General features: G+C 42.7%; 6 protein-coding genes, 1 non-coding gene and 1 pseudogene across 12 annotated transcripts; 5 read left to right on the top strand and 3 right to left on the bottom strand.

Moving 5' to 3' along the window:
- The first annotated feature begins 1,224 nt into the window (after positions 1–1,224).
- On the top strand, positions 1,225–3,771 carry ICK6 (inhibitor/interactor with cyclin-dependent kinase). Of its 2 annotated transcripts, XM_078585690.1 has the most exons (5): positions 1,225–1,434; positions 1,569–1,734; positions 1,838–2,715; positions 3,307–3,486; positions 3,578–3,771. In XM_078585690.1, exons 3-5 carry the CDS (start codon positions 2,285–2,287, stop codon positions 3,648–3,650), a joined length of 684 nt encoding a protein of 227 aa, XP_078441816.1. In that variant the 5' UTR covers positions 1,225–1,434; positions 1,569–1,734; positions 1,838–2,284; the 3' UTR covers positions 3,651–3,771. The 2 variants fall into 2 exon arrangements, with proteins under 2 accessions (XP_078441816.1, XP_078441815.1); XM_078585689.1 differs by having other exon boundaries at positions 1,225–1,734.
- Positions 3,772–3,911: 140 nt separating this feature from the next.
- On the top strand, positions 3,912–7,808 carry LOC144711686 (protein NPGR2 pseudogene; annotated as a pseudogene). Of its 2 annotated transcripts, none has more exons than XR_013583638.1 (3): positions 3,912–4,052; positions 4,725–7,286; positions 7,368–7,808. The product of XR_013583638.1 is annotated as a protein NPGR2 pseudogene, transcript variant X2 (transcript). The 2 variants fall into 2 exon arrangements; XR_013583637.1 differs by having other exon boundaries at positions 3,927–4,127.
- Positions 7,404–10,155, bottom strand: LOC144711687 (myb family transcription factor PHL13-like). Its single transcript, XM_078585688.1, has 8 exons — positions 9,997–10,155; positions 9,186–9,680; positions 8,920–9,103; positions 8,764–8,840; positions 8,625–8,664; positions 8,474–8,531; positions 8,330–8,399; positions 7,404–7,749 (listed from the first exon to the last, which is right to left on the bottom strand). Exons 2-8 carry the CDS (start codon positions 9,594–9,596, stop codon positions 7,522–7,524), a joined length of 1,068 nt encoding a protein of 355 aa, XP_078441814.1. The 5' UTR covers positions 9,597–9,680; positions 9,997–10,155; the 3' UTR covers positions 7,404–7,521.
- A 10,712-nt stretch (positions 10,156–20,867) lies between these two features.
- TRNAI-AAU (transfer RNA isoleucine (anticodon AAU)) lies at positions 20,868–20,941 on the bottom strand. The gene has a single exon. It is a non-coding gene; the product is annotated as a tRNA-Ile (tRNA).
- A 1,711-nt stretch (positions 20,942–22,652) lies between these two features.
- On the bottom strand, positions 22,653–25,167 carry LOC144712126 (Glutathione S-transferase family protein). 3 transcript variants are annotated; one of them, XM_078586315.1, is made up of 4 exons: positions 24,410–25,167; positions 24,068–24,317; positions 23,304–23,448; positions 22,658–22,885 (listed from the first exon to the last, which is right to left on the bottom strand). In XM_078586315.1, the coding sequence occupies exons 1-4, from the start codon at positions 25,150–25,152 to the stop codon at positions 22,860–22,862; spliced, it is 1,164 nt and encodes a 387-aa protein (XP_078442441.1). In that variant the 5' UTR covers positions 25,153–25,167; the 3' UTR covers positions 22,658–22,859. The 3 variants fall into 3 exon arrangements, 2 of the variants coding, with proteins under 2 accessions (XP_078442442.1, XP_078442441.1); XR_013583738.1 differs by lacking the exon at positions 22,658–22,885 and adding an exon at positions 23,550–23,809 and having other exon boundaries at positions 23,249–23,448; XM_078586316.1 differs by lacking the exon at positions 23,304–23,448 and having other exon boundaries at positions 22,653–22,885.
- Positions 25,168–28,265: 3,098 nt separating this feature from the next.
- On the top strand, positions 28,266–29,711 carry LOC144711977 (uncharacterized). Its single transcript, XM_078586143.1, has 2 exons — positions 28,266–28,920; positions 29,325–29,711. The coding sequence occupies exons 1-2, from the start codon at positions 28,574–28,576 to the stop codon at positions 29,383–29,385; spliced, it is 408 nt and encodes a 135-aa protein (XP_078442269.1). The 5' UTR covers positions 28,266–28,573; the 3' UTR covers positions 29,386–29,711.
- A 337-nt stretch (positions 29,712–30,048) lies between these two features.
- LOC144712259 (mitochondrial import receptor subunit TOM9-2-like) lies at positions 30,049–30,544 on the top strand. Its single transcript, XM_078586484.1, has one exon. The coding sequence runs from the start codon at positions 30,109–30,111 to the stop codon at positions 30,406–30,408; it is 300 nt and encodes a 99-aa protein (XP_078442610.1). The 5' UTR covers positions 30,049–30,108; the 3' UTR covers positions 30,409–30,544.
- Positions 30,545–32,870: 2,326 nt separating this feature from the next.
- Positions 32,871–54,510, top strand: LOC144712517 (P-loop containing nucleoside triphosphate hydrolases superfamily protein). Its single transcript, XM_078586809.1, has 16 exons — positions 32,871–33,119; positions 48,301–49,198; positions 49,548–49,835; positions 49,906–50,333; positions 50,399–50,578; positions 50,654–50,830; positions 50,925–51,265; positions 51,441–51,621; positions 51,851–51,973; positions 52,051–52,167; positions 52,253–52,357; positions 52,438–52,578; positions 52,654–52,719; positions 52,854–53,009; positions 53,763–53,844; positions 53,920–54,510. The coding sequence occupies exons 1-16, from the start codon at positions 32,871–32,873 to the stop codon at positions 53,967–53,969; spliced, it is 3,582 nt and encodes a 1,193-aa protein (XP_078442935.1). The 3' UTR covers positions 53,970–54,510.
- The last annotated feature ends 15,344 nt before the right edge of the window (positions 54,511–69,854 follow it).

Consider the following 69,854-nt stretch of genomic DNA (forward strand, 5'->3'; position numbering starts at 1 on the left):
CTTCTCACCATCGAAAGTTTGATTGCGGGCCAGGCCTTCGATTCCGCTACCATTTTTACGCCGCCCTAGAATTTTTCCCCACGGATTTCAAAATCGACTCCTGAAGAGTTAGAGAGAGAGATAGATAGAGATAGATAGAGATAGATAGAGAGAGATAGAGCTAGAGAGAGAGAGAGCTAGTGAGAAAGATAATGACAAAGGAAGTTCATGGAGAAAAAGGTACCTGAGACGACGCACAAAACTATGCGGACTTGTGACTCCCACGAGCGGGGCGTAGCGTGGAACTTGTCGTCTTCTCCTCAATCCACTCAAACCCAGTTCACTGATTGGCCGCGGAGTCCGGCGGCTCTCACGGACGCCGCAGGCTAGATCGCTAAGAACTCGCTGGTCACTGAATTCATGACGTCTCCTCTCCAATCCGCATTCACTGCTCGACTCCTGAGTAAGGCTTCGCTACGGATTAATGAATTAGCCAAATCGAAGGTTTAGCTTGCACCAGCGCTGCGGCGAGGGACTCACGACTCTCGAGCTTGGATTCTCGAAGTAGGAGTATGAGAAACGTTTCATCTCTGCGGCAGGTTGCTGCAGAGCGCGATTCCGCAGCCGACGTGACAGCCTGAAAGCGATATCCTGAATTTCTGAGAACGCAAAGCCAGAAACAACCGCCGATGGATCGGTCTGGCGCCATGAGTGGACGAGAGGATCCGAATTGCTTCTTCTGCGAAATCGTTACACCATCGCGGGAGCTTGAGACAAGAAAATACTGCTCGAAAAAGCTTCACATCGAACGATCAAGGAAAAGAAATCTACGTCTCTTGCGTTGATTCCGCCTAATCCGCCATAGCCCTAGCTACGAACTCCGAAGATATTCGATTCCTCCTTTCTGATCGTTCCTGCAGCTTTCAGTGAGAACAAAGAGGAAGAGAGAGAGCAGACCAAAAAAGTACATCAGACCGCCTCCGACGCGTGATCCGGTACGGACGGCCAGGATTGACGGGAGCCATCGGTCGGCATCAGGATGGGGCCCACCATCAGCCCGTTACCTGTAACGACCATTCGCGTTTTCCCGCCCACGCGCGTTTTCCCGCCCACGCGCGTTTTCCCGCCCAAAGTGGGGAAATTCTGGACCGTTGGATTCGAGTGCCTCGGGATCTGGACAAATATTTAACTCGATTGAAGAAGGCGGCGGAGTCCGGAAAGGGGGAGGCGGTTGTACGAGAAGAAGTTTCGAGGGTTTTAGGCGATTCCGGTCGCCATTAATGAGCTTCCGCCTGGCTCGGGCGCTGGCGTTGCAGGAAGACGACGACATTGCACAAGCTGAAGCGCAGGCCGCGATCGCTTCTCTTTAACGCTTCTAGCGCGCACGACGAGCAGTCAGTCAAGCGCGAGGCCTACTCTCTCTTCTCCGATTCGATCATCTTCTCTTCATTATCGGTACGCGATCTCGCTCTTTCGATTAGAAAATTTGATGTCCGCATCGCGAGCTGGAGATTGTTCTCGAACTCGAAGATTCGACGCGGTTGATCCGGATGAATGCCGATTAAGTTCGTTTAATTCCATTGTTGGAGGGATTCAAATTGCGGATTGTTGTTCGTGCTACGGCACCGACAAGCGGGGGCCCAGTAACCGAGTGCGAACATCTGCTTCCCTCGCTGTCCGTTTTGGGAAGGGAATCCAATGACGCCATAGCCGTCATGTCCCATCTCGGCGATATCTCGCGAGAAGTCGAGACAGGTGCCACCAGCTTTCCTTGCCACGTGCTACTTTACTATTTAGCCCTTAAATTAATCTCATTTAGATCAAACTTTTTGGTCCAATCGGGGAATTCGCGTTTCAGAACCGCGCATGCCAGCCTTTCCCGCTCCTCCCAGCGAAGGGCGATCGTCCGATGGATAAAAGGTGAGGGAGGCAAAGGCGTACGAGTCTTCTTCTAAGGGACGTTTCTGCAAAAATCCCAAAGCATATTAGGAGCTTCAAATCACACCCTTGAGAAGCCCAACTTATCGCCAAAATCGCGTTGCCGATTCCCCTTTCTCCACGGGCGGGTTTCCCTCCCCTTTTTCTTCTTCTCTTCCTCCTCGGTAGCACTCTTCCTCTTCCTCCCTCTTCCTCGTCTCCGTCCGTCCGTCCGCTCCTCCGTCAACCTCTCCTTTCCGTCGCCGTCTTTCCATAGTCGCCAACTGCGTTCTCTCCGTCGTTCTCGCTCTTTTCCATCCATGGTGGAGTAGAAGGGGCAAGTGGGTCTGCTCTACTCTGCTTCTTTCAGTCAGTCTGTCTGGCGGGCATGGGCAAGTACATGAGGAAGGCGAAGCTCTCTGGAGAGGTGGCCGTAATGGAAGTCTCCCACCAGTCGTCGCTCGGGGTCCGGACCCGAGCCAGAACTCTAGCCCAGCAGCGGCTACAGAAGCTCGCACCGATTTCACCGGCTCCTCCTCCTCCTCCTCCGTCTGAGGCGGACAACAGCACTTATCTGCAGCTAAGGAGCCGGCGATTGGAGAAGCCCATCGCCGTCGCCTCTAGGCCCAAGGCAGATTCCTCGACGAAGAGCTCTGGCCCGTTCTCGAAGGCGTGCCCCGCTCACTCCGAGTCCGTGGGCTCCGTCTCCGCTGTTCGGGGCCGGCCTCGCAAGGGTGAAATGGAGGATTGGCAAGCCTCTGAGGCCTCCCCTACCAGCGACGGCGTCGAAGCTTCCTTTGGCGAGAATTTCTTCGATCGGTACGCCCCTTTCTCACTCTCCTTTTCCGCATTTGGGATTTTGCGAAATTTTTCGTATTCCAAACTTTGCACTCGAAATTCGTCTGCATTAGGCGTCTTAGATCCCTTTCGTCTTCCTACGAGTGTCTGTCTCTCCTCCCATTAATTGCTTCTGCTACGTGTACTCGCTGCATGCCATTGACTTTGTCTTCTGCGAGCGAAACCTGGGTTTAATTTTTCCCTTCTCTCTTCCCATTCTAAAACCCTCGAATCGGCAAAGACCGCCGAGAGCGGTTTGAATTTTCCCACTTGCGAGTGTTCCAGCCCGGTAAAAAAAATAAAACCTGCGCTATGATTTCCGCTGATTTTCGCTAGTCACATCATAAACCCACTCTGTACTGTGGTCCGGGAAAGATCTCCGGCCTTCTCTTCTCCTCTCACTTTTACGAACTTTCAATTACTGATTCCCATGGCCGCGGCGAGAACTTCGCAGAGGCTCATTCATGGCGTCTGGGCCGCTGTAATCGCGGTGGGGACCGTCGATTCCGCGGCTTTCTTCTTCCTTCCTCTTCTAACTGGTTTCTCATCGGTCTATCTCTCTCTCCTCCTCAGGAACGCGAGAGAGACGACGCCGTGCAGCTTGATAAGAGACTCGGAGACGGCCGGGACGCCGTGCTCGTCATCCCGCCGCCGGCCGCCGCCGGCGGCGCCGCGCGCCGCGCCCACCTCCGACGAGATGGAGAGCTTCTTCTCCGCCGCCGAGCTGCTACAGCAGAGGATATTCGCCGACAAGTACGCGCCCCCCCCCCCACATCATCTCTCTCTCTAGACCCGTCCGTCGTCGTCTTCCTCTGCTTCGATCTCATGGTTGTTGTTGTTGCAGGTACAACTTCGACCCGGTGAAGGACTGCGCGCTGCCAGGACGGTACGAGTGGGTCAGGGTGGACGATCTCTAGAGTCTACGCACCCGCCATCTCTCTCTCTATCTATCTCATGCGAGATGTGATATTACCCTCCCCGCCAATCTCTCTCTCTATAGTTCTAACCGGCATGGAAGGGCGTCTGACTTCTAATTTATCCCTCCGCTTGTTCATAACGAGAGCCGTGGACGGATGACGGGTGACGGGTACCGGGGCGTTGACTCGCGAGATCGGTCCCCCCACAGCCGGGGGGGACGGCATTAACTGAGTCGGATCGGGTCGCCGTGGATCGGAGGTCTTCTTCTTCCCCGGAATTGGGGCGGCTGTCAGATGACGGTTTCTTGTTGGGGTCGCCGTCGGGGGGAGGTGGGGAGCGGTTGATGAGCGGGCGCTGAAATTTGAGGCGGTTTGCGGAGGAGGGATATCGATCGTCCAATGGTTTGTAATTGCGCCGGTTCACGAACGATTCTTGTCACGCGCCTCGGTTTTCGAACTGGAACTCTTGTCCATCTGGTGAGATTTGATATTCGTCTGCCGGATAATTTGCAGTTCTAGTCTGGAGTTTAATCGGACAATCAATGTCCGGCGTTAGCCGATTCTCCCTTCTCCGCTCGGTTATTGTCAGATCTAGTACGCAGTTTCATCGTATACTCGCTCCCCGGCATCGCCACCGTCGGAGTTCGTCTTTGTTTGACAAATTAACTTGCAGATTCAGTCTGCGATTTCGTAGTTCTTCGACCTGTTTAATTGCTGTTCTTAATCCGGAATTTCATCGTAAAATCACTCTCCCGCATCATCGTCGGATTCAGCTTTTTCAGCCGATACTATTTACAGATCCGTTCTCCAATTGCATCGTCCTCATCAGCGCCGTGGTGCGATTCATCCTTCTCCTCTGTGGATTATTCGTAGATCCAGACTGCAACTTCATCACGAAATCATCTTCCTTCTCCGCCAAATCATTTGCAGATCCAGTCTGCCAATGACTTCTTTCCTGTTCTCGTTCCGGTCGTCGTTTATTCCTCGTCGATTCGATTCGATTTGATTCGATCGTCCGCATGAGGTTTCTTCTCCCCGGAGAGAGCCAACGGGGCCTGAATTGCTGCGTCGCAGGAGGCCTCCGCGTGGAATCCGAACCAGGAGTAGCAGCGCCACAGGATCAATCGGACGATGGAGGAAATTCGCATCAACGATCAGGCCAACGGGGGCGCGGAGATCACCGTCCATTCCTCCCCGCCGGAGCCCACCGACGATCTCTCCTCCGGCGGCCTCTCCCCCTCCCCCGCCGACGAGCTCCGGCGGAAGATCGACGCCGGGAACGTCGAAGACGCGGTGTCGACGCTTCGGCAGGGCGGCCTCCTCAACAACGACGACGCGCGGGCGCTGCTGGGCAAGATGGAGTTCAACCGCGGCAACGTCGAGGCGGCGCTCCGCGTCTTCGACGGCATCGACGTGGCCGCCGTCGCCGCCGCCAGGCCCAAGCCCAGGCGCGCCGCCGCGCTCCACCTGGAGGCCATCCTCCTCAAAGCCAAGTCGCAGGCCCATCTGAAGAAATTCAAGGAAGCGGCGCTCTCCTGCGCCACGATCCTCGACGCCGCCGAGAAGGCGGCGGCGGTGGACGCTAAGCTTCGGGAGGTGGTGGCCGGCGCCGCCGAGCTGCTCCCCGAGCTGTGGAAGCAGGCGGGCTGCCCTCGGGAAGCCGTCGCCGCCTACCAGCGCGCTCTGCGCGGCGGCGCGTGGCAGCTCGACCCGGCGACGGCCGCGCGGGTCCGCAAAGAGCTCGCCGTCTTCCTCCTCTACGGCGGCTGCGAGGACGACGGCGGCCATCTCGAGGAGGCCCTCCGTCTTCTCACGATCCAATGGCGGATGATCGCCGGGAAGCAGATCGACTGGGACGGCTCCGTCCTCGACCATCTGACCTTCGCGCTCTCCGTCGCCGGCCATCTCCCCGGGCTGGCGGCGCTCCTCCGCGGGCTCCTCCCCGCCGCCATGCCCCGGGAAGACCGTTCCTTGCGCCTCGCCCTCTGCTGCGACGGCCCGGCGGCACTTCAGCTTCTGGAGCGGATTCCGCCGCCGCTCCGCTTGGAGGCGCTTCTCCTCGCCGCCGAGCTCTGCGCGCGGGACCCCGCCCGCGCGGAGCGCGGCGCGGCGTTCGCGCGCCGCGCCGCGGGGTTGGCCGGCGGGGATGCGGCGGCGGCGGGGCTGGCGGAGCTCTTGCTGGGTCTCTCTCTGTCGGCGCAGGCTCGGTCGCCGGCGGCGCCGGACGCGGAGCGCGCGGCCGGGCAGAGGGAGGCGGTGGCAGCGCTGGAGCGGGCGGAGGGGCTGACCGGCGGCGCGGACCCGAGGGTCCTCCGCGGGCTCGCGTTAGAGCACGCGGAGCAGCGGCGGCTCGGGTTGGCGCTGCGGTACGCGCAGCGGGAACTGCGGGTCTCCGCCGGGTCGGATCCGGATTCCTGGGTCCTCGTGGCGCGGATCCTCTCCGCGCAGAACCGGCTCCTCGACGCGGAGGCGACGGTCAACGCCGGGCTGGCGGAGGCGGACGGCTGGGGTCAACGGCGGCTGCTGCTGACCAAGGCGCGAGTCCAGGCCGCGCGGGGGCAGCCCAAGCTAGCCATCCAGACCTACGCTGAGCTCCTCGCCCTCGTCCGCGCGTGGAGAGAGACGGCGCGCCACGTAGCGGAAGAAGAGGAAGAAGGGAGGAAGACGGAGATGGCGGCGTGGGTTGACCTGGCGAGAGTCTACGCGGGGATGGCGCTGTGGCGCGACGCGGAGACCTGCATCGCGAGGGCGAGGGAGGTGGGGCCCGCGTCGGCGGTGACGTGGCAGGCGGAGGGGGAGCTGGAGGAGGCCAGGGGGCGGCCGATGGCGGCGCTGGCGGCGTACCAGAAGGCGTTGACGGCGGACGCCGGCCACGCGCCGAGCATGGTGGCGGCGGCGACCGTGGTTGCGAGGAAGCCCGGCGGCGGGCCGGCGCTGGCGCTGCGGGGGTGGCTCTGCGACGCGCTGCGGCTCGACCGGACCAGCCCCGCCGCGTGGCTCGCCCTGGGCCGGCTCCGCGCCGCCGAGGGCCGCGGGCGGGCCGCCGCCGACGCCGCCGACTGCTTCCAGGCCGCCGCGCTCCTCCAGCACTCCGCACCTGTCGAGCCCTTCAGATGATCCATCCTTCATGCTTTTTATAAACCTACATTTAATGGGGTTATTATCTTTAATCTTAGAATCGACGGCTCAGATCTTGCACCCCGTGGGAGGGATGAAGATGATCACTCCCCCCAGCCCTTCCCATCTCGTGACCGGCCGCCTTTAAATACTACACCATCGCGGTTCTTGTCTAGATCGGCTTCTTCTTCTTCTTCTTCTTCTCGGAGATGGCCGTTCCGCGTTGGAATCGTCGCAGCCGCTGAAGGAAGGGCGAGCTTCCATGGATCTCCACGGCGATCAGCCCGCAGGAACGGCGGAGATTGATCGGAGTTTTCAAAGGCCGGAGGAGGAGGAAGAAGAAGCCGGCGATCGAGGAGAAGAAGAGGAGGAAAGCGGGGCAGAGGGAGATCAAGGAGAGGACGAGGAGGATTCCGCCCCTCTGCTGACGGCGGAGAACCAGCGGATCGCAAAGAGAACGGTCCGCTGGAACGACTGCCATGGCCGCGACCTCGCCGAGGTCCTCGAATTTCATCCCAGGTACCTTCCCCCCTTTCTCTCTTGTCCTCTCCTTACTCTTTCTTCTCTATCTCTCTCTTTAATCTCTCTGTGGGTGCGCAGCGATGGCAGCAGTAATGAGTCGGAGGACGAGAAGGATTTCTGCTTCTGCAGAGCAATGTAGATTTCTGCCCAATCGTTCGTCTACCTTAAGAGAAGTGTATTGAATAGCGTCTCGAGCGAGAGAGAGAGAGAGAGCGGTGACAGGTCAAAAAACTCAGAGATTTCCATTATCTCCGGGGCTCCGACGTTTGGTAAGGCGGGGAGAAGACGAGTCAACGGAGTTGAGCGAGTCGAGGTCAACGGAGGATGTTGGGTCGCCATTGCCGGCGGGCCGTGGCTCGACGGCGGCAGCGGCGGCGGCGGTCATCTTCTGGTGCTTCTCGAACATGATCTGCAGATATTTGCCTTGCTCCTCAATCTGCAATTGCAATTTCCGCTGAACCTGTGGAGTAAAAAAAAGTCAAACGAAGAAAGTCCTGTCTCTCTCTGTCATTCTTAGTCTCATCCTTTCTCTCTATCTCTCTCTGTCATTCTTACTCTCATCTTCTCTCTCTCTCTCTCTGCCATTCTTACTCTCTTCCTTTCTATTTCTATCTCTCTCTCTCTGCCATTTTTGCTCTCTTCCTTTCTATTTCTATCTCTCTCTGCCATTCTTACTCTCTTCCTCTCTATCGCTCTCTCTGTCATTCTTACTCTCTTCTTTTCTCTCTCTCTCTCTGTCCTTCTTACTCTCTTCCTTTCTCTCTCTATCTCTCTGTCATTCTTACTCTCTTCTTTTCTCTCTCTCTGTCCTTCTTACTCTCTTCCTTTCTCTCTCTATCTCTCTGTCATTCTTACTCTCTTCTTTTCTCTCTCTCTATCTCTCTCTGTGTCATTCTTACTCTGCCTTTCTCTCTCTATCTCTCTCCCTGTGATTCTTACTCTGCCTTTCTCTCTCTATCTCTCTCCCTGTGATTCTTACTCTGCCTTTCTCTCTCTATCTCTCTTTTGCTGTCTCAGAAGTGGGGAGGTAAAGGGTTCACCTCGAGCTGTTCGTGGAGCTTCTTCTGGACCTCCATCTGCATCCGCAACGCTTCCGTGATCCCCAGCCCCCTGCAAGCGATAACTCTGTCAAACCAAGCCCCGTAAAAGGTCAACTCTCTCTCTCCATCTCTCTACAAACGCACGTCCGTTGACCAGCGGAAGCGATGTCGTCGATGTCGGAGGGGGTCCCGTTCGAGGTCCCTGCGCATGAGAGAGAAACAAACGGGTCAACCCCGTTCGTTAACTTAGAGAGAGAAAGAGAGAGGCTTGGCTTGGCATGGCTCTTCGACTGACCTTCAGAGACCTCCGGCGGGTGCCGGGCTGTCCGATATTTCTTCAAATGAACGAGGATCGCAAGTTTAGAGAGTTTAAAAAAAAACAAGAAAAGGGTTTTGCTTTGATCTCCTAGAGATAGAGAGAGAAAGTTACGTGCCTGGAGATGGCTCTTGACGTGGTAAATTGTCAACCCGTCCACGCTCATCAGCTTCAGGACACCCTTCGGCGTCGCCTCTGCGCATAAGCCAAAAAAAAAAAAGATCAGACGGCGGAGAATCGATCAGAGTCTTCTCAGGAGGAGATGATGGGTCACTTTCGCTTCCGCCGAGCTGGTTGACCGCTTGGACGAAGCACTCGTGGAGCTCTGGCGTCCATCGGATCCTCGGCTTGGCCTGCCCGGAAGTCAACGGCGCCTGCTGACAGAACTGGGGCGGCGCTGGCGGTGTCGGCAGCACTGCCGCCGCCGCCGGACGAGCCGCGGTGGCGGCGAAGGGGCTCTGAACACGTTTGGAGACCATGAAGAAGCCGTCTTTAACCCGAAAAAACAGCGCAATTGAGAGAATTATGCATCTGGGTCACCTTGGCTTGCCCAGGAGGGAGGTCCGGGGGCAGGGGGAGATCGCTCCAGCCGCCCCCCCCGGCGCTGCCCGCCGCCCAGTCCGACCACTCGGCACGCCCGGCGGCACGAGAGGCCTCCGGCGGCGCCTCGTCGCCGACGAGGAACCTCTCAATTGAATCAGTTGACCAGAGCAGATCATCTGATTCCCTGGCGCAAAGGGTTTGACCTGCAATATGGAGTCCGAACGGGTGCGCTAGGCCGGTTGCAGGGAAGGACCCCCTTGGAATTCTCTGTGGCAGAGACGACGACGACGAAGACGAAGACGACGGTGAGCATGGTAGATTCCGACTCGAGGGCAGCCCTGAACTTCCCGGAATCCTCCCCAGATGGCTTGCAGAGGGCATCGGCCTGCGTCTTCGGTGCTCCTCCATGGAAGAACCCCAAGACTGGAATCAACTCTGAAGAAGATGACGATGATGGAATCTACACATTATCAATCCAATTGGGAGCACGCCCTGCGGAGCAAAGACCAAAAAAGAAGCGCGGTTCGGTCATTACGTCGAACACAATCGGGGCACATTATGAGCGATCGTCAAACTGCGATGAGAAAAAAAAGAGGGCGAAAGAGGGAAATAATTGAAATGGCACTCGCTCTGAGACGAGGTCGATTGATAATCGACGGGTGATGGCGAATGAAGGGGCGTCTTCGCAACAAGCCTGATGATTCCCCCCGATCAATCCGTGGGCAGAATCATCGTTGGGTAGGATCGAACGAAAACCCTACGCTTGGAGATCTCGCTAAAGAAACGGAAACGAGGGAAGAAATCTCACGTGAGGGCGATTGATATTGGCGAGGGGGGGATTTGCCGGCGAGGAATATGCCCGCTCGATACTCCCGCCGCCGCTGCCGCCCGCCGATTTCCGACTCTAAACAAGACGGCGAGAGGAGCCCCCTTCCCGACGCCCCTATCCTCTGTTTAAGAACCCCTCCCCAGGTGAAAAGAGATAGAGATATAGATAATAAACATACACGTAGAAATACATCATGTATGATACACGGGTATAGACATAGATACATGGGTAGATACCTACATGCTTATTTAGCTAGGTAGATAGATAGATAGATAGATGGATGGATGGATATATAGATAGATAGATAGATAGATAGATAGATAGATAGATAGATAGATAGATAGATAGATAGATAGATAGATAGATAGATAGATTAGATAGATTAGATAGAGAGAGAGATATAGAGATGGGTAGATTAGATTGACAGAGATAGAGAAAGAGACTGATAGATAGCGATAGCCGGAGAGAAATAAATAGATATATCGATCGCTGGAGATATATTATATTTCTATCTGTCTATGTATTTTCCACTATCTACCTCTAAATAAATACGTCAGTACTTATTTAGTTAGCAAGATATATAGATGGATAGATACATAGATAGATAGATTAGAGGGAGAGAGATAGAGATGGGTAGATTTGATAGGAGGGATATGTAGAGATAGATAGATAGTGATAACGAGAGATAAATAGATAGCTATATGGATGGCTGGAGATAGAGATATAGATAGATAGATAGATATCAAGAGAGAAAGAGAGATAGAGGTAGAGGTAGAGATCAAGGTGGAGATATAGATCCATATAGAGATACGATAGAGAGAGACAGAGACAGAGATAAAGGTAGAGGTAGAGGTAGAGGAAGAGATACAGATCTAGGTCGAGATGGACATAGAAACAGAGGTAGAGATAGAGATAGAGATAGAGATAGAGATAGATATATAGATATAGATAGAGATAGAGATAGAGATAGAGATAGATGCAGAGATAGAGATCTAGATCAAGATAGACATAAAACAGAGGTAGAGAGAGGGATAGAGATAGAGGCAGAGATAGAGTTCTAGATCGAGTGAGACACAAAAACAGAGGTAGAGAGAGGGATAGAGATAGAGACAGAGATAGAGGCAGAGATAGAGATCTAGATCGAGATAGACATAAAAAAGAGGTAGAGAGAAGGAGAGAGATATAGATAGAGATAGAGGCAGAGATAGAGATCTAGATCGAGATATAAAAACAGAGGTAGAGAGAGGGATAGAGATATAGATAGAGATAGAAGCAGAGATAGAGTTCTAGATCAAGATAGACATAGAAACAGAGGTAGAGAGTTGGATAGAGATATAGATAGAGACAGAGTCAGAGATAGAGATCTATATCAAGATAGACATAGAAACAGAGGTAGAGAGGGTTAGAGATAGACATAGAACAGAGGTAGATATAGAGATAGAGATAGACAGAGATACAGAGGTAGAGATAGAGATAGGGATAGAAACAGAACTAGGGATAGGGAAAGAGATTGAGATAGAGGTAAAGGTAGAGGTGGAGATAGAGAGTCTCGGCAGACCTATTCGTACACAGCGATGGTCATTTTGTCCTTACGCTCTGTCGGGAAGGTCAACCTTGGGGCGTTGACTTTGTCAAACTCACGCCGATGTGAGTTTCAGATTTGTACTTAGCGACGGCGATCGTGTGAGCTGCACGTGCCAACGACATTCACGAGTTGACTCTAGACGCACGTGCGAGCCGCCGCATTCCCGCCGTCGGATCCTCCTACGTGGACTTCACACGGGTGCCCTTCGCACTACTCAAAGAGATGTTAAAAAAAAAAGATACCAAGGGAGAGACGTGCACACGCGCATATATATTGTATACAATATAGGATCTATATATATACATAAATATATAAATATAAAGACAGAGAAGAGCTCTATGAGATGGAGTTTTGACTTTTGAATTTTATAGCGAGGAGATAGGCTTTCTTCCTTTGTCTCGTGTCGGCTGTAGAAAAGTAATAGACGGCTGATGTGGGTATTTTCTGGTGACATTGATATTTGTCATAATCGAAGGGTAGACGGCTATGTTTGATTTTAATATGCCAAAGATAAGATCCAATTATCGTTGCCATCATAAACTAAAGGCATGCTCCGCTGGAACATGGGATCTAAGTAGAACCAACATGAATGCGTTCAAAGCTACTTCTCTCTTTCCTTATCTTGAATGGAAATATCCGTTTTTCCACAAGGCTCATTATGAAGAATGGAAATATGATTTTGAACTTTAAAAAGAGCATTCAATGAAGGAGAGGAATCTAACGAGAATCAATCCTCCAGATGCGCATCTTATAGCTTCGCACTGCCTTAACTTATCTTCGAGCAGAATTTAGATGGAAACAGAGAGTAAATGAACAAGAAATGCCAAAAAATGTAGCTTATGATAGCTATTAATCATCAGATAGGGCAACAGAATAGACTGCTCAAACCCTAGTTGAAGGGTTGGCCTGGTTGTGTCGGTTGTTCATGGGACTAAATATCAAAATGCTTTGCGAGGGATGAGTCTCTATAGATGGCTGACTTTGCTTCTTGCCAAACACATCATCCCGTTGTAATCTCCTTATTATATATGAGCAAGGGTTTTTATGGAAGTCTCCACAGTCAACCACGTACACATGTTTGCAAATCTTCTATCATGCTTTTGTCAAAAGTCGATGCACTTGAATGCTTTTGATTGGGAGACTACAAAAGCTTTGTTCAGGAAAATTTTCTATCAAATTATTTGTAGGGAGACAGGGTCTGAATCTTATGTCCATTCCAAGAGAAACTTAAAGCAAAACAAAATGACTTCTAAGAGTGGTACTCAATGTTATATGGTCATTTGAGTTGGAAAGGACGTGTGGAGATGATGTTTTCCTCTCTAAGGGAAGTCTAAAAAGACCTTAAGTTAATGGTGATGAATGCAGACTCCATCATATCTGTTGTCGAGTAGGCACATAAATGGGAGTCTATAAGGGTATAATATTCCAAGCAATATAGGAAAGTGAAAGGGATCATTATTTCATGCATTGCCCAATTGTTGAGCTCTTTCTTGTTAAACGCTACACATGGAGAGATGACCAATTTGCTCTTCTATGGGATAAGGATCCCAAAACATGAGGCCCTGAATTGGTCAATTGATACCTCTCTGGAATGCCAAGCTATGGTGGCATTAATGCTTGGAGTATAAGATACATGATCAGTGGACAATAGGATATGTTTGCACACGAATTTTAGGTGTATTTAATGTTGTGGTAAAATTTTAAAATAACTCAGAAGATCTTCGACTAACTAGATCATCAAGAAAGTAGGTGAAGAAGTTTGCATCTTTCATTCGGATTGAGGACATGCGTGAGAGAGATAAGATTCATTGTTTTTAGGGGGGGACTTTTATTACAGCCTACACAATATCTTGAAGATACCTTCAAATCTAAAGGCAATCTACATATGATTCTTGGAATATCATGCTCGTTGGAATTTTCTGGACTTGATTGGTCGTTAAAAACCAATATAAACAATGCAATCATTTTAAAACATATCAGATTGAACTATGGAATTAAATAATATCTCATCATCCTCTGTGAAACTTTCTCCACTCACCGTTTTCTCGTTGGAAAAGTCTCTTCAAGCCATTCATATGCCGACCTCTAAATCTATCTGCGTAAGCAATGCAATGCTGTACATCCTCTTTAGCTTCCTCTAACTCTCCTTGAAGATATTGTAATCTTCTCACCATCAAGTCACACTAGCAGGGGGAGTGCTTTTGAGAGGAAGACGGACAAGTGGGAAAGATCTGAATAGTAAATTGGGCCCCTAAAATGAGTGCCCCTTCTTTACACTTGTTCTAGATCATTTCATAAAAGCCCTTATAAATTTAAGTATATTCATGAACGTCCGTAGATCTCATGTTCATGATCTTTTAGGCGTATTAGTCTAGTTAGTTAATTTAATGGCCCAACAGCATTTTTTGTCTACCTTATTAGTTAACTACATAAACATCCATATCATTTAATCAAGGATTTATTTAAACCAATCGATTAGTAATTTTTCTTGAAAGTAAGGTACCATCTCTCTCACTGAACCTTAACCATTTTTAGTTACCAAGTATGAAGAATCCTTCTTCCATGTGACTTTCAAATGATTTGCAGTATGGTTGACCATTGAACCCTGATCCTTCATTCCAATTAGTACTTATGCATAACAGGGTTCATTGGGGACTATATTCTCTAATATCTCCACTACCCTATCTGAGGATTTGATGTATCTTATTCCTCAAGAAAATCTCTTTTTATACTAAGGGGGGCAATCTCATCCCGACTAGACAATTAACTTATGTGTACTTCTTGTAGGGACCAATCTTCACATATATCCAAGCTAAGACTAAGTTGAATCTCGTAATTAGGGACTCGTAGATCATCGTCAAAACATATTGGTGCATCCAAAATTTGGACCACTTAAACAACTGTGACATGATTTAATCTAATTGATGTTTAGATATATAGAATTCTGGTATTCATAGAGACCAATTCAGTGAACTCTTTTCCTAGAGAGCACACACTGTCCTTCAGTGTCACCAAACTAAGGGCTATTGGTTCAACCATACATATCATATGAGCAGGAGCAAATGGTGATATTATTTCCACTTTTTTCAATGTCTGCCAGAGGTATCCTTCATTTAGAGATCATTTTTAAAGACTAGTCATTACTGTATTTTGATCACATGATGACACACGAATTCATTGCATGTATTCAAATACATCATTATAAACATCACACAATAAATATAATGAATAAACATAACATTGATGTGTGATTGGCTTAACACCAACATTATATACATCTACGATTAGATATTGAATGTATCCTTTTGCGCACTTCCCTAGTCAACCAAGTGATTGAGGAAGTCAACATATTATAGTAAAAAACATTTTTTGGGTTGATTTAGATATTATTCATCTTCAATTTTGCTAACACCTTGCATAAGTTCCCCACACTGCCTAGATGAAACTTTATATGAGGATTACATCTAAGTAAACCATTAAATATTTCATCAATGAATTTACAAAAACATGTCTCAAAGAAAATTAATATAGGATCATTAGTAAAACAAAAAACATACCAATGAATGCACATTGGCCATGTTTATCACACATTGTCTTTCCCTGATCTACTAATATTCAAACCTAATAGATACAATATAATGGTTCATTATGTAATAAATATTATTCTTCCGTCAACTATTACAACTGGTTAAAAATATATATTTCAATTAACATAAAAGTATTGTGCTTCCATTTTTCTTCTTTCACAATTAACATAAAAATATGAATGACTCATCAAGAGACATCTTAGCAAAAAGATATTCCTTGTATCCAATAATTAATGAATTTTCCGAGGAAACTCTGCCAAGTATTCTCATAGCATACTGTAGGGACAGTCAGCTGATCTCATGGTCTATCCCTCTTTGTGGAAGTGGAAATATTGGGAGTCTATTGTTCGTTCTTTTAAACATAATTTTATCTTCGTTTATAAAATGAATATTTATTGGATCAATTTTATTTTAAAAATTATTATCTTCTGTAAGAATGAGTCTGAGGTCAAACAAAGCTATATTAGCCAAAATCGAGTTAATTTAGGGTAATTTATGCTTGTAAATTTTTGCTTGTCTTATGGATGGAGCTAAATCTACATATACTTTAAATGTTTGATGGGATTGTAATCAAGTGAAACTAAAATAAGCATTGATATATTTTATTTTAATACATCTTATATCTAAAGTGAGCTGGGAACAAAGTGCCTCTAACCTGGTTTCCAATAGAGATGAACATAAATAGTGATCTCACAATGGTAAATCCCTTTGTTACACGAAGGTAGGATGTATCTTTTTTCTGTAAAATATTTTGGATTGTGTCATTTTGCAAAGAGATAACACGAGACTAGTGGCCAATATCTACAAATTAATAATTCGTTCAATTTAAATTAGACACTGTGTTTCTCATGTTCTTGAGTGTGTGCCACCTTGGTCCTCTATCTATTCACTATGTACCTCACAAAAAACTTCCCTATGGACTCCAAACATTTGCTCTTATGAAGCACAACCTGCAATTCATATTGTCTAGCCCATATTAATATTCTGATGACCCTAAATAATTCCTAAAAAACTAAAATATCCGTTAAAATATAAACATAATTAATAAACATAATTCATGTCTTCATAAAATAAATTTGTAAATTCTATTAATTCCTTAAAATAAGAATACCAGAATGGCTTCAAGAAAATTTCAAAACTTTGATATAATTATATGAAATGTATGTTCTAATGAATTATTTTAAAAATAATCTAAAATAAGATATATATTTTTATGCACGACTACTATTAATATTTATAATTATTAATATTAGTATAAAAAATTACATTAAAAATGATCACATGCAATATTTCATGAAATATGATTCATGAAATGGTTATGATGGACCTCCAAATACATGATAAATATGCATGTTACTAGGATTAAAACCTCAACTTATCTGCATTTCTCCAAGAGTTTTAATTATTTTAATCCAATATCCAATATCTACTCAATACAGGATTTTCCTGAAGGATATTATGTGGCTGTCCGACCAATCACACATCTATGTTATGTTTATTTATTATCATTCTGCTGTGATGTCTATGATGAAATCCTCGAATATATGTAATGACTTAGTGAATTATGATGAGAGAATTATAAAACTATCACTAGACTTTAAAGATATAATCTAAATATTCCTAATATAAGGATTCTCGAAATGGACATCAAATTATCTAGACAAATGGAAGATGCTCTTTAGGAAAATAATAAATCCCTGAGTGGTGTTTGACGTAAACATAAATCTGGTTGAGTCATATCACAGTCGAGTAAAATGTTATTAGACTTGATACACAAAATTCATATTGTGGAGGAATGCCTATGTCTTGAATATGACTTGTGTCCTTAATCACATGAGTCAATCTAGACTTAGCTAAGATATAACAAGAAGTACACGAATGTGACTAAGTGATCCAGATGGGAAAAAACTCTCCACGCCTACTCTTATAAAGAGCACTATTCCCTTGACATAAGAGATTGGCTCAAGGAAGAATATATATCAAATTTGTGGCCAAATAGTAGAGATATTGGAGAAGTCATTCTATAAATGATCCTTGTCACACAATTCCACTAACTGAAATGACATGTTACGGTTTCACAGTTAGTCATACCCAAAGTCATTTGGGAGACTGGCCCATATAAATGATTCTAAATGATGGAAATATATGTGGCCAGTAAGCCAATCACACACTCCACATCTCGTTCCATTGTCATTAATAGAACATATTCATTAAAGTGCTTGTGTCATTCTTATAATGAAGTTCATGAATACATTATCTGACTTGGTGAATTATGATGAGATCATTATACAGAGATCACTAGTCTTTAAGCATGTTTTTTAAACATTCCTATTCGAAGGATATGAGAGAAGGACATTAGAGTATCCAAATAGAATAACACTATCTACCCTCACTCATATGATGAGTATGGCCGTTCCCGTAGACATTAGTGTGGAGACACTAATGATAGATAGTGGTTGCTCTTTAGTGGAAAGAGTTCACTGAATTGATCCGTACAAATTCCTGAATGGTATTACAGTAAAGTGTCAACCAGGTTGATTCACGTCACGGTTGTGTGAGTAGTCCTTAGACCTGAGACGCCAAAGATGTCTTGTGGACGAACAATTGTATTTTGCTTATGACCTACGCGTCCCTAATCATGGGATTCTAAATAGTCTTAGTTCGGGTGCATCAAAAAGTTCATGAAGATGATTGAGTGGTCAATATGGGATCGTCCACCCTCGGTATAAGAGGGGACAGCTCAAGGAGGACGATGCGATAAAGTCCTAGGCCAAGGCAATGAAATATCTAAAAAGAGCTCTCCGATGATTTCCAAATGCATTAGTATTAACTCGGATGACCGATTAGGGTTTGACAGTTGACCATACCCTATGTCGTCCAAGGAGTGTCAAGTGGATGAGGGATTATACATACACGATAACCGATGACGAATATGTACATGAGCGAGTCGATACACACTCCTTTGTTTCTTCTAGATCGCGAGGTGTAGCTTGGCACCCCATGTGTTATAGATTAGACCTATCGATTGGGTTAAATAAATTCAACATTAATTAATCTATCTGATGATATAGTTAATTATTTTGGAAGGCCAATAAAGGTTATTGGGCCTCTGGATTCGTTAACTAGACTGATACATGGGCCTAGAGAGTCACACACAAATGGTCTTTTGGACATCGGAAGATATACTTAATTTTTGGACATCGGAAAATACCAACATAGGAGAATGGACTGAACAAAATTCACGTTCGCAAGAATTGTTTGGGGGTCTTCCCCTTCTTCTCCACTCACCCCACACCCCCTCTCCATGCATGATGCAATCAGGATGGTGTAACAACGACAACGGAGGTTGACCGGGGCTCGTCAACGAGAAGGAGGAGATCCGGCGCACAGAGGATTGCGTCTAGAGGCTGCACTCCTCTCCACTCACGATGCGATCGGGATGGCGTAACAACGGCGATAGAGATTGAATGGGGCTTGTCAACAAGAGGAAGGAGATCCAACGTGCTGAGGACCGTGTGGATACGTCTAGAGCCTGCAAACTTGTTCAAGTCGACTTATCTCGCTCTAGGATCCAAGAAATACCGAATGCGATCCGTGCAAAAGTACTTTGTATAAATGGTTTTATTTGATGTCGTTTGATTCCATTATGTGTATTCCATACCTGGAATCTTCGTCTTCATCCAAGTCTAGGCCTCTAGAACCGAACAATAAATACACAATAACAATGACGGTAAAAGTTTCATGAGAGAGTTTATTTACTATATATTTTCTGGCCACAAAAAGTAGCTAAATATTTTTTATACATTAATCAATATTATAATATTTTTAATTAACAACACTAGCCAGTAAATGTTATTAGGCCATAAATTTATTAACAAGTTGATACATGGATCTATAGGTTACACACAAGATCAATGAATGTTGATGGATATAAGTTAATTACAAGAGATTTTAGAAAGTATCCAAAATAAGTGTAAATAAGGGCAAGGTTTGCCATTTTTATCAGGGACTGGTCAGACCAGACCCTATTGGTTCTGGTCTGAGGGTCAAACTCGATCACGATTACAGTTGGTCAAGCCTCCTCCCACATCCCATTCTCCTCTTCTATCATTTGCGCTCTTCGACTTCAGATTTCTTGAAAAGTCTTTAAGCTTAATAGACACACATGGGAAAACCCCAAAAACACTCATAAGATGTAATGAATTTCATAAAAATGAATATCTTGTTGTAAGAATCATTATGAGTAAATCTGGATAAATTGTTTTTAATTTGGATACCCTGACTTTTGAGATATATCTTTTCATGCATCGGAATTATTATGTTTCTATATTTCATGAATTTGTAAGGAATAGAATTATTATTATAATAGTAATACCTCATAATGAGTCTCTATTCTCCATCTGACTTATTTATTTTAACATGCGCGTTAAATACTGGTATTTATTGTAAAGATAAAGTGAGCTATATCATTTCTCCATCCAACTTTATCTCCAGCTGATATGTCAGTTCCACGTCAGTAAAAATGACCAAAGATTGAGCTTTCCAGCCGTAATTTCAGTAGCCCCCATTGTTGTTCTGTTAAAAGGTTATTTCTGTTAAACTTTGATACACCACACGCATTAATACCTCGCTTATTTAGGAAAGTTCATCACCATATTTTATGCGTCAATGACTAAATCCTAATACTGAGTAGTTAATCTCAGAATTTATATATTAAATATGAGGGCCGGAAGTTCCAAGAGATTTAAACCATTTCCTAACATTAAGGAAAATTTGAAAAATATAAAATTGTTACACTTAGCTTCCTCAGTTACTAAACTTGAAGATTGGAAAATAGAAAATTGTTATAAGAACACTCAATCGCTAAACTTGAAGCATTTTTAACAAAATTTTGATTTTCTTAAAGGGATAAAATGTTTATTTGATTACTCTTCTTGAAAACTTCTTAAAGGGATATCATTGGATGGATAAAATGTTTTTGATACGTGTATCTTTGTTTCAGATTCAATGGTGAAAGTTTCTTTCGACAACCTTACATTGTCTTTAATTGCATGCAATCTCTACTCGAAACATTATGTCTTCAAAATATACGAGCTAACTATTTATTAGATATGCACAAAAACTTAAAAAAAGGTTAATCCCTTTCCTTTCTTTATTCTCAATTATTTGACGTTATACCTCATTCCTCCATCCGTCACTTGTCTAATTGTCTATGCAAAGTTTTGCCGTCCCATCTCTGCAGCATTATCCTTGATAGCGGAGAACGATTACTGTACTTTAAATTTTCTCCCTCATATTAGATTTGTCAAATTATATGTATTCTTGACTTGTATAGAATCTTAAAGACCAAAGGAACCCTTGTTTTCCAAAATTTTACGGTGAAATGGGCATGAACTACCCCAGAATCTGTTATTGTTATGATTATATTTCTTAATACCGCCTCTATGTCTTGAGTGGAAACGCCTTACTTTCAACTTATAATAATGATTAACCAAAGCATGCGATAACAGAACTGTAAACAATTGAATTATCATCTCAATTTGATCAAGCGTTTTGACATAGGGGATTCCTCTACTGAACAAACATTTGTGATCGTGGATTCGGCGTTTAGAGTTCGCATTAAAAAAATTGGTCAGAAGGTTGACATTCAATTAAGTGGAACCTCGGCAAAAAGAACTTGGCCCATGCAGGTTTCGAACCTGCGACCTTCGCGTTATTAGCACGACGCTCTAACCAACTGAGCTAATAGGCCGAATTGAAAGATGAGAGAAATTAATATATATAATAAAAATTAAGGAATAATAATGACCAAGACCCGTCTCTGCTCGGTAGTTTTAAAGAGTATTCTTTGCGAGAGAGAGAGAGAGAGAGAAAATATGAAGACCAGAGACATTTTCAATACTTGAACAACTGATTGAAGCAAATTTCATTCAAAAACTATAATGCTTGGACTATTTTGACACCTCTGGCCGCCTCTTAATGACCCTTCATCCCTTTCGGCCTTTGCATGGGATGAGCTTTTTGTTTTCAAAAAAATAAAAGAAGTGCCTCGATATAAAATTCCATGAAGGAGATCAGAACCTAGACGAGAGAGACAGAAGATCTTTCGAGAAATTAGCCACTAAATGCTTTGGACCCCACAAAATCACGCGTAAAATCAGCCAAGTAGCTTATAAGTTAGATTGACCATCTTCGGAGTCTAACCTGAAACTTCTTGTTCTGAAATCCAAGTGCTCACTTCCTATCACACACTGTGGTCAAATGTTCAATAAGACAACATAATCCCCTCAAGGAAGATAAACATCTGTGCATCACAAGAGGAAAGGGACTTTGATACATGTATCGGTATCAGATCCTAACTGAACCTCAGAATTGCAGTCTGGCTTGACCAAAAAAGGTATTCAAGAATTCAAGACGTCAATGTGTTCCAAGAATCAAGAGACCAGATCGAGTCCTGAGCGAAGAGAGAAATGCTAAGAGAGGAAGCCGATACGAACCTGGATCTAGGCTCGTATCAGAGAGGGTAGAGGACGAGGCGAGGTGGAAATTCCCCGGGTAGAGAGGTGAAACCGGAAGGATCGGAGAGGAGGCCAAGCAGAGGACGAGCCACCTGAAGACGCGGTGAGGTACAGACGATCACGAGGGCAGGGGATTGTAGAGGGAGAGAAGGAGACCAGACATAGACTAGGAGAGGGGAGACAAGAACACTTCTTTCTTGTATCTTCTTGGCTGCCCTCCTAAAGGGAGGGCATCCCTATTTAAAGGATATACAGCAATAACCAAATGACTAAAATGCCCCTATGGGCAAACATGACGAAATTACCCATAGGATCCAATCAGAAGCTAATGAGGGCGTCCTTCCCTTCTGATTGTTGTACACTCGCACGCCCAGCCAGTAGAGCACAGCTCTCCTCAGGACAATTCGAAAATGAGACCTTGAAGTTTGATCTCCCCCCTCCTTATTTTTATCATGGACTCGGCATGTTTCAGCTACTGAACTCGTGCCTCCTTAAGTCCGGTTTCCCACTCTTTAATTCTTCGATTAGTTCTAGCAAGAAGGAACAAATCAGACTTCTATGGTTTTCGAATATTTTCCGGGCAAGTAGAAGATAGACCTCCAAATCACTCAAATCATGCAGCTTTCTCCCTTCTCAGTAAGAAGTGAAAATCATGATCAGCAATCGCACCAATGCGTCACTGATATGGTTCCATGGTCCACATACATGAGAAGGAGATGGGTGAAGAAAGAGAGAGTTAAACCACAAAGAGACGGGGACTTGAATGCATGTAAGCCAAGCACATGCCTGAATAATAAAGACCAACCCCGATTCAAATGCATGCATCCGAGAAGCACCGGTTCTTGGAGGGAAAGATTTTAAATAAGACAACCCACATTCAAACGGGCAACTGGTATTTGGAGGAGAAGATGGGTATTTTGGCCACAGCTTTGAGTTCTTCCATTAGGTGTGAGCCTCTATTTTACTTGTTTGGATCTTTCTTATTTGAAGTGGTAAATCGCAGGTTTTGAAAACTGAGATAGAAGATATGATTCATCAAATCGAAGGTTTGGATCTTCCATTAGGCGGCTAATCCCTGCCACTACTCCCTGGTCGATCCCTACCTCCTCTGTTCTGCCTCTGTTCCCCTCACCATCCGAGGAACTCCGTCGCTCATCTCCCTATCGGCCTCCTTCCATCTGTATCAAATTGAGACCTTTCCTTTATCAGAATTTATGAGAAACTCCGCCATAAAGCGGACAGCAGCAAGTAGATAGGATCCCGATTGCCAAAATGAATCTCAAAAAAATTGTAAAGAAAACTATGATTTCTTTTCCCCACGTCACCTCCTTGGTTATGATCATTAATTTCTACACACAGCAAAATACGAATATTGATAGTCAGAAAATTTTATCCTACAGGGATTCTGTCAGTTTCTTCTACACTTGGGATGCCAAAATGGCGTAGTTCAAAAACACTTAGGAGAATGGCTAAGAAATGACGTTTTTTTGTAGCTCATTTAATTACAGAAAAAGAGAGAACATGATGAATGGGGGCCAACGTTGAATCAGGAAACATAGCAAAATGGTGTTGGTTAACAGATGTAGGACAATCAACCCCTGTTATGAGGTTTGGAAAGAGCCTCATGACTGCATCCAGCCGGTATAACTGGTCGAATGCCGCTGGGATTGAGAGGGAACAAAATCTTGTAGTAACCATCCATGATAGCACTGAAATTGCAGGTGGCCGCCACCTTTGGAACCTACAGTCAGCAAGAAAATACCACCGGGAAAACGGATTCAGCACTTCCATTGGTCGGAAAAAATGAGAAATAGATGAGTCTAAAAGGCTGATCACAAGAACCTTGACATGTTCCATGTAATTTATTTCAGAAGAACACTGCTCTACCCAACAAACCAGTTTACCCATTCTGGAAGTAATCATCATTTTTCCGCAGGGTTGTATTGCCATCATCACCATCATCAGCATCATCATCATCATAATAATCGTAGTGTTGCCATCCATCTGACGCTCGAACGAGTAATAACGACCATACCAGTAACGAATTCAACAGATGGATGACGATGACAACCCCACAAAACTGGATGAAGTTGCCCATGACCCTGACATGATCAGATGTTTATCTTAGCTTGGAAAGCGATGATTGACGATGATGATGACCACTCTTGGAAACTGGATGACGACGATAATTCATCATTGACCTATGGATGAAAGTGATGATAACTATGGCGGCTCTTGGAAAACGGATGACAATGAAGATATGATAATAACTTTCACTCCAAGAATTCTTATCCTACCCACATCAAAAATCATTCTTGAATCATAGATTAACCAAAAAAAACCCATCCAATTTTGCCAACCTGGTAGATATCCCGCGTGTAGCCGTAAAGGTTTGGGTACTCGATGAGCTTCTTCTTGGTGCAGCGAAACAGCCCATTATACACAAGGTCGAATCGCACAAGGGTGGTGAAAAGACAGACATCAGCCAGAGTCAGAGCGTCCCCGCACAAATACCGCGACTCGGCTAAGTGCCCCTCCAGAAGATCCAACGTCTCAAATAATTTCTCTGACGCCGAATCATAAGCTTCTTGAGACTGCGAAAACCCGCACCTATGCCGAAAAGTCTCAAATGTTTGATCCTTTCTTTGTTTTTTTTTGTTTGTGGCATTCCCCATAACGAAGAATTCAACTTTTTTCATTACCTGTAGACTCCGTTGTTCAGGTTGGGGTAGATGATCTGATTCCAGCGCTCGATCTTCTCCTTGAGATGCGGAGGACAGAGATCGGGCCCGCCGTTGGGGATCGAGTTTAGAAACTCGATTATACCGTAGCTTTCGTTGCAGACGACGGTTCTCTTCGACGAATCCCAAAGCATAGGGACGGTGGAACGGCCATCGTACCCTCCGATTTGGGATTTATAGACTTCCCTCACGGTTCGCATCCCGCCGCATCGATCAATCCCAGGGCCAAGATCTCGATCTCCGGCGCCATGATCGCGATCACCCCCAAATTCCCAGGACCCGTCAGCCCCCGGAGAGGCTACGGAGACGGGAATTAGGGTTTCCAGAGAGCGGAGGGCGCGGACGATCAGGGTTCGGTGAGCCCAGGGGCAGGGTAAGCCGACATAGAGATGGAGAGGCGCGGATTGAGAAGAGGAGTAGATGAAGTAGTCGTCGGGGACGGAGGGGAAGGCGCTGGGCGGCCGAGAGTAGGACCCCGACGGGCCGGGCGGAGCCAGCTGCCGCATCATCAGGTGCCAGGCGGCGGACCAGCCGGTGCGGACGGCTGCGACGAGGGTCTGCGGCGGAAGAGACCTTCCCCAGAGTAAACGCGCCGCCGCCGTGAGCGGGTCCGGCGCGGCGGTGGCGGAGATCCGCCTGCCGCCACGGCGGCGCCGCTGCCGTTCGACGGGGGAGAATGAAGAAGAATGGAGGAGAACCGCCATCGTCCTCTACCTCTGCTCGCCTTCTTCGTTCAAGTACTGCCACGTCTATAGTTCCCGATCGATCGGGACGTGGACGATGGACGAGACGGGACGAAGATTTCAACTTCGACCGATTCGTCACGTCCAGGAAATCGTCCGTTGAAGAAAAAAATCGTCCGCGTCTCGACTTTGCCAGTTTCGTCCCGTTCGGAGAAAAACCGTGCCGTCCCTTGTCCTGGACGAAAATAATCACGTTTTAAAATTTTAATAAATTTTTCTAAGTTTTTTAGGGAAATATGGAGGAGACAGAAGGCGGCGACATATGTACAATTACTCTTGGCCGGCGTCAGTTTGCGTGCGCAAAACAACGCATGGACTTTAATGCAAAACTGTCAAAGAATTGATTAGCGATGCCACATGGCACGATCTCAACTATCGGAAGCGAATCCTACGAATTTTCCTCCATCCCATGATAGGGAAGGTCGTGTGGTCTGGTCCGATTTTTTCGATCGCACAAAAGCACAGATTGATGTGCGGTCTGAATTTGTGCGGCAAAGTCGCACCGCACATCGCACAAAATTGGACAAAAGATCAGCGGGAGGGAAGAATGAGAGAACGAGAGAGGACCGAGCTGGAGAGAGAATCGATGGATACTCTACATTCATTTTTTCAAACTGTTTATTTCTAGAGCCCATAACATCTGTGTGCGAGAGAAAGACTATTAGATTAACTTTGACTAGAAGATGGATCAAACTGCGGAGTCCTTCCAGGATACTGCTGTAGCTGCGTACTCAAGAGAGGGAGGGAAGAATGAGCAGGAGAGAGAATAGTGAGCAAGAGAGAGAAGATAGACAGAGAGATAGAGGGAGAGAGACAAGAGGGAGAGAGAGCGAGAAAGAGGATGAGAGAGTTGAGCGCGAGAAAGGGACAAGAGAGAGAGAGAGAGAAAGAGAGAGAAAGAGAGAGGAACGACCCAGAGAGAGAAGAGCACGAGAGAGAGGAACGACTTAGAGAGAGAAGAACGCGAGAGAGAGGAGCGTGGTCCGACTATCTTAAACAATAGAAACAGAGAGGAACGAGAGAGAGAGAGAAGAGCTTGAGAGAGAATCAGAGAAAGAGCGAGAGAGAGGAACAATAGAGTGAGAGAAGAACGCCAGAGTCCTGGAGAGGCAGAGTGCGAGAGAAAGAGAAGAGCGATGGAGTGAGTAACAAGAGAGAGAATAGTGCGAGAGAGAGAAGAGCTTGAGAGAGAATCAGAGAAAGAGCGAGAGAGAGGAACAAGAGAGTGAGAGAAGAACACCAGAGTCTTGGAGAGGCAGAGTGCGAGAGAAAGAGAAGAGCGATGGAGTGAGTAACGAGAGAGAGAATAGTCCGAGAGAGAGAGAGAGGAACGGGAGAGCGAGAGAAGAGTGATAAGTCCAAAATGATTCATGTAATTACACATATTTTAACGACATTTTGGGACCAAAATGATTCACGTGTTTGATGAATATGTCTTGATTTACCTAAGTCTATCCCTTTCAACCTTATAAAAAAACATCAAAAATATATATCTCGGCTTCTTTTGAGCATTCAGTCAAACTCCTCACAGGCGTTCGACAGAATCGGCCCATCTTATCTTCTTTTTATCACTGTTCGAAGTCTGTCGGGCATTCTGTCGGACACCTCACGGGTGTTTGACAGAAACACCCTCTTATCTTTATAATATCTTCATATAAAATATAAAAATTTACTCTCCCCCTTCTCATTCGGGTATTTCGTCGAACACCTAAAGGGCGTTCGACGAAGGACTCTACTTATCTTCGTTTTCCTCTACAGAAAATTAAATAAAAACTTAAAAAATTACAATATCACTAACTATAATATATATATATATACATCTCTATAACGCCTCTTCTCTCTTCTATCCTCTTATTACTAATTAATCTTATTAAGTAATTTATATTTCTTAACTAACTACGTTACCCATATTCTTAAATATAATACTTAATACCTTAATTCTTTCTTCTTCTTAGTAGCTATAAAGTATATATCTAATATTTTCCCTTCTATACCTATCTTATTATAATAATATCTTCTTTAATTATACTCATTCTTACTCTTATTCTCACTTCTTTATTATTCGTAGTATCCTGATACATATACCTATAATATCAGATAAGTTCTTATTCTTCTTACTACCCCATTAATCTATATACTTACTAATTACTTAACTCTTCTTATTATCTTTAGTATTATTACTACATTTTAGTAAAGATAACTCAATTATTGAACTTAATCCTAAAGGCCAGTCCCTGTGGAGACGACCTTACTCACACTATACATGAGTAAGTTTCTATACATTTTATAAATTTATTTGATTGTAGGCAAATTTAAAATCACAACGACCAATAAAATTAACACCCTAATTTGCCTTCATCAAAGAGCACCAAAGAGAGAGAGAAGAGAGATAGAGAGAGGAACGAGAGTGAGAGAAAAGAGCACCAGAGAGAAAGAGAAGAATGATAGAGTGAGTAATGAGAGAGAGAGAAAAGCGTGAGAGAGAAAGAAGGAGAGAGAGGAACGACAGAGAGAGAAGAGCGTGTTACAGAAAGAGGGAGAGAGAGGAACGAGAGCGAGCGAGAGGAGAGCAAGGAACGAGAGAAAAGACTGCGAGGGAGAGAGAGGAACGAGAGAGAGACAAGAGAACGAGGAACGACAGAAAAAACACAATCGCACCGCATAGAACCTTGGCCGGTGTGCGGTGCAATTTAATATTACAATGTCCGACGTGCAGTCCGAAAATTAGAATTGGACCGCACATTGGCCTAAAATCGCACCAGTCGCACCAAAGGACCATCCCTATCCCAGGAAAACCGTTGGCCCACGTAGACATGGTCGTTCTGTTCTGTTCTTTTAAAACGAACAAAAAATTCGCACAAACGAACCGCACAGGGGTCTGTTCGTTGTGCTGTTCATTTTATGTGCGAAAATTAGAACATATGTTCGAACAATTCACACAATTCGCACAATTCACACAATTCGCACAAATTCGCACAAACCGAACAATTCGCACAAAACAAACAAATTTGCAGAAAAAAAAAATTCGCTCGTACGATTTTCCTGATTGCTTCCAGGGCGATGTTCGATGAATATGTCTTGATTTACCTAAGTCTATCCCTTTCAACCTTATAAAAAAATATCAAAAATATATATCTCGGCTTCTTTTGAGCATTCAGTCGAACTCCTCACAGGCGTTCGACAGAATCGGCCCATCTTATCTTCTTTTTATCACTGTTCGAAGTCTGTCGGGCATTCTGTCAATTTTCCTGATTGCTTCCAGGGCTAATGAGGTTTTTTCCGATCATCTGCGTGTAATTTATTGTTCTGAAAGCTTGATTTGTTTGAGATTTTCGTTGTCGGAGTTCGATCGGGAGATTTTGATCCAAATCGAGCTTCCACCATGCCGTTTCCACTTAAGATCCAACCAATCAATGTCTCGATCCCGATCGAGGTGTCGAAATCAGCGCCGGAGTACAAGTTCCGGCTAAAGAGGTTCTTTGAGAGGCAGCTGAGGCACACGTCTACGGCGAAGGAGAAGGAGCAGCCGTTGGAGTTCGAGCGAGCTCACAGTGCTTGGCTGGAATGGTGCATAACTTCATGGAGTCGTACGAGTGGCCTCAACCTCCTCCCCCACGGCGATGTAACTGCTTCAATGGCAGCTCCGACTATCTCTCCGACGACGAGCTCCATTTCGGTCACGTCACCGTCTCCTCTTCCTCCCACGGCGACTCTTTCGACCTCCTCAAGGTTAATCCAGTATCATGCCTTTCTACATCCTCCCATCCACCGATCGGTTTCTTTCACGAATTTCATCCTTCAGATCTCCGTCAACCGATGATCAATCAATCCAATGACTTGATCGTGCGGTTTCTTTCCTTCGCAACTTTCTTTTAATGTTGAATTTTTGATCGATCGATCATCGACATTTATTTTTTTCTCCTTATCGACTGATGGTCAATCAATCGGTGAGTCGAATTAGATCGCGACTTTCTTTTCTACCGATCGATGAATTATCGACATATCTTTACTTTTCTCTGCCGATCGAACGATCATCAATCAATAGGTCACTCGAATTGGATCGCCGACTTTCGTAACCTTTTTCTGTTGATCCATCTATTACCAAAATTTCATAACCTTTTTTCTGCTGATAGGCGGATGATCTACCATTCGGTAATTCGAGTTCGATCGCGAGTTCTTCCGATTACAGACTGATCAATCTACCAATCAATCGACTGATTACACCAGGAATTATACTCGATCCTGGATCCTGCAACAGAGCTTTGGGCCCTGCACGAGCGCGGCGGAGAGGAGTCTCCTCTCGAACATCACCAAGATCCTGTCGGAGCAGAAGAGCAGCAGGAGAAGTGACCGGAGGAAATCCGTCGTTGACGCGCTCCGCAGCCTCGGCCACGACACAGCCGTCTGCCTCTCCCGCTGGGAAAAATCCCCCGCCACCCCGGCCGCCCCCGCCGTCTGGGAGTGAGGAGGGATGTATTTATTTATTTATTATTTTTTTAAAAAAAAAATATTCGCACAATTTGCACAATGCAAACCGCACAGGGGTCTGTGCGAAGTTCTGTTCGTTTTCAACTTTGTTCGGAAATCCGAACAGAACGCACAATTCGCTCCAATTCGCACAAAGCGAACAGAACGACCATGTGTAGGCCCACGTATTCTTTCCCCAGATACTGGGCCCATTTTATATGGGCCGGTAATTAAATGGGTCGATATTTAAATGGGCTGGTCTTTAAATGGGCCGGTATTTAAATGGGTCTGACTTTAAATGGGCCGGCCTTAAAATAGGCTGGGCTTTAAATAGGCTGGGCATTAAAATGGGTCGGGCTTTAAATGGCCCATTAAGCAGCTGTGAATATCCCGAGCAGGGAAGCGAGAGGGTTTAGGTCGAAGAGCGAGAGAGAGAGGGGGTGGAGAGGAATGGCGTCGAAGAGCGGGAAGAGCGGCGGCGGTGGCGGGATCGTGGCTAGGGTTTCGGATTCGATCTCGCGATCTTCGATCGTTGTGAGCGGGAAGAAGGTGGCGGAGGAAGCGGCGACGGTGGCGCATCGGCTGCTGCGGAGCACGGGGAAGGCGGCGTGGATCGCGGGGACGACCTTCATCGTGCTCGTCGTGCCGCTGATCATCGAGATGGACCGAGAGCAGCAGTTCAACGAGCTCGAGTTGCAGCAGGCCAGCCTCCTCGGCACGCCGCCCCCCTCGCTCGCCCCGGGGAAGTGATCTCTGGTCGATTTCCCCGAGGACCTCTTCTATCTTCTTCTTCGTCTTCTTCTTCTTCTTCTTCTTCTTCTTCTTGCGGTTGTTTTTGTCGTCCTGCGAGTCCGACGTTTCTTGATCTATCGCCCTTTTCAGTGTCGCGTCGGTCTTTTTTCTTCGCAATTACGCTTCTGTTCGTCGATCGGTGGTGAGATCTGTCCTATAAACATGAATCTACAAGTAGGTGATCTTATTTTTCCCACCGATCGCGGCCACGTCGAATTCTCGGTTGTTCTTCCCCAATCATGCGATTAGGGTTGAATTCACGTCGACGAGCAAGATCTCGATCCATCGTTAGACCAAGTTGGGATCTGAGCCCGTAGGGTCCGTTCATCGGATCGGACCACCGATCAGGTCGGTTCTAAGCCCCTTCAGATTTGTATCTTCGATCTTGTTTGCTATAGTTCTGTATAATTTATAACGGAAAAATAATGCAAACAAAGATTTACTGCAACATGTTAACTTAAATCAACTGAATGATTCACTTAACAATGTATAATTTGCTATATTTTGAACTAAATGAACTAAGCCACAATTTCAACTTTATTTCCAAATGAAAACTCGTCTCATGAAAAAAACTTAGTACAATGAAAAACACTGCTTTATTATTTTCTAAGTTTATTCATATGAAAATACGATTATGAGACGCGTAACGCGACTGATTCACTTGAAAACGTACAATTAGCTGTATTCAAGTAATAAACAATTGCAACTTTATTTCCAAATGAAGATCATAAAGCGAATAACCTTTTGTTAAGGGTGAACACTTGTGGAAACATATTTGGATGTGAATAAACCCCGAGTATGAACAAGAAGCAGATATGAGAACACCCGAGACATTGTCATCAGTCTCATCATGTTCCCACCTAGGGATCAGCACGTGTCATCCGTCACGTAAAGTGTCACCGTGACACTGACGGTTTTAGGGGTCCGTGACAGTGATGGATGACTAAGTGGTCCTGATGGGGACGTGACGATGACGGGGTGCCCACGACACGTGATGTGAGGGAATGCTCGTCAAGGATGACCGCCGTGACGGAATTTTTGAAAAGTTAAAACGGACAAAAAATACATATAAAAATTATTATTTTTAATCTTTCCGCGGCTGAGATTTTGCCATGTGACGTGGCCATTTCAATTTCCTGGCATTTTGCACAGAAGTCCCTGTTTTTTTGCACGCGCAAACCGACGTCGCCTATAAATAATTGGAGATATACCCCTCCGTTCAAGTAGGGTTTTATTCACGTCACCACTGACAGTGATGCCGTCACGGTGACGGGGACGTGACGGGATACCCTATGGAGGGACGGTGACGGGAACATGATGGTTTTTTTTCATAAGCTGGGACGCGTGACAGGACAGTGACGTGACGAAAGTTTCATCACGTCACCGTCCGTCACATTTTGTCATCCGTTCCGTCACGTCCAGGGGCGTCACGTCCCGGACGTGGTAATAATACTCCCACTACCCTGCACCAATAGAGATATAGAGAGACATAGAGAGAGAGACGGAGAGACATCTTGTTCGAAGGAACTTTCAAAGAACTCTTATCAACCTCATTATAAAAACAAGAGAAATAATGATCATTTTATTGGTGCAACCATGGCCCTAGAGACACCTTCAAAAGTAGTCACGATCTTCAAAGATAGGCTTACACAATTTTCTAGGAACTGCGATAGAGCAGTTGTAAGGAATTGACAACCCTTCAATGATGTAACACAAAGGGCGCAGGGATCGAACGGCTCGTGGTACACCACAGGGAGGGCGGGGCAATCAAGGATGCAACGATAATGGGTGATGTGAGCATAGAAAATCAATGAAATCATACATCAGAAAGGCGCTGACCTAGAGCGAAGCATCCAATAGACGACATGTGTGGGGTCTAGGGATGCGTACATGCTCCCAACAAATCAGCTCAAAGGCTGACAGAGTGGGGGTTGGCTATCGTCCATGAGCGTCCGCACCTGTCGATGAGAGCGAGCCTAGTTCGACACCCAAAACAAAAATTCTTATCTCTCAATCCCATATCTAATCCTACAATTATAATCCCATGCGGTGGAGCAAGCGATGAATGCATTGAATGAAGTAATAATACTCGAAAGGGAGAAAGAGTATTGACATGGGGGCCGGAACCCCGAAGATCGCGTTGCGATGCATGTTCTTGCTCGTTGATAGAGTCGACCAGATTGTGTGTGACCGGCCGCCCACGATAATGACAACGGGGAACGTCGGTCGCCCACGAAAGGCAACATAGCAGGTGGCAATAACGCAAGGAGCGCGTAGGGAGATGCACGTGGCGGTGAGGACTGCACAACTGGTGCGGGCGGCTGTATAGCAGTCGTAACGATCGAGGCACGGAGGTGCACAAGAGGCTATAACAACAATGCGCTGGGTGCGGCGGCTGCGTGAAACAACACGCGTGCACGATGACTAGGCGGCGCAGAAAGGGTGCGGAGAAGGCACATCGGCGGCTAGCGCAGGGCGCAGCAGTGGGCGCGGTGGCGGATGTAGCAGTGGGCGCAGCAATGGGCAGCGGGCGCGGGGATCGGCGGGGCGGGTTGTGGCCATGGCGTGAAGCTGTGGCCGCGGCGGGTGGCCTGGCGAGCTACAGCCGCGGTGGGCGGCCGGCCTGGCTGCGGATGCGGGGGGCGGCTTGGTGGATTCAGCCGCGGCAAGTGGCCTGGCAGCTGTGACCGTAGCTGGCGGCCAAGCGGGTGGGCCGCTACAGCCACAATGGTGGCTTGGCGGTTGGGCGGACTGCGGCCGCAGCAAGGCGGCGAGAAACTAGTCTTTTTCTTTCCTTTTTTTTATTATCAACTCAAAATTTCATAATGGGATTTCAAGAGACACAAGGGGCATCACTTCTCTTATAAAGGTTAGGGAAAGGTTGCCCTAATGGGCCAAATTAGGGGGAAATGCCCAAAGTGGCAAGGGTATCCCCTAATGGCCCCAACTACATCCCTAAACACATAAAACTTGGAGGAGCCCAAAAACATGGGGGCCCTCCCTAAATCCATAAAAACACGCTCATATAAAAGAAAAAGAAACCATCGGTGGCCCGTTGTCAAGCTTGATACTTGAAGTCCGGGTTCTTCGCATCGGCTCGAGCTCCACGACGCGGCTCCTCACAAACTTGGGCTTGGGCTTCAGGATGGTCCCCCTTCATTCAATCTCATAATATGGGGCTGGGAGGTTGACACTTTCCTACAATTCCCACCTTGGCAGATGCCCTAGCTCAAGCATATATTGCTCCATCAATTACTAGGTGCTCTGCATTCATCGAGACATCTCCAATGTGATGTATGTCTAAGCATCATTGGAACTTCTCCATCAGGACCATCTTCCTTTGCTGACTTGTGGGCCTTATGAAGTAATTATATCGACATATATATTAATTAATTAAAGATCGATTTAACCCAATCGATAAGTTAAGTTTCAGCATGTGGGGTGCCAAGCTACACCTCGTGCTCTAGAAGATATAGAGTAGTATTTTAAATCTCTTATGAAACATTGTCTGTCATTTGTTACCGTACATGTAAAATATTTTGTCTGCGCGAGACCCCATATGACATAGGGTATAGTTAAGCGTCAAACCCCAATCCATCATTTGGTTAGTATTGATAATTGGAGAATGCCTTCTCCAAAATCCTCACCACCATGGTCATGGATTTAGCTGCATCATCTTCCTTGAGTCAATCTCCTCTTATATCAAGCGGGGATGATCGTGCCTTGACAACATAATCATCTTTATGGGCTTCTTTCGTTATGCAAGATAAAACTTGTTTGAATCTCATGGTTAGAGATTGGAAAGTTGTAGGGAAAACATAGTCATCCATGAACGAGACATTCTTGGTGTCCTAGGTCAAAATATCACTTATACAACCTTGACATGAGTCAACCTAATTGAAATTTACGTATAAAACCATTCAGGATTCATTTGGACAAGTTTAGTGAACTCTTTTTCCAAATAGCACCTGCCATTTGTCCTTAGTAGGATCATTTAGTGCAATTCTAGCATGATAGTCCAATGTCTATCTCTACTTTCCATCAAATTGGAATATCTTGAATAAATGTTTAAAGGCTAGCAATAACTGTATTATGGTGTCATCATAATTCATTAGGTCATTCCACATATTCATGGACTTTATAATAAACCTCACGTTGGAATAATAAAGAACAAATTTTCATTCAATGAACTTAAATAAAAATAAGGTGGTGCAATATTTCTTGAAGACCACATAATATTCTTCATGTTCAACATGTGTACAACATTCTCCTTCGTCGCACCCAGAAATCACACCCAAATTTTAGCAACTAAAATATCATGTCACACTACACATCAAGTTATTCGAGAGTGCATTGTACACATGATTCTTCACTAAGCATATAGCACTCTAATTGTCATACAATAAAGTAACATTCCCTTTAAAGGATTACAGGCTACTTCATGAATCCATTCAACCACAATGCCTCATTTGCCACTTCATTTGCTTCCATGTACTCCCCCCTAGTTGTAGATAGAGCAATAGTAGATTGCAATGTCAACTTCCAGCTCACAGTCTACCAACCACCATAAAGACATATCTTTTCATAGATATTCGATGATCTCAATCACGTGAAAAATCAGAATCGACAAAGCCCATTGATAACATGCAAATAAGAGCTAATAAAATTCTAATTCTATCATAGTTGTGGGCTTTTCATGTTTAAAAAACATCAAATTCTAGTGCATGTTATCATGATTTTATGTCAAAACAACACTTCTCTTAATTTTCAAGAGAAACAATACTTTTGATAAATAATTAGGTAAATTGGCACATTGTAAACGTTTTAAAATTGAATATTTAAAGAAATTAAATGTCTCTTATTGACCGATTTCTGTAGACAAAAAGAAATCAATAATAAAAAATATTTGAGAAATCAATTATGCATTTTTTTGCATTAGTAAGTGTTTTTACAATTCATTTCAATTTTTTCTAAATAAAAACCATTTTTTATGGATCTGGCCCTTATTGGGCCAGTTTAAGCTCTAATTGGGTGTAAAGTGTGCAGGAAATACACCAAAAAGTGTGCGGGCCAATCAGGCGCAAGGAAAACGTCTTCGGTGCATGACACACATGTACACATCAATGTGCGTGTCACGTCCCAGGTGAAGCATTGCGTGGACCAATTTCGTGCGACTTAACTCACTATGTACGATATAGCGAGTTAAGCTCGCGCGCAGAAGTACATGGACCAATAGGGTATCAGATCTCATGCTGACTGCAAAGCTTCGTCCGTATGAATCACACGTACGCAGCGCCATAAGAACAAAACTCAACGCGAACCAACGCCACGTGGTCCAATCGATCTGCTCCGTGTCACCTGCGTACAAATCGAAGAAGACTGGGTTAGTAACAGAATTGGAAGAACACGGAATTGGGGGAAACAAGGAATTGAAAGGGCTTCTTGATTTTTAAGCTTGAGGAGAGTTAGCCCAGATTCCTTGAAGACTCAAGAACAGCCTAGAGTGCATTTGGATCTTGATATGGACTGTAATTTTGACGATCTGGCGCCACATTCTTCCCCAAAATTCAAGCACCGATTCATTGAAAAGTTGGTTGTTCGTGCGCGAAATCTTATCTAGCCGACTCATAGGTCATTCCTGGTACTTATAGGCTCAAACTGAATTCATTTTATGCTTGGTTTGATTTTCAATTTCAGCAATTTCATAATTTTGCTTACATTCAAAGTTTCGCTTTAAATTCTGATTTCAATCCTTTTAATTCTCAAATTTTCCTTTGTTTTAGAATCGATTAATATTCTTTAGTTGAGGTTAAACCAATTTGAATCGAATTGAATCTCCAATCAGTCATATTAGTTCCCGATTTTATTAATTAGCAGATCGTAATCATGATTTGCTCATTTAAGGTATTTCCCCAATTTTGAGATAAATTTGGATCAAAATGCAAAAATAACATGAAAATTTTCTAATGGCTTCCAATCCATGAGAACCAGTGAGCATGTTTTACCAATTTTTTTTAATAAATCAACTAGAATTTAATAAATTTTCTAAACCATTTCCAATTCATTAAATAACCTAAAAACATAATTCAAACTGAATTAAGTGTTCGGGTAAAATAAATGATGAATGTCAATGGTCGACTTCTAATCTTGGCTTTAGTGATTAAAACAATTTAGTGAAGAGTAATGCTAACATTCCAAAAATCTAAGATCAAATAGACACAATCAATCTAAGTAGGGGATTATTTAGCAATTCTTATCAAGAATTGTTAACTAATCATAAATCTGATTCTCATTCGTAAAAAAATAGAAATTAAGTCTCAGTTAATTAAGATAATTTGAGTTAAAAAATCAGAAGGTTAGATACAAGTAACAAATATTGCTATCACTTGAGTAAAAGGATGTCATATCAGTCCAATTTAGAGTTCTAAACCCTAAGTCGTTAAAAAGTGAATTTTACCATCGCCTCCCTAGGGTTCGACCCCTTACTTGAGCACTAAAGGATAAATAAATTTATTGGTTAAGTTCAAAAACCCTTAAATAATGACATTAGACACATATTTTTCAAGATTATCACCCATTATTAATAGAGAACCTTGCTTCTCAAAGAAAATCCACATGCTCAACGTGAGTCCATTAGATATTAGAGAGTCCACTTTAACATATTCCAATCCTCTTTCCCATGATTTATCATAAATCTGCTAACAACTCCAACTACGTTTGCAGTATCTAGTCACATACAGGTCATACCATAGAGAAGAGAAGGAATGACAATAGAAAAAGGAATTTGCTTCATTTCAACTATATCATATGTTGGATTTTGTGCCTTGGTTCATCCATGGAAAACATGATTCCATGGATGCAGAAGCGTGTTAATTGATTCATAATCGATCTTTAAAACATACATCAAATGTACCTTGTGGGGAATTTGTTCCGCCCTTGACTTTGCCGCTCTGAGATCATTCTGAAGTTGTTTATGTGTTCGGCCTCTAGAAGTATCCAAACGATCACTTGTTCTTGGATCTCCACTTCGTCTTCTTCAACTCTCCTTGAAAATATTAAAAATCTTCTCACCATCAAGACATTTCCTTGGTTGAGTGGAGAAGAGAGTAGAGAACAGGGAGTTATCAAATCTGGTTAGCCTAGGTGCTTGAAATGAGTGCCCCTTCCCTATTTATATTTTACTTAAGTTTTTCTCAAAAACCCCACAAAGTAAAATACATCCGCCAATGCCCTTATGATCTTACGCGTGTGAACCTCTAGGTCCATGTATCATTCTAGTTAATAACTTTAGTGTTCCAATAAAAATTATTGGCCAACATTCTTAATAAACTATATCAACATATAGATTACTTAACCAAGGATCGATTTAACCCAATCGATAGCTTAAGTTTCCAGCTCGTGGGATGCCAAGCTACACCCATGCTCTAGAAGATACCGAGTAGTGTTTGAACTCTCTCATGGAACCTTTACCGTCATTGGTTACTGTACAAGTATAATCCATCATCTTTGCGAGACTCTTGAATGACTTAGGATATGGTTTATCGTTAAAGCTTAATCCGTCATTCGATTAGTATTGATGTGTAATGGGGATATTTGGAGAACGCCTTCGTCAATATCCTCACTACCATGGCCAAGGATTTTTCTGCATCGTCTTCCTTGAGTCAATATCCTCTTAGACCGAGGCGGATGATATCGTCTTGACCAGTCAATCATCTCTATGAGCCTCGTGCTACATCCGAGCTATGACTTGTCTAAATCCCACAATTAGAGGCTCGTAAGTTATAGTTAAAATGTAGTCGTCCATTCACGGGATGTCCTTGGTATCTTAGGTTAGTGGATCACTTATACAATTGTGACATGAATAAAACTTATTGACCTTTAGGTATAATACCATTGTGGGATTCATACGGATCCATTCAGTGAAATCTTTCTCCAAACACCACCCACTATTTGGCCTTAATGTCGCCACACTAATAGCAACAGGGTCAGCTATACTTATCGTATAAGTAGGACCAATTAGTGCAATTTTATCTCGATAATTTGGTGTCCCTCTCGACTATCCATTAAATTTGAAGATTTTTAATACATGCTTAAAAGACTAGTAATCTCTGTATTATGATCTCATCATAATTCACTAGGTCATTGCACATATTCATGGAGTTCATTATAGACATCACACTGGAAAAATAATGAATGTAATATTTTATTTCAACGAACTTAAATAAACATGGTGGTGTGATTGGCTTGACGGCCACATAATATCCATCATCATCGTTAGTCTTCGGTTATTTAGCTTTAGATAGCTTGAAATAATATGCAAGAGTACTTGCCACTTTAGCACGGATAATCTCAATTTTAGGGTTTTGATTTGCCATTGGTATTTGAGATTATTGAATAAAAATATATTTTACCGTACTTACTTAGGAATATTTAGCTAGTGATGAGTATAGGTCGTCTCTACAGGGAATGATGATTAAAGATTTAATTTTCTTACTTTTTTGATTAACGATACGAGAAAAGATAAAGACACGAATAGACTATGCGAGATAGTGATATCGAGTAATGTGCTGTATATAGCTATAATTCAACTTAAATTAGCAAGAAAAGAGGAAGTGAACGTAGAATTATGCAAAGAAATATGTGGATGAGATCGAGAACACAAAGGACATGATAATGATCGAGTGTGTGACTGTCATGATGGTAGAATGGGAGATGAGATATAGGGACTTAAGTAGGTGATATGATAGTAAAAAGGGGATAGTTAGCCCTAATTAAGCTAACTATGATGTTGCAAAAGAGCAACATAAGGCGAAGATGCTTACCTTAGATCCTTATTTTACGCCAGGATCACGACGATTTGCGAGTGCCGGTAAGCTCCCCCTCTTATCTAATGCTTCTTCTTACACACCCAGGACACCAAAAACACACTTGATGGATCTCAAAACTCACTATCTTTCAATCAGCCCACACAAGTAGGAAGCAAGTTCAAGATGAATTTCATAGTGATCCAGGACTCTATTTATAGATCAGAGGGTTTGGATGGAAAGAGGAGGGGGACACACACCAATGCTGAAAATTACATCTCAATCGGAGCTGAAGATAGTCAGATATCACTGTTTGAAGTTGGAGAAATCCTAGCCCTTATTTTTTTCCCTCCTTATCATTGTCTCTCACGCTTCCTCTTTTTCTATTTTCGGTTGAACTGTCACATTGTTAGAATTCCGCGCCACTTCGTAATCTGCTCTCACGTCTTCTGGAGTCGCCATGTGTACATGTAGGAAAAAAGGCAAACGAGAATCATATTATTAATATTATTTAAATATTCCACTTATTATTTTTGAAGCTAACGTGGCATTGCGTCAGCGTGAGCCACATCAGCGATGGTTCAATAAAATCCCCACACATTTGTGCCATGTGTACACGTGGTGCCATGTGTACACGTGGTGCCCTGCTGTTACGCCACGTCTCCTGGTGACCATTATTGACTTTCAAAGAGACAGAGAAGAAAAAGTGATTTTTTGTCTTTTTGCTCCCTCGGCCTACACGCGCATTTATTTTAAAAAGGCCTCCTTTTTTTATGCCATTATTGCTCAACTAAATGATTGGCTATTGCCAATCATTACCAGTAGTTATGAATTGTCACTATTTGACAAATCGAACGGCGACATATGGCGGCGCGACATGAAAGGGCTTGAAAAACTTCTAAAGTTCATGTTAAATAAAATAAAAGCCCAAAAATAAATATATTTTTGACTTAAAAAAATTATATATTTCCAAATTTAATGTCGAATGAATTCCAAAAAGTCATATTACGTCTCAAAAAATTATATTATTTTAGAATCTATTGTCATAAAAATCCCCAAAGTGCATAAAAAATGTAAAAAATTTAGAACATTATTCTAAAAATTGATTTAATCCTTTTTAGCTTGATAACATGCAAATATAAGTGCGTAAATGCATACAAACATGTAAATATGATTAGATTAAAGTACTAAAAATGCATGTTATCAACCACCAGACATGCCAAAGACTTCAACGGTCTACATAAGATAGCTCCTTTGAGCAATCTTAAGCAATCTCTCTCGTCCCTATGGATCTCTATAACATGAATCTTTCTTGAAGGTCCAAGACCCTTCATGTAAATTTGTTTTCCAAATAGAGCCTTCAACCTAATAGTTTCTTTGAAGCAATGTAAGTTCTTTGAAGCAATAGACCCTTCATGTAAGTTCTTTGAAGCAATGAACATATCATCCCCGTCGTACATCAAAATAATGTGTGACCCATCATCACACTGCTTATAGTAAGCACATAAATCAAAGTCGCACTTGGCATAGCCAATCCACAACATATAAGAGATAAACTTTGTAACCCCCTATCTTAGAGTGACTTTCTCAATTTGAAGACAATACACTCAGCTCATGGTGCAATGAAACCCTCTGGCTGATCTCCTCCCAATTTTCATGAAGAAATTTTGTCTTCACATCTTTTTTTTTTGTATTCACATAGATCCATATCATCATGCACAATAGTGACACAAACCAAATTGCTATATGATTGACTACCATTGAGAAGATTTCATTGAAATTAACTCCTTAATGAGCAAAACTCTTTACAACAAGCCTTTCCTTTTTATTGTGTGTGGCCCACACTTGATGTTGATACCATCTTCTTGAAGACCCACTTACATCCTATAATGCACTTCCTCTCGAAAGCTCCTCTAGATCCCATAAATAATTTTTTCCCAAGGATGCTCTCTCCTCGGACATTGCCTTCAACCTCTTCTCCTTTTCAGGACAACATATCTCCTCTTTGGATGAAGTTGGCTCACCCTCTCCTTCGAATATAACAGAAGAAAAAAAACTATCTAGATGAGAAGGAGGTCTCGTTACCCTCTTGTCTTGTCTAGATGCAATAGTCTCTGTCAAAAATATCACTATGTTCACCCATTCAATTGGCAGGATTTTTTACTTCCTCCACCTCCATCTAACCCCATCTTCTCGACAAGAGTATCTTGTAATTTCTTACATAAGGGATCAACAATGGATGCCTTGAAGATATGTTCTTCATTGAATATTGCATCTCGACTAACCACAATATTTTTTGCTTTGGGATCCCAGAGCCTATAGCCCTTTTCTCCACCTCCATGGCCCAAAATAATGCACGCTTTGGACTTTGGAACAAGATTCAACTACTCCGCAGAAGAAATGAGTGCATAAAATGAATATAAAAAAATGAAAAAAATTGAATAGTCAACTGGTTCCCAATCCATACCGCTTCAGCTACCTTTCCATCAATAACATAATTGGGAGATGTATTCATCAATTTTTTATCAAGAAATAGTTTCATTCGCTACCTCCACCCTGATGGAAATATATGTGGCCAGTGAGCCAATCACACATTCCATATCTCGTTCCATGTTCATTAATAGAACATATTCATTATAGTGCACGTGTGATGCTTATAATGAAGTCCACGAATACATGATTGGACTAAGTGAATTTTGATGAGATTGTAATACAAAGATCACTTCTCTTTAAGCATGTTTATTAAATATTCCTATTCAAAGGTATACGCAAGAAGGATACCAAAATATCCGGATAGAATAATAATTTCTAGCCTCACTCATATGATGAGTATGGCCGTTCCCGTAGCCATTAGTGTGGAGACACTAATTATAGATAGTGGGTGCTCTTTAGTAGAAAGAGTTCACTGAATTGATCCGTACAAATCCCTGAATGGTATTATACCGAACTGTCAATCGGGTCGATTCATGTCACGGTTGTGTAAGTGGTCCTTCGACCTGAGACACCAAAGATGTCTTGTGGACGGATGGTTGCACTTTAACTATGGTCGACGAGTCTCTAATCATGGGATTCTAAACGGTCTTAGTTCAGGTGCATCAAGAAGTTCACAAAGATGATTGAGTGGGCAAGATGGGATCGTTCTCCCTTGGTATAAGAGGTGACGGATCAAGGAAGACAATGCGATGAAGTCCTTGGGCAAGGCAATGGAATATCAGAGGACAGTTCTTTGATGATTTTCGAATGCATCAGTATAACTCGGATGATCGATTAGGGTTTGACAGTTGACCATACCCTAAGTAATCTAAGGAGCATCAAGTGGATGAGGGATTATACATACATGGTTACAGATGACGAACATGTTCCATGGGTGAGTCGATACACACTCCTTTGTATCTTCTAGAGCACGAGGTATAGCTTAGCACCCCACGTCTTGGAGACTCGACCTATCGATTGGGTTAAATCAATCTGAAATTAATTAATCTATATGATGATATATTTAATTAATTTGAAAGGCCAATAAAAGTTTTTGGGCCATTGGAGTCGTTAACTAGACTGATACGTGGGCCTAGAGGGTCACACGCAAAAGATCTTTTGGGCGTCAAAAGATATACTTAAGTTTCGGGTTTTTTTTTTAAGAATACCCACTTTATATAAATAGGGGAAGGCCGTGAACAAAATGCACCCAAGTTAGATTTGTTCAAGGGTCTTCCCCATCTTCTCCCTTCTGCCCACGATTCCTCTCCACTCCCGATGTGGTCGGGACGACGTAACGACAATGATAGAGATTGAACCGGGCTTGTCAACGAGAAGGAGGAGATCCAACGTGCCAAAGACTGCGTGGATACGTCTAGAGGCTGCACACTTGAGCAACTTGACTCATCTCACTCCAGGATCCAAGAAATCATTGATGTAATCTGTGTACATGTCTTTCATTTCAATGATTTTAATGATGCCGTTGGATTCCGTTATGAGTCTTCTACTGCATGGAATCATTATCTTCATCCATATCTAGGCCTCTCAAACCCAACACACCCAACTCTTTGGGTGACCTCGCATTCAATTTCAAGCACCATGCCCTCTCTGTGATGGTGAAATTTATATTTTCTGCAACACTATTTTGATGAAGATAAATCTTCACTGATAAGTAGCCCTTGATCTAGTACTCATCACAAAACTGATCAAACTCTGAGTTCTTGAACTTTATCCTATAACCAGTCTGCAACCCTATCACACCACATCTTAAACCAAGAAAACACTTCAGACACGTGCCAAGAAATAAACCCAAGGTTTCCTAAAAAAATCATCTATAAAATTCAAGAAATAACAAGCACCTCCTCTTGATATCACATCAACAATATCCCACATATCAGCATGAATGTACTCAATAATATTCCGAGTAGTATGTTTTGTTGTATTTAAGCATGCCTTTCATTGCTTCCCATGTCATAATATTTATAAAAATCTAATTTACAATATTAAACTATGGCATCATCCCATGTGCATGAAGTGTGTGCATACCATTCTAGCCTATGTGAATTAGCAGGAAGTGCCACAATAAGGTGTCAATAGTCAAAGACTCGTGTGGTGTTAGTATAGCAGCTCCACATACAATATTGCTTCCCCAAGTCTATGAATGATATCTCCCTTTCAAAATAACAAGTGAACCTTTACAAACCTCAAGCACCCCATTCCCAACCCAATAAGAACATTCACTTGCCTCTTGCACAGTAAGGAAATCAAGTGTTGATGCAAAGCTGACACTTGCCGTACATTTTCCAACACTCTCACCACACCATCAAACATATAAATATTTATGTTTCCTACCCCAAGAACCTTGCATCAAGCATTTTTCCTATATAACCATAATTGTTGAACTCTTATAAGACATAAATGATAAGATCAACCAAAATCAAGGATAGATGTATCCACAAACTCTTCAACCACAACTTGGGTATAATAGAATTCATTTTCATCGCTGTCCAACTTTACGACATTAGTCAAACTTGACTGTCCTCATTGTCATCATATTTTTATTTAAGTTTATTCCAAGAAATATTGATTTGTATCATTGCAGTGAGATGTTTATAATGAAGTCCTTGAATATGTGAAATGAATTAGTGAATTATAATGATATCATAATGCATTAATCACTAGTCTTTCAGCATATATTTTAAATATTTTTATTCAATGCATATTTGAGATGGACATAGATCTGTACATATAGAAAAATACTATCTGATTCTACTTATTTATTAATCATGTATGAGTGGGGAAACACAAGATAGACCATGGGTGATGTTTAGAGAAATAGTTCGCTTAATTGATACATATGAATCTATCCATGGGTGATGTTTAGAGAAAGAGTACGCACAATTGATACATATGAAATCTCTCAATAGTATTACCTAAATTAGATTTATTCATGTCATGGTTATATAAGTGACCTGTGGCACTAAGGACATCTCATGTTTTAATTACAGATTATGAGTCTCCAACCATGGGATTCAAGTAAGTATTATCTCGGATATAGTGAGAAGCACACAGAGGTAACTGATTGGTCAAGACTGGATCATCCACCCTTAGTATAAGAGGATATTGGCTCAAGGAAGACAATGCAGCTAAATCCATGTTACACATTAATCAAATGACAGATTACGGTTTGACAATTAAGCATACCCTAAGTCACTTAGGGGTCTTACATAGGTGAAAGATTATACATAGTCGGTAACCGATGATGGAAAAGGCTCAATGAGAAATTTCAAACACTATTATGCATCTTCTATGGCACAAGGTGTAGTTTTACACCCTAGGGGCTAGAAACTTAACCTATGGATTGGGTTAAATTGATCCTGAGTTAACTAATATATATGTAAATATAGTTAGTAATAAGGTGGGTCATAATTGTCATTGGGCCGCTAAAGTTATTAACCAGAATGATACATGGGCCTAGAGGGTCACACATGTAAGATTATAATGAGATTGGTGGATTTACTTTTACTTTATTTCTTGAGTGAAGCATAAATAGTGCGGGACACCCAAGCTATCAAGAGCTAGGCAGCCCTACGCCTTTCTTCCTTCATATTATCTGTTAACTAAGAAGAGTGTCTCCATGGTGAGATGATCCACTAGAGCTTCAAGAAGACTTGGAGGAGAGGAAGTGGCTATCCAAGAGCACCTTGATTGCATGGATACTTCTAGAGGTCGAACACATGAAAATATTTCTCCAAAGGCACCAGTCAAGGTTGGAACAAGTTCCCCACAAGGTACACTTCATGTGTTTTATTTTAGTGATTGAATCTGAATCCATCATGGTTTTCGTTGCATAGATTTTTTTTTCTAGTTTTCAATAAAAACACCAAAACCCAATTCCTGGTGCCTTACTGCCATTGAATGGCACATATAACATTCCTTGTTATTCAACTAGTTTGCCTACACTTAGATGAATAATTCTTCTTTTCTCTAGACTTATTCCTGTCCTTCATCTACCCTATTTCTTTCCCACATTGCATGAAAAAATCCTTGAATTTGACCACCATCAGGTGCAAATTGCCTCTGGTCAAACTTCATCAAAGTAGAAATTAGATCATCAAGACTTGACATGTTCATCCCGTGGAATATAGTCATCACAGAGTTTTCATACTTGTTGGGAAAAGAACTCAACAAGATGATATATTTCTATCTTGATATAAGTCCTCAAACTTCTGTAATTCAACCCAAAGGTTTTGAAAGTGATAAATATGAGCATGCAATTAGATACGTTCTGCCATCTTAAGAAAAAATAGCTTTGCCTTAACAAAGCCTTGCTCATAGAGGTCCTCTCCATATCCCATCTAGCTGGCCTCTTCCACATATATGCATGAATTTTAAGGTAAAAACATGATATCTAACACCATCTGACAAGCATTGATAATAGTACTAGTGGCTTTCATTTGCATCCGTCTCCAATTGGCACCCTTTGGCTTTCAAATCATTTGGCGTCTCAAAAACATCCTTTTCAATAAAAAAATCCTTCATTTTTTTGGTGATACAGATTCAAGTTTACCGAACTGCTCAAGTTTCCAACATCCTTTTGAGAAATAGTTTAAGCCGTCATATTTAAGCCTTTTTGCATAAAAAAACTCGTATATCTGACACCTCTTGTTGTGAACAAAAACTTCTAGAATAATAATTGCACGTGAATCGATCCAAAAGACAGTGAGGATGATCAACAGACTGATACGAGGAGAATACATGAGTCATGGTCATCAGCCTTGTCATGTCCACATGTGTCACCATGAAGAGAACACAATAACCACCAAAACAGAGACAAAGATAGAACGGGATAGAGAGAGACTTCTTGTTCAAAGGAACTTTCAAAGAACACTAATCAATGTGATTATCAAAACGATAGTAATTGTGGTCATTTTATTTGGACAACCAATGGCCTTGTTGGCCCCCGCAAAAGTAGTCCAGAACCTAGAAAATAGACTCACCCCATTTTCTAGGAATTATATTATAGCACTTGCAAGGTCGGTTCAACCCTTCAATTTTGTAATACAGGGCTGGGGGTTTGACACATTCCTACACCTTTATATATTAATTATTTTGGCACTGAATATGCATGAGATTTATAGCTTTCGATATTAAATTTTATTTAACCGACGTACCTCGAGTATTATGAATCCATGTTTCACAGATTGTATAATAGAACACAATTATAGCGTGAAGACAATCGAGTGTTCCTCTGGTATTAAATAGACACAAATCTATAAAAAAATACATACTAATGTAAGTACACATTGACAATGGCACAATCTCTCTCTCTTGCTCTTTGTCTCCCCCTCTCCTTTTCTCGCATTATTTCTCACTCTATCCCTTATTCTTTATCACTCTCTCTCATTCATTCTCATACTCACATTCATTCCCTCTCACATTTTCACACACTCCTTCTCAGTTGTTCTCACACTCACATTCTCTCCCTCTCACGTTCTCTTAGTCTCTGTGTCATTCACACACTCATAGTCTCTCCATCTCTCACTTAGCTACTGAAGACAGAACACTAGTTGGCACCTGGCACATCATTCAAATGATGTTAAGTTAGATGTGGTGAGAAGCCATGAGGAGAAAAAGGCGAGCTAAGTAGGGGAAACAGATATCACTTTTAGTGGAATCCCTATAAATGGGAACTATCATTTTTTCTACGTTAAGCTTAACTTAAAGTATTTTAGAAGATTAACTTAAAACACTTTCTAGGCTAGACATTACTAGTCAACCTGACAGGACCGAGACTGAGACAGAGACCAAACTTCTGGTTTAGGTTTAGTTTTTTGTTTGATCTTTCCTAAATGGGTGCATACAAATGAACATGGGAAACAATTAGGACTCAATCTGGTCTAAGGGGAATAAAGACATATTTTAGATACAATTGAATTTATTTTTTAATATTGTTGTAAGTTCAACTTTATTAATCTAAAAAATTGGAAGGTGCGTAATAACTACACAATTATAGTTTTTTATAAGTTCCATTGAATTAGCCGCCTTTTGCCAGACTCCATATGCTACGGATAGTTTTTAGAATTTTAGAATCTTATAATAATGAACTTTAAGATACCATAGTAATAAAATACTCTCATCAGTTCAGTTGGTCCACGCGCTGCGGCTCAGACTCGGGTCACGTGTGCCGACTATTCCCTTCGGCAGGCCAACGGGGAAACAGAGAAAATCCGTGTGACTAATTCTACGTCGGTCACGTGACGCAGTCGACGACGACTCGTTGACCAGCGGGCCCCACAGGATCCCATCACCGCCGCCCCTCGTCCCCCTCATCTACAATAATCTACGCGACCATGAAAGTTCTGCAAAAAATGGCAGACCCCCCCTCCCAAGAGAGAGAAAGAAGAGAGAGACAGAACAAACTACAAGCGGCGAAGAGAGAGAGAGAGAGAGAGAGAGCTCGGGAATTTCTCTCTCTAGAAGTCTCCACCGCCGGCGTCGGTCGGCGATCAGTCGTCTGCGCAGAGGAAGAAGGAGATGAGTGTCGGTAGGGCCGAAGGTAGAGTTAGCGTAGAAGCGACTCACCGTCTCTTTTCTTGTAGAGGGACCTCGCGAAAAGCAGCACGATGACGACGAACCCCACCCCCGCGGCGCCGCCGACGACGATCGCCACCGTCTTCCCCGTCGGCGGCCCGGAAGAACCGCCGCCGCTACCGCCGCCGCTACCGCTGCTACCGCCGCCGCCGGGGGCGACGGTGGCGCCGCCGGAGTTGTAGGCGAGGTAGCACTTGTCGAGGTAGATTTGGGCGGCGGCGGCGCCGCCGCACTCGACCTGGGCCTTCTGGGCGGCCTGGGTGACGCAGGTGGCGCAGTCGGGGACGGAGAGGTCGCCCTCGCACTGGGCCATGGCGGAGACGCCGGCGGAGGAGGTGGCGTAGTAGCCGGCGGCGCCGCCGCCGGCCATGGCGCTCTCCAAGTTGGCCAAGACGGTGTCCCTCCTCACCTCGAACCCGCCGCCGCCGCCGGCGGCGGAGCAGGCCTTGTAGAGCATTTTCACGCCGGAGACGGCGGGGAAGGCGGCGACTTGGTAGAGCGCGTAGCACCCGCCGAGCTGTACCCGCGCCGCGACGGCCGGGCCGCAGAGCCGGGCCCACATGGCCGGGATCCGGCCCACGCAGGCGGCGCACTCGGCCGGCCCGAGGTCGCCCCGGCACTGGAACAGCCCGAACAGCCCCGGCTGCCCGTCGGCCGCCGCCACCGCCGTCTTGTAGAACCTGGCCGCCGCGGACCGCGCCACCAGCGCACCGCCCAGCGAGCCCAGTGCCTGCTGCCCCGCGAACACCCCGTCCCCCGACGACGCGAAGGTCTGCGTCGCGCACCCCTTGTACACCAGCTCGAACAGGTCCGCCGCCGCCGCCGCCGCCGCCGCCGCCAGCAATACCAGCACGAGCAGCGCCGCGCCGCCGCCTTCTAGGGTTTTGCGGATCCCCATCTCCGCCGTGCTCCTCCCCCGGCGGCCTCCTCTGGGCATCCAAGAAGCCGTCTCCCTTATCACCTCCAGAGACTCCTAGAGAGAGATAGACCGAGTTCTAGAGAGAGAGAGAGAGTGGGATTGATTCCCCGTTTGGCTTGTAGGGGTTGTCTGGATCTCGAACTGCTCGCCAGCACCATGCCGGAGAAGACGCAAAGAGCGGGGGAGGGCGGAGATGGGCCGGGCCGCTGGCCCGCTAGCCGCGCATCAGCCCAAAACATCGCACGTGCTTTTTTTAGTTTTTACTTTTTACCGCTGTAATTCGCAACTTGCCGGTTTTTTCGAATAAGCCCGCCGTAAAAGCCTCTCTAGTGGGGAAAGCCCCTTGTTTTTTGTTTATTCTCACGTCCCCTTGTTTTTCGTTTGTGAGGTCTTTCTTCCGAGCGAGAGGGTTTCGGACTGGGCTATGGCGGAGGATTCGCTGCAGGCGGCGCCGCCGGTTGAAGAGAAGATGAAGGCGACGGCGAAGAGGAAGAGGAAGAAGAAGCAGGCTGGAGAGGGGAAACAGTTGCTGGGATGGAGGAAGTCAGTTCGTCCTGAAGAAGATGCTTTCGCTCTCTTCTCCGGCGAAGAAGGAGGTCTCGATTTTTCGAGCAGGCAGAGCTTTGGTTTTCCCTTGTTTGTTCTTATCTCTGATATCTTTCTCAGGGTTTCTCTCCCTGGAGGAGATTGACGCTTCCGAGTATGGAGCAATCGGTGAGCTGCCTCAAGAAATAGTGATTGAACAATCAAAGAAACGGAAGCGTGCGAGCGATGATCCCGTGGTCGAGGATGGTGAGAAATCCAAGAAAACCACGAAAAAGAAGAAGCCACGGAAGAAGACGAAGCAGAAGATGACGATGACCGCCGCGGGAAATCAAGATGTTCATCAAGGCGATGTTTCGGGCGAGTGCTCGGAGGTTACCTATTTGGAGGGCGACAGCAACGCGGAATCAGTGCTCCAGAACGATGATTATCGTGCGTGGAAGAAGATGAAGTTGCACCCTCTGCTCATGAAATCGATCAGAAAACTTGGATTCAAGGAACCCACGCCAATTCAGAAAGCCTGCATTCCCGTGGCTGCTCATCAAGGAAAGGTTTACTCCGCATCTCAAACTATCGCCTTCTTCTGATTTTGATGTTTATCTGATTCCGTGGGCAGGATGTGATTGGTGCCGCGGAGACGGGTTCCGGCAAGACGCTTGCATTTGGTTTACCGATTCTGCAGCGTATCTTGAAAGATCGTGAGAGAGCAAAGAGTTCATCCGGGGAAGATCAAGAAGGTCGCGGAGGCCTTCTTCGGGCCCTTGTTGTTGCTCCTACGAGGGAGCTCTCCTTGCAGGTACCCTTGTAAATTTACTTTACAAAAAAAAAAAAAAAACGTTTTTTTTCCTGATGATTCATCTTTGTATATCAGGTTAGCGATCATCTGAAGAAGATGGCGAGTCTTACGAGTATTAGAGTGATTTCCATTGTCGGCGGAATGTCAAGTGAAAAGCAAGAGAGACTTCTGAAAAGCCGGCCTGAGATCGTCGTAGGAACTCCAGGAAGGCTCTGGGATCTCATGTCCGGCGGAGATAAGCATCTTACCGAGGTGCAAAGTTTGATTAATTTGAATTTTAAAGTAAAGTGTTCGATCTTCGTTGTTGATTCCGTTGCTGAAGCTCTTGTATCCGACTGTTGTGCAGCTGAGTTCGTTGTCCTTCTTTGTGCTTGATGAGGCTGATCGCATGGTGGAGAGTGGGCATTTCAATGAACTGCAATCGATCATCGACATGCTGCCCGCGAGTGATGATGAATCAGGGGGAAAAAAGAGGCAGACTTTCGTCTTCTCTGCCACGATCGCTCTTTCTAATAATTTCCGCAGGAAATTGAAGCGGGGATTTCAGAAAGCGAAGGCGACCTCTTCGGAAAATCTGAGTTCGATCGAACGGCTGTCAGAGCGTGCGGGGATGAGCCCCGACGTAGAAATCGTTGATCTGACGAATGCCGCCATTCTTGCGAACAAACTCGAAGAATCGTTCATTGAGTATGCTTCATCCTTCCCGAAAAAGCGTCATGATTGCCATTTTCGGTTTATATTCAAATAGTTCATCATCCAGAAAATACTTTTTTTGAAATGTTGCCTCCAGAAAATATCTTCTTCACGAGCATCTTTTTTTCTGTTCCATGGGACCCAAGAGTTCTTCGTGGTTAATGTTCAGGTGTAATGAAGATAACAAGGAAGCGCATTTGTATTATATTTTGAGCGTGCACGGCCGAGGGCGAACCATAGTTTTCTGCACCTCTATCGCTGCTCTGCGCCGAATTTCTTCTTTGCTGCGCATTTTGGGGCTCAAAATGTGGACCCTTCATGCCCAGATGCAGCAGAGAGCACGTCTTAAGGTCCACTTGATCATTTACTTATTGATTTAAATTTTGTTTGTTTTTACTTTATTTCCCTTTTCTTTTCGGTTATTCGTCTCCCCCTCTTCTTTGATTCCCCTTCGATCTGCGTACGAGATTAATAAGATTCATTTTTCGATCAAAAATCATGTAAAGCATTTTCTGTATATTTTTATGTATCTCTTCTCTCTTTTTTTCTGATAGAATTTGGATTTACTTGTTTAATCAGGCAATTGATCGGTTTCGGGATAGTGAAAATGGTGTTCTGGTCGCCACTGACGTTGCTGCAAGGGGGCTTGATATTCCCGGAGTTAGAACCGTCATCCATTTTCAACTCCCCCATTCTGCGGATGTAAGTCCTAGCACGGACGATGAAATCTTTAATATTATTATTATTGACTATTATTTCTTCATTAATTATTGTTACAGGTTTATATCCACCGAAGTGGAAGAACCGCCAGAGCCTCTGCGGACGGTTGCAGCATCGCTTTGATTTCCCCCCCTGACAGAACCAAATTTTTTTCTTTGTGCAAGTCACTATCCAAGGTCAGCCGGCTTATCACCTGTTGTAATCAACTCGTCTTGAAAATGGAAACTGCCCTTGGTTTAATTGTCATTTTATGTATGTCAGGAAAGTCTGCGAAAGTTTCCCTTGGTTGATTCATATATGCTCAATGTGACGAAGAGATTGTCTCTCGCGCGGCAAATAGACAAGATGACTCGTGTCAACTCCCGGGTAACTGAGATTGCCTTTCTTCTTTAGTTCAACATACTTTGATCAAAAATTTAAAAAGCTCGCCGTTCTTTGATGTTTAGGAAAATGCGACCAAGAGCTGGCTCCGAAGGAGCGCAGAAGCGGTGGAATTAGACTTTGATGACAGCGCAAGCGAAGAAGAGAATGTAAAAAGCCATCGTAAGAGAAAAGTCGATTCTGCGCAATTGCAGAAGCTACAGCAGGTGCAGTCTCTATGGAATCACGTTCTACCCTTTAACTCTTTAATATATTTTATTGATCAAGAATTCCAAATTCAGGAGTTGGACTCTCTTCTAGAGAAACCTTTGGAGCCCAGGACCCTCTCTCATCGCTATCTGGCGGGGGTTGGTCACTCTCTCTTTCACACCTTCTTAAGGATAATTAGTATCTTCTGGAGGCAGTTGCAATGTTTCTTTGAAAATAAATCTTTAGTTTTGTCGCTGTTTAACTCTGTTGTTCATTTAAACTTCTGGCGCAGGCGGGCCTTAATCCGTTCCTTCAGGAACAGCTCATGGAATTGTCGAAGAAGCGTGGAGAGCAAGAGGGGCCCAAGGGTAACTCGAGATCAAGGTTTGTAGTCATCGGTCAGGATAGCGTTGAGCCGCTCAAAGCGCTGCAAAGCTCTGGGCAGGAGGTGGTCTCTCTCACTCCCTCTCTCTTTATCTCACTTCCTCTCTCCTCTCCACTCTCTCACTCTCTTTCTTTCCTTACTCTTTCCCTCTCTCTGTTTCGCTCTCCCATTCTCTCTCTTTCTAACTCCTCTCTATTTGCCTCGCTCCTTCCCTCTCTCTCACTCTCTCTTCCCTTCCATCTCTATAACTCCTCTCTCGCTTTCTCTCTCTCGCACTCCTTCCTCTCTCTATCTCTCTTCCCTTCCCTATCTCTATCCCTCTCCCTTCTCTCTCTCTCACTCCTTTCTCGCTTTCTCTCTATCACACTCCTTCCCTCTATCTCTATCCCCTTCTCGCTCTCTCACTCCCTTCCTCTCTCTATCTCCCCTTCTCTCTCTCACTCCCTTCCTCTATCTCTCCCCTTACCTCTCTTTATCTCTCCCTTTCCCTCTCTTTTTTCTCTCACTCACTCCATCTCTCTCTCACACACGCATTATCTCTCAATCTTCCAACCCCCTTCTCTCTCTCACTCCCTCTCTCTATCTCTCCCCTTACCTCTCTCTATCCCTTCTCTCGCTCTCTCCCTTCCCCTTCCCTCTTTAATTCTCACTCGATCTTTCTCTCTATCTTTCTTGCGCTCTTTCTTCAAACTTTGCTCTCTCTCTCTCTCTCTATTTCTCTCTCTCTATCTCCCTCTCCCTTTTTCTCACACCTTCTAGCTCCATTTCTCTCTCACTTATTCTCTTCTTGACGCCTAAAGTTCCCGGTTGGGCCAGATTTGTGTTGACAGTGGGAAGTGGAAGGAAACGAGGAAGCTACAAGAGGATTGGAGGAGAAAAAAGAGAGATCAAAAGAGACGTAGGATTTTTACTTGTTTTTGCCACCACTATTTTTCCCGAAATTTCATGACCCTTTTTTGAAATCTCTCTCCAGGTGAGCGTGATCAGCGAAGAAAAAAGAGCAAGATGAAGGGAAATAAGTAGCCGAAGTTTTGTATCGTTTGAAGGAACTTAGGTACTTATTTTTTCACCTTTTTTAAAGCATTTATTAATATAGTGTTGGCCGATTCTTGAAATTATACCGTCCTGTTGAAGGGATTAATTAAAAAGAGCACAGTTTCTGCCCTCTTTTATCTCCTCCTCTTCCCCTCTATGAAAGATACAGTATTTGGCTCCTTGAGGACTTGTCTGATCCATTTTCTACATCGGTGATCTGATCCATATTCAAGCCACCTTGGTCGGAATTAAAAAGTAGGGGTAAAACCGTCAATACTTTCTATCAAAATCGGTATGTTTTGATGATTTCAGAATAAAGCTATTGCTTACAGGGTAAATTTTAATGGTAGGTGACCGTCGTATAGAGGGATGAATATAAAATGTCACGTGCTTATGCTGCCGGTGCCCAAATCGGAGATTGCATTCTTGGTGGTTAATTTTTTGTTGAAAAATTATGTTGCTTTCAACAAATGTATAAATGTAGATTAGTTTATTTACTGTCAAATGCTAACCGGATGTTCTTATTTAAGTTTTACTCGAACAGAACCTCACACCCGCACTGCCCAATATTGAAAATTTTATAAACTGAGCACGTGGACTGAAGTCTAAGTTGAAATAATATGTTGCTTTTAATGAAGGTATTAACGTAGATTAATTTAATTGTTGTAGAATGCTAATGGGATCCTCATAGCTTTTACGTCTTATTCAAATATGACCTCCTACCCTGTCCACCTTATAAAGGATTGAAAATTTAATAAGCTGAAGATTAATGTTGAGCTCGAAAGGACTTATGAAGCTTATTTGAACTTGGGAGCCTAGGAACTCCCTCATTAAAAGCGAGGTACAACCCCTGTTTGTGTGTGCTCTGCAAGGCGCCACATTTGTAGCCATCAAAGTATCCTAGATGAGATAGTTGCTTTATTAGTGTGATACGATCATCACGTTTTGATTTTTTTATCATTTAAATTTATGAACTAGAAAAAATTGAAGAATCGTCTTAAAGCGATTCAGTGTGGATTTCTTGATAAGCTAATAGATATTTCCATGATCAATTATTTAATGTGATAAACATTGTCTCATCTAAACCACCAGTCAACTAATTCTCTTGAAACAAATATATGTTATACTGGTTACCTTCAAATTACTAAGGCGGTTGTTGGCAAGTGCTATGGATTCAGACGTTATAAAGTTATGCCTTTATAGGGATAATACTATGAAAGAGCCCCAACTTTCAGTTTTGTAAAGATTGTAGCCCGAACTTTCAACTTTGTAAAAAAAATAGCCCCGACGAATGAGACGTCGCCATTTGGCGTCGAATTTTTTTTTTCCCCACCTCTGGTAAAAGGGTGACGCGGCGGCCACCGTGGCGCCCAGGTGGACTCCACGGTGGCATCCGCGTCACCGCGTGACCGCGGACGACGACGTGGAGTCCGTCCGCCCACGCCGCCGCCCGTCTCCTTCTCCCGCCGCCGGCCGAATTCGTCGGCCGCCGCCGCCCGCATCCGGCCGCCGCCGACGCCGCCCGCCGGCATTCGCCGTCGACGCCGCCCGTCTGCCGTCGTCGACGTCGCCCGTCTGCCATCGTCGACGCCGCCGTCTGCCGCGCGTTCTCGTTGATGTGAGCAAGATCTGAGCAAGACATTCTCGTCTTCTCTTCTCTATTCTTCCTCTTCTTCTTCTTCTTCCTCTTCTTCTTCTTCTTCTTCCTCTTCCTCTTCCTCTTCCTCTTCTTCCTCTTCTTCTTCTTCTTCCTCTTCTTCTTCTTCTTCTTCTTCTTCTTCTTCTTCTTCTTCTTCTTCTCTCTTCTATTTCTTCTTCTTCTTCTTCTTCTTCTTCTTCTTCTTCTTCTTCTTCTTCTCTCTTCTTCTATTTCTTCTTCTTCTTCTTCTTCTTCTTCTTCTTCTCTCTTCTTCTCTCTTCTTCTCTCTTCTTCTATTTCTTCTTCTTCTTCTTCTTCTTCTTCTTCTTCTTCTTCTTCTCTCTTCTTCTCTCTTCTTCTCTCTTCTTCTATTTCTTCTTCTTCTTCTCTCTTCTTCTATTTCTTCTTCTTCTTCTTCTCTCTTCTTCTATTTCTTCTTCTTCTCTCTTCTTCTATTTCTTCTTCTTCTTCTTCTTCTTTCGGCTGCGAAGCTCTGCACGGCCATCTTCTGATTTTCCTTCTTCCTCGCCTTCTCCACCTTCAGCTGCTTCCCCCTTAACACGGCGCCTGCGACCATTAACCAAGTGAGATTAAAGAGAAGAGAAGCGAGGGTCGTAAGAGAAGAGAAGACAAGAGTAAAAGAGAAGAGAAGTGAAGTTCGTAAGAGAAGAGAAGACGACAATAAAAGAGAAGTCAAGAGAAGCGCGTAAGAGAAAAGAAGCCGAGAATAAAAGAGAAAAAAAGCTCGTAAGAAGAGAGGATAGAATAGAGCAAAAGAATAGAGAAGAGAAGACGAGAATGTCTTGCTCAGATCTTGTTCGTAAGAGGAAACGTTTCATGTCTTGCTCAGATCAACGAGAACGCGCGGCAGACGGCGGCATCGACGACGGCAGACGGGCGGCGTCGACGGCGAATGCCGGCGGGCGGCGTCGACGGCGAATGCCGGCGGGCGGCGTCGGCGGCGGCCGGATGCGGGCGGCGGCGGCCGACGAATTCGGCCGGCGGCGGGAGAAGGAGACGGGCGGCGGCGTGGGCGGACGGACTCCACGGCGTCGTCCGCGGTCACGCAGTGACGCGGATGCCACCGTGGAGTCCACCTGGGCGCCACGGTGGCCGCCGCGTCACCCTTTGACCGGAGGTGGGGAAAAAAAATTCGACGCCAAATGGCGACGTCTCATTCGTCGGGGCTATTTTTTTTCCAAAGTTTAAAGTTCGGGCTACAATCTTTACAAAACTGAAAGTTGGGGCTCTTTCATAGTATTATCCCTGCCTTTATATCAAATTTCACACCCAAAGCTATTTTTCAAGAAACTGCTCAAGCTACTTAATAAAGCTTCTCAATGATGATTTACTTGTTGAAAGGGATGAAAGAACATGCTTCTTCTTTCGTCCCGAAAGCTGCCAAGATATTTGTATATTTTGTCTATTTGTGATCTTTAACACCAACATTCTGATATGCTCCCAGGAGGATATCGATGTAAAAATGGATAGAAGTATGTTGTAATTTGAAATTCAACAAATAACAGAGACTTCCAAGAAACGCAATGATTTTCAAGAGTTGCGTAATTTGAATCTGTGCATTCTCTATTATTTTTTATTCTATTATGGTACAACTTCCTGTATTACATCCCTCTTTCTTTGATTTATCAGATACAATCAGGATTTTGTCTGATATAAGAGCATCCTTTTAGTCAACCTATCCCAAAGTCAAAAAATGGAATAATTAGATCCGTTGATTCCCAATAGGTTTCAAATTGAAATTCTGGGTGAATTGGATCTTTGTAAAACTTTTCTATTTTACATAACGTGCCAATGCCAATGATAACTAGTCACTTATAGTTGTACATTACACGTTGAAGCCCTACCACTTAGTGGATGGGAATAAACCTCTCTTATTTCAAGTCCTTGGAACTTTTCTCTGCTTCCTAGTGTTATACTATAATCAGACACCAATACATGGGCTGTTGTGGAGTTATACCATCTATTCAAAGTTTGAAAACTGTATTTCGTTTATCAATTAAAATGGAAACATTGAATAATGACTACTAACAGCTAGATATGCTATGTGGTACGGCTCATCAATATCGTAGGATCTTTGATTTTAAATAAGTCAACTTATTTAAAATATTTCAACATAAAATAATTTTTATTCTCTGCATTTAAAATATATGGCATACAATATGATTTTGGTGACTGTTGACTAAGTTGAATCTTGTGGCACATTTAATTGGCATAAAACTATATTTTAGATGTACTATGCTTAAACCTCTTACCCTAAGAAATCTGTTCAGTGCTTATTTTATCCAAACTAAATGCCTATATTGCATTAGGATTAAACACAAGGTGCAAAATAATGACCACATTTTTTGTAACTTAAAAACTTATTTGGCAGATAAGCTTAAGCATATAGAGAATAGCCATACCATACATAGGACATAATATTATATAAAAATTAAGGAAAAAACCAAACTACATTGAAAACTGCTTTCAAGCTTTTAGGATAAACTGAATATTATTTTTTTGGCTATGTTATATTTTCAACAAACAGGAATTTCATTAAATCTTATTCTATATTTTTATAAAATTTAATGATGGGTTAATATCACAGTTCTATAGTGCCAGCTATTTCTCTCTCCCTCTCCATGACTCAAAACCTCGATCCTCTCTTTATCTTTATTTTCAGTCTCCATTTCCATCATCATATCTCCGGTTTTGTATAGTCAACTCCCCTTTCAAGTCTGTCTTTTGTAAGAGATTTATGATGACTGTTCTCACTTGGTCAGCTCATGGTATCTATATATAAATGATATGTATGCAATTTATGTCAGTGTCTCAGAATACTGGTCGCTTATTCAAAATAGTTCTATTTTAGAAATAAAACTACCCACAAATATAATGAGGGATCTTGAAAATGTGCAATAGAAAATTGAAGAGATATATATTGGATGATATTTATAACATGGTTTGATATTTGTTAATGTCTCATTAGCTGATAACATCATCGACACTCACTTTAACTGCTGCAAAATATGACCCATTGGCATTGAGGTCGCACTAAAGACAAACATTGTTGATGGCATAACAAATTTTGCTGATATTGTTGAAACCTATTATAAAAAATAAAAAAATTAAAAGAATGAAAAAAATTGAATCACAACTACCATACATCTCACTTGGGAAGGAGATGGAGACAACAACAACCCAAAATGAGAAGTGGCAACACAAAAATTATCTCTGGTGGATTGAGAATAAAATAGGTTTTCTAACTTCAGGCATGAAAAATTAATCCTAATATAAGAATGATGTGAAATACAATAAATGTTCATTCTTCTTAAGCAGATACTTTGATAGTTGATGGCTTTATTGCGATGACAGTCCACACGGTAAAGTATTCGATGAAAGTAATGATATGTATCCTTTTTGTTTGCATGTCATGTCAAATCTATGAAATATTTCAGTCCAACAATGAGTGATACTCAAAATTCATCAAACTAGCGTCTAAAATACACTCATTGTGTATTATTTCCTATCTATATATTTTTGAAGTGGAGTAGTCTCTTTAGAAGAAAGTAGAATAAAAATAAGTAAATCATGTCATTAAAATATAATAAATAAAATATATATTTCTTCTCCGGAATATGAAAAATAAATGATACATGGATAATTTGTAGACATTGTGATGGAATAAAACTGATATGAAGTTGCCATAAATGTCAGAAGTTTTTAATGGAATAGTCAGAAGATCAATTCTTGTTAGAGTTCAGGTAGATGAGCCTCTGTTCAAATGAAGGGAAATATAAATTGGAAATGGATGATTGCTTGGAGAAGGTGAAACACAAACAAACATGATTCACTGTGGAAATTACATAGCCATACATAGTGATTTCTTCTTCCCCAACATAGTTCCATAAGTCATTAGTTTAGGTGATAATATTTGAACCTTAATTACACTGAAGAATATCTATCTTGACCAAATTCAATGAGTGCATATCAAACATCCTTATGGGAAAAATAATGAATTTGAATTTTATATTTGATAATATCTATCGGGTTCTAGGGCCTCGATCTGGATAAAAAGTTCATAACGGTTCGTAGTGGAAGACATAAGCAAAATCTTAAGTGCATCAACAAAAACACAAAATGAATCCATGTGTGGCTTGCATCTATGATTTCTTGGATCCTCATGTGATATGAGTCGAGCTACTCATGTGTGCAGCCTCTAGACATATCCACGCAATCCTCGGCACATCAAATCTCCTCTTTCACCTGGGCGAGCTCCGTTCAACCTCCGTCACCATCGTTACGCCATCCCGATCACATCAGGAATGGAGTGGAGCTATGGGGAGAAGGGAGTGAAAAGGGAAGGCCCCTAAACATTTCTGGCATGGGTGATTCTTTTCAAGGACTTCCCCTATTTATACTGAGTGGGTATTTTTCATTAAACTCCTAAAACTTAAGTATATGTTTCAATATCCAAAAAGCCATTTGCATGTGACCCTCTAGGTCCACGTATGAATCTTGTTAAAGAAGTCACTGGTCCAATAACCTTTATTGGCCTTCCAAATCAATTAAATATATCATCATATTGATTACTTAATATCAGCTCAATTTAACCCAATCGATAGATTGAGTCTCCAAATCAGGGAGTGGCAAGCTACACCTCGTGCTCTTGAAGATACAAAGGAGTGTGCATCGACTCACTTATGGAACTTGTTTGTCATCAGTTACCGTGTATGTATAGTCCCTCATCCACTTGACACCCCTAGAAAGACTTAGGGTATGGTCAACTGCCCAAGCCTAATCACTTATCCGAGTTGGTACTGATGCATTCGGAAATCATTGGAGAACCTTCTCCGATATTACACTGCCTTGCCTAAGGACTTCATTGCATGATCTTCCTTGAGCTATCACCTCTTAGATATAATACCATTTAGGGATTCATACCAATCAATTCAGTGAACTCTTTCCAATAAAGAGCACCCACTATCTATACTTTATGTCTCCACACTAATGGATACAAAACTGACCATACTCATCATATGAGTGAGGCTAGATAATGCTATTGTATCTGGATACTTTGATGTCCTTATTGAGTATCCTTAAATATGATTATTTAGAACACATGCTTAAAGACTATTGATATCTGTATTAGGATCTCATCACAATTCACTAAGTCTGATCATATATTCATGGACTTCATTATAAGCATTACATATGCCCTATAATGAATATATTACACTAATGAACATGGAACAAGATATGGAATGTGAGATTGACTTGCTGGCCACATATATTTCCATCAGTTTGCACTTAATCAAAATCAAAGATGTTTCTGTTGTCTTCTTTTTGGTACTAGGCTCTGAGACAACTCCTCCAAAAATATTGATTCTCTTTCCAAGAATCCTACAATGTGTCATATACATCAACCATCATAAAAACAATCAACTCTCATTTTCCTTCAGGTATAGAAACTGGCCAAAAATATTGTTTTCAAACCCAAAAGTATTAGTGAATTCATGAAATTTGAATTCCCATTATTTGAAACCTTTATTTAGCCCATATTTAGTTGTTTATATTTAAAGTCATATGTTCTTTCCCTTTCAGACTCAAAATCTCAAGTCTGCTTCATGTATACTTCCCCTCGTAACTCATCGTTTCTGCTATACTGAGGCAAGCTCATCCCTCATAGCTTGCTTTCATGTCTCATGGATTGTGATAATGTACTTGATCTCTCTTTTATCTATGTATCTTTTTACTTGATACATATACCACTTACACAACCATGGCATGAATCAACTTGATTCACCATAATACCATTTATGGATTTTACAGATCGATTCAGTGAACTCTTTTCCCAAAGAACACCCATAATATGTCATTAAATATCTCCACACTAGTGCATCTGGGATCGACCATACTAATGCATATGAGTGGGACTAGACTATACTATTATTTTTGGACAGTTTAATATTGTCCTCGAGTATCCCTTGAGCATGAATATTTAGGACACATGTTTTAAGGCTAGTCATCATTGAATTATGATCTCATCATAATTCATAAACTCATTCATATATTCATGTACTTTAATTTAAAGCATCGCACATGGATTATAATTAATATATATATACTTTATCAAGGAATATAAAATGAGCTACGGAATGTGCATTTCCTACAGATGGAACATGTGACATCATAATAAGGCCTTTAGGAATATTTTCATGAACATAATGATATTTCATTCCCTTGTTTTTGTGATCATCGGATATTAGATTGCCTTTTAATAAGATGACTGATTTGTTGTTATAATGCAGGCATGAGACTGATGGAATTATACGTGAGCTGTACTCCTATATTATGTTCTATGTCTTGTTCATTATTCAGAGATACAGGTCATTTTCATTATTATGCAAGTGTGATACTTTTAGTGAATTCCTAGGATATAAGTGATGATAAGTGAACTGTGAATTCCTAGGATATTAAGTGATGATAAGGATATAAATAATACCTATATTTAAATTCCCATCATGAACATTCCTATCCATAGGATATCCTAGAAGGACACCGAAATATTAAAATAAAATAGCATTATCCATTCCCTATAAATGATGAGCATGGTTGATCCTTTTACTGTGGAGATACTGAGGATTTATAGTGGGCACTTTTTAAGGAGAGAGTTCAGTGAAGTGATCTGCATAAATCCTTAGATAGTGCTATACCTAACTACCATTCCTATTCATAGGATACCCTTCTCTTCCTCCTTTTTCTTTCCATTATTATTCTCCCTATCCTTCTCATTTTCTTCTTCTTCCCTTTTCCTTCTTACTCTTGTGATCCTCCTACTCCTTCCACTTGTTATTCTTTGTGCAGTTCTTCACCTGCTCCTCCAAATTCTTCTCCATCTGCTTGTCCTCCCCGTTCTCCTTCCTCTCCTTCTCCATATCATTATTATCCTTCTAACGAGAAATGGACTTCGGAATTGTGTTTTATTACTTCATATTTAATATTTATTTTTCTATTTTTGACAAAAGTAACCATTGAAAACATGCCATTAAAATTTTGAATCCTTCATTATTATTTGAAAAATTAGTTAATAATTCCACGTGTTAATTTTTTCCTGAAGCTTAATTTATTTTTCTTATTTTTATTAAAGTTAATGTCTCTCCATAATATTCTGACCAAAATCTAATATTCTGAATATTTTCATAAATATGCCTACATCTATGAGTAATGCCTGTCCCAAGACATGACTATAGTGGAGGCCCAATAAGAGGATGCATATGGAAAAAACATCCCCCGGTGTCCTAAGTCACCCACAGTCAAATATACATGTTACCACAGATTACTTCACACTAATTTGTGATGAGCACCACACTAATACATGAAAACACTAAATAAGATGTAAAATTTTGTAATTATTTAATTTTAAGTATTATAATTTTGAGTTAAAAAAATAAGTATGAAGGGAAAGAGATTTTTTTTAGCATATCACATGTCTCTTAAAATGTTAGCTGTACATATATTTTGAAGATGTTGCATTTAGAAGAGAGATTGCATGTAATTAAAGAAAATGTAAGGTTATTGAAATTGCCTCATTGTATCTATACTTTGTGACTTGTTTATTTAATATTGCCTCATTGGTATCATAAAGAAACCATGGCTCGGAAACTCAATATTTGGTCATTTTCACTTATTGGTAGAGAGATAAATACACTTGGACACATGAAGTAACTCATTGTATCTCTGGAATAAAAAATAGTATGTAAGGCACATGTTGAAAAATATTAGTTAAATAGATAATCGAGCCTCATTATAAAAGTATTAATATAAATATAAATGAATATTTTAATAATTTAGGAGATAAAAGGTTTAAAATATTGTTGGATGAGTTTTGAAACTTCTGGTTTTTGAGGGCATGATTTACTTTATCTAGAGACAGATTTGAAGATAAAATGGAATTCTGACACATCGTAAAAATAACTGAAAATATCATGGTGAAATGAACTTTAGATGGATTCAATCCATGATTTCTCATTTTCATGTAAAGACATTCATTTTTTATGACTTTATATGTCCACAAAATCCTTGGGAAATCAAATATCCTCCTCTTAATCTTGATGTGCCTCATTATTAATCCACTATCATCCTCTCGTCCTTGTTTTGATTACATAAAAAGTGTAGGATATCCATGGAGAGAAGGGATAAGAAGAATGCGTGATAAGTCCAAATTTAAGGTTTAAATGTCGTTGTTTTAATTCTGACTTAACCAAAAATATTTATGATTTCCACTTAAATACTCTATTATTAAAAAAGGGCAAGTAACGGGTCGATCCACAGAGAGGTAGAAATTTAATTTCAGAATTTTTTCTCAAGCTTGGAATGAAGAAAATGAGTTTAAAAGTGACAAATACAATTTCTGGATTTTTTTCTAGATTTTTAGTTAATTTATATAATTTCCTATGATTTAAGCATAAATACAAAGAAAAACACTAAAAATATTTTAAAATAATTTTCCTAATTTGAATTAACACCAGAAATAAAAAATAAATATTTATTGGAATTTTCTTGAATTTAATTTAAACCAAAAACCACTAGAAATATGAAAAAGAGAGTTATAGGGTTTCTAGAATATTTTTATAACTTAAAATCACTAGAAATTGATTGCATTAATTTTAGGGATTTTCCCTTTTTTTGGAATTTTTAAATGCATAAAATAATTTCCCCTATTTTCTCCTGATTTCTTTTGATTTTTAAATAATTTTGAAGTGCTAAAAAATTGAGAAATTACACGCTCTAGCGATCGCCAGTGGTGGCAGCATCGGCGGCCCCGGATGGGCCGGCGGGTCAGGTGTGGCCCGTATAGGGCTGGGCTTAGTGGGTCAGCCCAGTAAGGATCAGCCCCGTTTGGCTAAGTCAGGACTTAGCCAAATGGGTTAAGCCCAATTGGGCTTTTGCCTACTAGGGTCAGGCCTTAGCCGATTTGGCTAAGTCCTGCACAGGGCACTCCTGTACCCTGTGTTTGCGCGCGCTGCCTGCGCATGGACCGGTGGGCAGAGGGGTGTCCCTGCCACACAAGCTCTGCATGGCACCGCATGACAGCGGTGGAAAAAAGGGGGGATCGAGTTTTTAAAAGGATAGAACTAATTTTTTAATGGGATTTGAGATAGGAACTGATGGGGAATCTAGAGAGATATAGGGAGATATTATAGATAGAGATGGGGATAGATTTTAGAGAGCTAAATAAACAGTTTTCGAGAGAATATTTCAAAATGAGGAGAGAGAGAGCAAGTGAAGAAGGGGGCAGAGGGAGTTTGAGATGGAATTTTAAGGTGCAAATGAAGGAGATTTTTTATGAAATTTTGAGGGGATGAACTAGGTATATGGGTGAAGGTCTAGAGAGAGAAATATCTGATTATAGAGAGAGAAAATAGGGAAAATGAGTGTTTAGAATGAAGAAGTGATGGTTTTTTAGGGTAAATGGATAGATAATGATGTGAAAATGGAAATCTATGTTCCTAAAACCTCAATGCAAGTTTAATGATCCCTAAATTATTCCTATTAAGTTTGGATCCTTATATTTTTCTAGGATCAGGCATTTTTTAATGCAAACAAGATATGAGATTAAGAGAAAACTTTAATAAACTTACATCAAGCAGGGTGAACAACCTGGATTCTAAAAAATGCCTTATCCTGTTGGCCACCCACTTGCTTGAGCGCATAAATAATGGGGGGAAATGAGGGAGAAAAGGAGTATTTATACATTGGAAGAAATACTCAAATACCCCTTTGGGCATTTTCTATTTTCTTTTCTTGCCATTTTGCCTCTTTTTCTGCACTGGTTGAGAGCTTCCCCTTGTAATCTTTAGATTCTTTCTTTTTAAGGCTTTTGAGAGCCCAATGGGTATGTCAGGTTGTGGCCCATCTCCCTCAGACCTCTCTTTTGAAGGCCCACAACACCCTTTGCTCCTTTCAAGCCCCTTTTGAGAATCACGTAACTCTCGAAAATTCTCCAGCTCTTTAAGAAATTACCATCTTATCATTCTTGTAAATGTCTGCACGTGTGAAACTATAGAATACTCATCAGTACTAGAACTTCTTGACTCCAAAGAAGTCAATGAGTTTAATAAAAAATAACAATAATGTGCAAAAATTAGAATTTATAGCTTATGCATAAATATTTAGTTAATTCAAATAATGACATGATAAATTCTGAATTAATAATAACATAATCATCTAAAATGTATCTAAATATCCATGCATTTATCATGTTATCAATGTGCACCTAAATAACTCCTACCTGGGTGAATTTCATACAATATTGTCTCCTATTTATACCTAACATGAATTGTTCAAGCATTTAAACTTTTAAGTATATACTTTTATGTTTAATAGATCATTTACATGTGACACAAGCATTAGTCTAGTGAATAATCCTAATGTCCCCATAACTTTCATTGACCAACCTTTTTAATTAACTATATCAATATAGAGATGAATAAATATAGGATCAATTTAACCAAATCAAAAGGTTAAGCTGCTGCATGTTAGGTGCCAAGTTACTAATAGAGATATATGTGCATGTTGAGCCAATTACACATTGCCATATCTCTTCAATATGCATTGACACAATACATTCAGGATTTCATGAATACACGCAATGAGTCAGTGAATTATGGTGATATCATCATGTGGACATCATTATTTGTTAAACATGAATTTTAAAAATTCATATTCAAAAGGTACTAAAAAAGGTCAATGAAATATCCAAATAGAATATATCCATATAGTCGCATTCATATGATGAATATGGATAATCCTATAGCCTTTAGTGTGGAGACATTAAGGATAGATAGTAGGCATTCCAAGGGGAAAGAGTTCACAAAACTCATTCGTACGAATCCCTAAATGGTTTTACGCCTAAAAGATAAATTAAATTGATTCATGTCACAACTGTGTGAGTATCCTTATACTTGAAGATCCAAATATGTATGGTAGTTAGAAAATATTTACTTTATTTGATGACCTAAAAGTTCCTAATCATGGAATTCAAAAAATTCTTTGTTCAAATACAACAAGAATTTCAGGAAGATGATTGCGTGGTAAAGATAGATCGTCTCTGCTAGGTAAAAGTGATACCTAAAGGAAGATAATGCAATGAAGTCATTCGCCATGGTATTGGAATATCAAAGAATAGCTATAGGATGCCTTTTGAATGCATTACAAATAACTTAGATGACTGCTTAGAATTTGACAGTTGGCCATATCCTATGTCATCCTTGGAGCGTCAAGAGGATGAGGGATTATACATACATAGTAACTCATGACAAGAAGGTTCCATGAGAGAGCCAATGTGCTCCTTTTATCTTCTAGAGCACAAGGTGTAACTTGACAAACAAAGACTAAAAACTCAACCTACTAAATTGATTTGTGATTAATTTATGTATATGGTGATATAAATAATTAACTAGAATGGGCAATACATGATATTGGGCCATTTGAGTTGGTAACTAGATCGATACACGGCCTAGAGGGTCACACACATGTTCTTTTGGACTTCACAATATTTATGAAAAAAAAATTAAATATAAATAAGAGAAGGTCTTCCCTCTTTTTTGGGTTCCCTTCCCTCTTTTTCTCCCTTCTCCTCTTGGTTCCTCTCCACTTCTCATTTGATCAGAATGTCATAACAATGATGGTGGATAGATTTCAGGGATCATCAATATGAGGAGAAGATTCAATGTGATGGAATTCACATGGATGCGGCCAGGGGTTAGACATATGAAAAACTCAACAAATCTATGTTGAGGAATCTGATCCACACAAAATTGATTTGATCATCATTTTAATGTGTCATTATGATTCAGTTCCAAGTCATGATTGGAAAATTATTTAAGTCTCACCTTAATCACATCCCCAAAACCAAACACTAGGTGTATGTGGTTGTGTGATGCCGTCGCCTAGGCCGTTAAGACCATGTGGTGATGCTTCCCAGGTACGTGGGCCACTTGGTTGTGCCACCTACGCACTTTGAGTAACTTAGTGGTCCTACCTAGATTGGGGAACATTGTTGTACTAGGGCCCATGTGATTGAGCTATGTGGGGTATCATATAATCATCACAAATAACATGTGAATTATGATAGTAATCACAAATAAAATGCATGTTAAGGATTAAAATGAAAAATTTTAGTTTAGAATAAAACTCTGATTTTTCTTGATTCCCTAGTATTTTAATGGAATTTTGTAATATTTACTCCATCAAGAAAATAATTTTATACGTCATAAACTGTAAATTTGAATTTATTTCAGTACTTTTAAGTATTTTTTGACTTTTTAATATCTTCCTAAAATTTTGTGCCATGCTGGTAATCCACCACACAGATCACAGATAGTCAAAATTAGAGAAGAAAGAAAAATGATGCATAGATGCTCCAACTTGAAATGAAAATATCTATTGATCCAAAAGAAGTTTTGAGCTGAAAATTTGAGGGTAGTTCCATCTTTATATCATCTATCCATCCACCAACAGATCTATAAATATGTTTCCCATCCTTACAAAAATACACTTGTGAATGTTATTCCTAGTTATGATTAGTAGAGTGATTTTTTCATTCAAAATCCTGTTTGGTTCTGGTTCTAGAAATTTAAGTAGGATTGAAGGAGATATCATTAAAATGAATACTTGTGAAGAGAAAGCAGCACTCAACCTGTTGGGCACGTGACAAAGAGGGCAATGTGATCTTTGTCTTATTTAAACTCACATCTTTGTCCTTTTTCCTAGGTTATCGTCATTGATAAACAAGGTTTTCAGCATCATGCACTCCACATATTAGCCCCCATCTCTGTGATCGGACATGATAGTAAAATCCACAGCAATAGCCCCTGCTTCGCTGCTTGCCAACATGTATGCAGCCATCTCTGCTACAACTAACGATGATCAAACTCTGATGGCGAGGACGCCAACACATCACCGTCGAACACGTCGCCACTGTCAACCGGAGTCAACACGCCTACTATGGACCCAACAGCGAAGTCAACCAAAGTCAACACCAGAGTCAACACATCGCAACCGTCAACACACCCGTCATAGAGGCAGATCCACAACTGCCCTTTGGCGTGACACAACACACGTCTTTCGTTTCTCGTCTCTAATTTCCCGTCATTTTCTCTTTCCTCTAAGGCCTATATATAGGCCATTGTTATCAAGAAACACTTAGGCAGTCATAATTTCAAGAATTGAGTTTTCAGTTAAACTCTTCTTGGAGGACTGCCCAGCCTCCCTCTACCTTCAAACCCTAGCCGTCGCCGCCGCCGCCACCGCCGCTGCGTCGCCGGCCACCACCTCTCCCCATCCATCTTCTTCTCTTCCACTTCTCTCCCACCCTCTCTCTTTCTCTCTCTCATCTACCTCAGGCGCCCTTCCAAGGCCGCCCAAGGCAGCCTCCCAGGACGCCCAGGGCTGCCGCCCAAGGCCGCCCAAGGCTGCCGCCTCAGGCCGCCCCGGGCTGCCCAGGCCGCCCCAGCCAGGCTGCCCAGGCTCCGCCCAAGGCTGCCCCTGCCAGGGCCGCCCAAGACCGCCCAAGCTGCCCCAGCCAGGGCCGCTCTCGAGCAGCCCTAGGCCACCCCAACAGGGCCGCCCAAGGCTGCGCTCAGGCCACCCCTGCCAGGGCCGCCCAAGGCCACCCAGGCTGCCCCTGCCCGGGGCCGCCCACTTTCAATACCTAGGTCAGAACCTCACCTCGACATCAACTCACTACCAGGGCCGTTCAACGCGCGGAACGCGCAGACCCCTTTGTCCAGTGGGCTACTCAACCCGGATTCGCCCAGCCTCGTCACAAACAAAATTTCCCGCATCCTCTTCACGAACTACGGTGCCGAGGTACGCCTGAAACCTTTGGTGTCGAAAGTGTTCTCCGTCTAGTGTTTTCTCGAGAAGTTTCCACCGCCGTCAGAATTAGATTTGGTTTGGATTTTCTTCTTCTTCTCTCTCTTTCTTGAGTGTCACCTCGCGACGCGAATTCGGATATTGATTTTGGTGCTTAGGCATCGTTGCGGTGAGGGAAGACAGTATTCCCGCCCTCGATAAGGGTCGGAGCTGCACCACCAGATTTTCATTGGTTTTAAATTCCGAATCCGATCGTGTGATTTCTATGGCTGTTTTATCCCTCGTCGTCTCTCTACCCGTAGTTTGCCTCATCAACCCAATCATCCATCCCTTCATCGTCCACTCCCTAGTCG

The sequence above is a fragment of the Wolffia australiana genome, chromosome 14, assembly GCF_029677425.1.
Source record: "Wolffia australiana isolate 7733 chromosome 14, ASM2967742v1".
Lineage (NCBI taxonomy): Eukaryota > Viridiplantae > Streptophyta > Magnoliopsida > Alismatales > Araceae > Wolffia > Wolffia australiana.

What these genes read in the sequence shown, in the direction of transcription:
- LOC144712126 (XM_078586315.1), bottom strand. Translation starts at nt 25,152, where the DNA reads ATGGCGGTTCTCCTCCATTCTTCTTCATTCTCCCCCGTCGAACGGCAG. An exon ending in CTGAACAACGGAGTCTACAG is followed by an intron (nt 24,318 to 24,409) that starts GTAATGAAAAAA and finishes TTTTCGGCATAG; the next exon opens with GTGCGGGTTTTCGCAGTCTC. An exon ending in ACACGCGGGATATCTACCAG is followed by an intron (nt 23,449 to 24,067) that starts GTTGGCAAAATT and finishes TGCTGACTGTAG; the next exon opens with GTTCCAAAGGTGGCGGCCAC.
- LOC144711977 (XM_078586143.1), top strand. Translation starts at nt 28,574, where the DNA reads ATGCCGTTTCCACTTAAGATCCAACCAATCAATGTCTCGATCCCGATC. An exon ending in ACTCTTTCGACCTCCTCAAG is followed by an intron (nt 28,921 to 29,324) that starts GTTAATCCAGTA and finishes TTCTGCTGATAG; the next exon opens with GCGGATGATCTACCATTCGG.
- ICK6 (XM_078585689.1), top strand. Translation starts at nt 2,285, where the DNA reads ATGGGCAAGTACATGAGGAAGGCGAAGCTCTCTGGAGAGGTGGCCGTA. An exon ending in GGCGAGAATTTCTTCGATCG is followed by an intron (nt 2,716 to 3,306) that starts GTACGCCCCTTT and finishes TCTCCTCCTCAG; the next exon opens with GAACGCGAGAGAGACGACGC. An exon ending in CAGAGGATATTCGCCGACAA is followed by an intron (nt 3,487 to 3,577) that starts GTACGCGCCCCC and finishes TTGTTGTTGCAG; the next exon opens with GTACAACTTCGACCCGGTGA.
- LOC144712259 (XM_078586484.1), top strand. Translation starts at nt 30,109, where the DNA reads ATGGCGTCGAAGAGCGGGAAGAGCGGCGGCGGTGGCGGGATCGTGGCT.
- LOC144711687 (XM_078585688.1), bottom strand. Translation starts at nt 9,596, where the DNA reads ATGGAGGAGCACCGAAGACGCAGGCCGATGCCCTCTGCAAGCCATCTG. An exon ending in TCCCTCCTGGGCAAGCCAAG is followed by an intron (nt 9,104 to 9,185) that starts GTGACCCAGATG and finishes AAACGTGTTCAG; the next exon opens with AGCCCCTTCGCCGCCACCGC. An exon ending in CCCGCCGGAGGTCTCTGAAG is followed by an intron (nt 8,532 to 8,624) that starts GTCAGTCGAAGA and finishes TCTCATGCGCAG; the next exon opens with GGACCTCGAACGGGACCCCC.
- LOC144712517 (XM_078586809.1), top strand. Translation starts at nt 32,871, where the DNA reads ATGACTAGGCGGCGCAGAAAGGGTGCGGAGAAGGCACATCGGCGGCTA. An exon ending in CTTCTCCGGCGAAGAAGGAG is followed by an intron (nt 49,836 to 49,905) that starts GTCTCGATTTTT and finishes TATCTTTCTCAG; the next exon opens with GGTTTCTCTCCCTGGAGGAG. An exon ending in TGTGCAAGTCACTATCCAAG is followed by an intron (nt 52,168 to 52,252) that starts GTCAGCCGGCTT and finishes TATGTATGTCAG; the next exon opens with GAAAGTCTGCGAAAGTTTCC.